Source organism: Astyanax mexicanus, unplaced genomic scaffold (assembly GCF_023375975.1).
Source record: "Astyanax mexicanus isolate ESR-SI-001 unplaced genomic scaffold, AstMex3_surface scaffold_38, whole genome shotgun sequence".
NCBI lineage: Eukaryota > Metazoa > Chordata > Actinopteri > Characiformes > Acestrorhamphidae > Astyanax > Astyanax mexicanus.
Genome location: NW_026040048.1, coordinates 246,934 through 319,022, shown reverse-complemented (window position 1 = coordinate 319,022; position 72,089 = coordinate 246,934). Strand labels below are relative to the sequence as shown.

The 72,089-nt window shown below is 37.5% G+C and overlaps 1 protein-coding gene across 1 annotated transcript; it reads left to right on the top strand.

Annotated features, from left to right (window-relative positions):
• Positions 1 to 36,522: 36,522 nt before the first annotated feature.
• Positions 36,523 to 54,157, top strand: LOC125794050 (interferon-induced very large GTPase 1-like). The gene is made up of 3 exons (XM_049473455.1): positions 36,523 to 36,687; positions 38,308 to 38,400; positions 48,504 to 54,157. The coding sequence occupies exons 1-3, from the start codon at positions 36,610 to 36,612 to the stop codon at positions 53,319 to 53,321; spliced, it is 4,989 nt and encodes a 1,662-aa protein (XP_049329412.1). The 5' UTR covers positions 36,523 to 36,609; the 3' UTR covers positions 53,322 to 54,157.
• The last annotated feature ends 17,932 nt before the right edge of the window (positions 54,158 to 72,089 follow it).

Below are 72,089 nucleotides of genomic sequence, written 5' to 3'. Positions count from 1 at the left end.
ACGGGCTTCGGAAGGAAGGCAAAAGAAGAACCTTACCTTGTAGGATGACAGCACGCAAGCGCGGGGAAAACCATAGCAGCATCAGGAGAAACAAACGGCCTACCAAAAGCCGGGCCAGGCACGGCAGTAGCTAAACAGGAGGAGGAAGAGGCCATGCAGCAGAGGACCCAGGCAGAAACACACGTGGCAGCGCAGCAGCAGAGCTGGCAGTAGCAGCAGCAGCAGCAGATCCGGCAGAAGCGCCAGGTAGGGCAGCAGCAGCAGATCCGGCAGAAGCGCCAGGTAGGGCAGTAGCAGCAGCAGCAGCAGCAGATCCGGCAGAAGCGCCAGGCAGGGCAGTAGCAGCAGCAGCAGCAGCAGATCCGGCAGAAGGGCACCAGCAGCGCAGGAGCAGCAGCAGCAGCAGATCCGATAGAAGCGCACCAGCAGCGCAGTAGCAGCAGCAGCAGCAGCAGATCCGACAGAAGCGCACCAGCAGTGCAGGAGCAGTAGCAGCAGATCCAGCAGAAGCGCACCAGCAGCGCAGTAGCGGCGAACGGACCAGGAGCGCGCTAGGCAGCACAGCAACAGTAGAAGATCCAGGCAGGAGCGCGCCAGTCAGCACAGCAAAAGTCAAAGTTCCAGGGAGAGCGCGCCAGAAGGAGAAAGATACGGGCAGGTCCGCGCCAGCCGCAGCAGCAGCAGAGGCCAGGGGAGGCGGAGCGAAGGCAGAGGGGCCGGGTTAACCGGTGCTCCAGTTGCAACTTGCCACCCTTTCGAACCGTGCTACTCTAGTACACAAATAAAAAAGTAAAAACGCTAGAAAAAGCCCCATATTCAAACCTGCTTCAGCAGGAATACAATAAAGCCGAAACAAAATATCAGAGGACAGTTAAGAGTAAGGAGGGGAGACCACAACTTAACAGAAAACCACAAAATAAGAAAACAAACAATGGTCCCGCGCATGGGCACTGGCGTCGAGAAGCACATCTCGACGGGTTGCACAATACGACAGAACACTGCGTTACAGGGAGAGGCAACCCGGAAGCAGATCCACAGCGCTCTTCGACAGCGACCAAACCAGAGTCCGAACTCCACGCCGAGACAGCGACCGCCTGAAGGACCGGGACAGTTGGGGCTTATCACCGACAGTGGGCTTGGGCGGCGGCGGGACAGAGCAGGAGGGGGTAGAGAAGCGGGCCGCCAGCCAACGGCGCGGCGCGTGGCAAGCAGATTGCGTCTTCCGTGCACCGCCGACCGGGCGTGGGGAGCAGCAGCCGTCAGTAGGAGCGGGAGGCGTCCGACGACCAGGGCCGCCGCTCTGCATACGCAGACAACGCAGCCAGCGTTAGGCCTCAACCATTTTGCAGTTGCAGGGAGCCAAATTGACTGAGAATGAAATGTTGAAATTATGACATTATTAAATTTAAAACCCAATGTAAATTATTTATGATACACTCATCTTTTTTGTCTTTAAACATTGCATGGGGCACCTACTCCACTACTTAAAAGCGGCACGTTATTATTTTTGTGCATAATATAATGCCCCCACCCCTATTGCCTGAAATGGCACGGCTAGGTTTGCTCTGTTGGTTGTTGCCAGATGTGACATTTTCCAGTCAAATAAACATTTAAAAAAATGCATGGAGGCGCTAAATCGTGCGCATGTTTAACCATTTTTAAAGTGTATGTGGCCATTCTATACAAAAACTTGTCCAGTGCAATATTTGTGTAAGTTAAAAACTTAAAATAAAATAAACAAATAGGATGAAAAATCGTAACTTATCTGGCAACCTTAGTCCTGACTAAAGTAGCAACGCTACGCGCAAAGCGCGCAGGTGTGAGAGCGTGTGAACTTGCTGAAATGCCTGTCAGTGTAACTTGAGAACACTGACTATAGATCACAGTCAGGTGGATTAAAAATCTTAAACTTATGATTGACTACACCTGTTGCTTTCCATTGAATTAAAAAAACAACTTTCTCTCAGATAAAGTTAATAATATATTTTTCTTAAAGAAAAAAACTTGTAATTCTCAGGGACCGAGTCTCAACTTTCTCTCAGATAAAGTTAATAATATATCATTCTTAAAGAAAAAACTTGTAATTCTCAGGGACAGAGTCTCAACTTTCTCTCACATAAAGTTAATAATATATATTTCTTAAAGAAAAAAAATTGTAATTCTCAGGGACCGAGTCTTATTTTTCATGTTTAACTGTTATAGTAGGATAGAGTTCAGTTTGTTAAGGCTTTAATTGTTCCTATTTTTTTATTTTTTTTATTTTATGTTGCACGTTGCAGTTTTAATAGTACACACTGTTGCTACCAAAAAAGTCACTAGATGGCATTACCATATATATCTTAATAAATAATAATAATAATAATAATAATAATAAATAAATAATATATTATTTAAATTTTATGAGGCATAAAATAATAAAATGTAAATATATAATAAAAAAGAAAATCGAGAATCGAATCGAATCGTGACCCTCAAATCGGGAATAAAATCGAATCGAAGATTTAGAGAATCGTGACACCCCTACTATTGACTAATGCCGTCAGTGCACTATTCAAATGGTCTGTATGACAGCAGGATCAGACAGCTCTATAGATTTTGACAGGCTGATATAAATACACCACGAATATAAACAATAATTTCATAACCTTTAAGGCTGGCTTGTGTAAATGACGTGTCCACTGCTTAAAATAGACATGCATCATTTCGTACAGTTAGCAGACTGCCAGGAAATACTGTATACTGTTATGGCAAGCCAAATGGGTCAGAATTCGCCTGGGTCTGACGGCGCTTAAAGCGTGCGAAATACTTAAAAAACGCCGTCCAAAACGCCGTGCAGGGCTTACTTTTACGCCTTGGAACAAACGCGAGGCGCCGCCAGGCGTTTAAGAGCGTGTGGCGGCGCCAGGCGCTTACATAACGCCACCACGCGTTTTCATAACGCCTCCACGCGTTTTCATAACGCCTCCAGGCGTTCCATATGCAAAAACGGACAGAATATACATATCCCCTCCTTCTCCAAGCAGTTCAGCCCTCTGACTCTGTCAGGGAACTATATCTCCTGTTAAAATAAAAGCCCCCAAGTGCTTCAAATGTCTGCTGTGTTATTAGATGTGCTAGATTCATGTATTTCTGGCTAAACTGGGCTTTGCAAAATGTAGTCCCTGATTAAAACATAACAAAATGTAATCAAATGTACTTATTTTTTATCAACTCTTTCATTGCTGGCCTATTTAGTAATCATGTTTAATTTGTCTGATGCCGCAAGACCTGAGCCAGCAAACACACACACACACACACACACACTCTCTCTCGAAGGCATTGGGGATTTTAATAAAACGCGCAATACAGAGACCACCACAGCATACAGAATGAATGCATAAATGGAGAAATTAGGAAATCAACCGGACACACAAAATCCAGCAACACATTTAGCAGATCTGTGTAGAGATTCTATACGTTTTAGGGTCACTCTTAAAAAAAATAAAAACTGTTCACGAGATCGTAATATTCCGAATCATTCAGTATTCAAGGTATTCCTTAATTAAATTGTTTTTGATCATGGTACATCCTTATATTATTTTTTGCTTTCTTACTTTTTAAATAAAAGCCCTTTTTGTATCGCTGCCGCTCAAACGGGCAGCGTGGGTCTAAAATGAGCCACATTCATTTTCTATGCTACTTCAAGTATGGCTGTGTGGGTCTATGATATATTTTAGCAACGCATTAATTCCGTCGTTCAGAATTTAATTGACGAATTTATGAATGAGTGTTTCTTTTGCACAAATCTTCATTTTCATTCTCCTTACACAGGTTTACACACACGGGTCAGACACAACGCACATGAATTTACCATTTCACAGCTCAGCACAGCTCCCTCAGTACTGTTTTACGATAACATCACCTTAGAAAATATTTGACGCCACTAGTGAAAGATAACTGTATATAATATTTGATTAGGATTAGGTTACCATTAGAGTGAGAATATTACCTGTCAGAAAGTTACAAGTACGTATTATTAGATGTTGACATATTCTATTTTAGTTAGCTTAATATACTGTAGTACTTTGTTAGGCCATTTAGCTACAGGGTGTGTTTATAATAATGTTCTTGGTGACAGTAACTGAAATATTTTATTAATTTAAAGAATAAACATTTTTAATAAAATAAATAGTACAGTCTAATATAGGATAATGATAATAATAATAATAATAATAATAATAATAATAATAATATTGACATTATTTTGACATATTCTATTTTAGTTAGCATTCTGAATATTTTGTAGATTTTTTTTAAACTGCACACACACACACACACTTTTATTATTACTATTATTATTATTATTAATATAATTTGATATTATTATTATTATTATTATTATTATATTGATATAATTATTATTATATTGAATTAATAAATTATTTAAACAAGCCCGGAGTGGCTAATCGGGAGGATTCCCGATGGGCCGGGGCGAGTTTGGGCCGGTTGGACGGAAAACAATTATTTACCCTCACTTCTCTAATCTTATTCTTGCATTCATTGCCATTCAACTACGTATGCACTCTCTATTCGTCTGACAACACAGCCCCTACGTCGGGTTTAACCATCTGAGGGAATTCTCCTCTCCCAAATGTTTGAGTTGGTTGCGTCCACGAGTGGTCTTTTCTGAAGCGATCAAATTAAATGCAGCAACAGAATAGCACAAAGCGTCAGACGACTGTGATGGAGGGTAAAAAGAGGCCAGGTGGAGCCGAAAAGGCCAGATTAAAAAAAGAAAGAAGATGGAAGAAGAAGCAGCCAAATGTGCAAAATTAACAAACTTGTTTTCCAGAAGACAGACTTCAGCTGCAGCCGGTAAACAGAGATATGGAAATAATCTTGAATCGTCAGCTATTGGGCAACGTTTGCAATGTCGATTTAGCGTAGTTTATTTTGTAGAGCCCAATACACATCATTAACCTCTTAACACGCCCTGGCCCGCCGACGGGCCAGAAATATGTCATAGTTAATATCTTTTTGTGTTTATGAATAATTTTTTTTTTATTTTAAAGCCTAGAATCTCTGCTTTTCAGTATCTAGCCTATTTAGCTGTATGTCCTTTCAGGAAATAAACATTTAGGGCGAAATATGCCTTGTTTATTAGAATTAAGATTTTGAATCTGGTAAAGCTTTATATTCTGTCTTTAAGCTACTGCTTTGAGGATTCACTATTTCATTTTGATATTTTAGAATTCGTTAGATTATATTTCTTTTAGCATTTTGAGCTTAGTTTAGTTGGTTATTTTCCTATTTTACATCTATTTTTCTGTTTTTATTAAATGTTGTTATTAGCTTATTAGCTTCTAGCTTGTTAGCATACAGAACGTTTCCCTGGTCTTTTAAATGAATATTTATTTATTAATTATAATATAATATAATAGCTGTATCTAATTTTAAGCCAGACAGACACTGTGTGATTTTTTTAATCAGGTGCTGAGATCTCATTCGCATGTTTGAATGGTTTGTCCTGTACGAAAACGCACCTGATATATGCTGACACTGTAGTCTGACTGGCAGACTGAGAGACTGAATGTCATGCAGCCCCAAAGCAATAGAATTAGCGCCAGATCCCCGCGAGCCGCGCACATATTAATCCACCTGCAGAGCTTCAAACGCGCAGATGAGCGCATCACTTTCCTCAGCTGGTCGGGCTCCAGGAAATAGTCTGTGATGTCATCTGTTTTTTAATACTATTTTAATTTTATATAAAGCTATTGCATGATAATCACCATATAGCTAAGTAACCAAGTCTTATTGTTAACGAAACTTCTCATTAACTGAAACGAATAAAAACGGTGATTAAAAGAAAAAAAACTAAAACGAACTGAAATTACAGATTAAATACCCTCAGTTTCGTGTTTGTTAATTTATTTATAATTGATTTATATAAATGTGGTATATCATGATATATATCGTTATTGTGATATATATATATATATATATATATATATATATATATATATATATATATATATATATATATATATATATATATAAAATATTTTCCCATATTGCCCAGCACTACTTTTAAGTCAAATTAATTACCTTTTAAATCTTTATTTGATTTAAATTGGAATTAAACGTGTTTAGGTGAAGGGTGTTCTGTTAACTTACCAACATATACTTGTACTTATATGTAATAAAAAGGCATTGTAAGATCTAGCTGCTGTTTTATTTATTCAAATTCCTGCTCCATGGAAAAAATGGGCTGGATTTGGGCACGAAACTCCCGGGCTGAAAAAAGGGCCCACTCCGGCCCTGAATTAAATGTTTTACCGTTTTTTTTTTTTGCGTAACCACCGCGGTAAATAAAGTGCGGGAAAAATTTAGTTTGCGCACTTAAACAAAGCGAAAATATTCTACTCTGCACGCATTATAAATATGTTTTGCATTTTTATTTAGGATTCAGGAAAAATATGATCGCTGTAGGACGCCTGCTCGTAAAAATGGGCACAATTGCTAAAGCGTGTTATTATTATTATTATTATTATTATTATTATTATTATTATTATTATTATTATTATTACTACTACTATTATTTACAAAATCCAAAAGATTTACAGATGTTTTGTTTGAATGTTCTACATAAAACGTTTATTATTGTTATTATTATTATTATTATTATTATTATTATTATTATTATTATTATTATTATTATTATCATTATCCTATATTAGACTGTACTATTTATTTTATTAAAAATGTTTATTCTTTAAATTAATAAAATATTTCAGTTACTGTCACCAAGAACATTATTATAAACACACCCTGTAGCTAAATGGCCTAACAAAGTACTACAGTATATTAAGCTAACTAAAATAGAATATGTCAACATCTAATAATAAGTACTTGTAACTTTCTGACAGGTAATATTCTCACTCTAATGGTAACCTAATCCTAATCAAATATTATATCTTTCACTAGTGGCATCAAATATTTTCTAATGTGATGTTATCGTAAAACAGTTCTGAGGGAGCTGTGCTGAGCTGTGAAATTGTAAATTCATGTGCGTTGTGTCTGACCCGTGTGTGTAAACCTGTGTAAGGAGAATGAAAATGAAGATTTGTGCAAAAGAAACACTCATTCATAAATTCGTCAATTAAATTCTGAACGACGGAATTAATGCGTTGCTAAAATATATCATAGAACCACACAGCCATACTTGAAGTAGCATAGAAAATGAATGTGGCTCATTTTAGACCCACGCTGCCCGTTTGTGCGGCAGCGATACAAAAAGGGCTTTTATTTAAAAAGTAAGAAAGCAAAAAATAATATAAGGATGTACCATGATCAAAAACAATTTAATTAAGGAATACCTTGAATACTGAATGATTCGGAATATTACGATCTCATAGTGAACAGTTTTTATTTTTTTAAGAGTGACCCTAAAACGTATAGAATCTCTACACAGATCTGCTAAATGTGTTGCTGGATTTTGTGTGTCCGGTTGATTTCCTAATTTCTCCATTTATGCATTCATTCTGTATGCTGTGGTGGTCTCTGTATTGCGCGTTTTATTAAAATCCCCAATGCCTTCGAGAGAGAGTGTGTGTGTGTGTGTGTGTGTGTGTTTGCTGGCTCAGGTCTTGCGGCATCAGACAAATTAAACATGATTACTAAATAGGCCAGCAATGAAAGAGTTGATAAAAAATAAGTACATTTGATTACATTTTGTTATGTTTTAATCAGGGACTACATTTTGCAAAGCCCAGTTTAGCCAGAAATACATGAATCTAGCACATCTAATAACACAGCAGACATTTGAAGCACTTGGGGGCTTTTATTTTAACAGGAGATATAGTTCCCTGACAGAGTCAGAGGGCTGAACTGCTTGGAGAAGGAGGGGATATGTATATTCTGTCCGTTTTTGCATATGGAACGCCTGGAGGCGTTATGAAAACGCGTGGTGGCGTTATGTAAGCGCCTGGCGCCGCCACACGCTCTTAAACGCCTGGCGGCGCCTCGCGTTTGTTCCAAGGCGTAAAAGTAAGCCCTGCACGGCGTTTTGGACGGCGTTTTTTAAGTATTACGCACGCTTTAAGCGCCGTCAGACCCAGGCGAATTCTGACCCATTTGGCTTGCCATAATACTGTAGAGTTTCCCATTCCCAGTTAGGGCAAGGAAAGGTTGACACCTGCTGGTAAACATTAGAATTGGTGGTGGTTGTGAGTGGTTTCAGAATGCCACCACTGTTTTGCTTGACATAGATGACTGTTTTAATATGCGTACATTATTAGATAATAATGTAATTGTTTCTTGTAATTTTTCATGCAGTCATATCATTATGGAATACACTGGATACTAGATAAAATAAATATAATAAAATATAAAATACAATATAAAAATAAAATATATATAAAATATAAATATAGTAAATAGATAAAATGATATTGCGTCTTACAGTTCAACAGAAAACCTACACTGATGTGTATTTTATGCATTGTTGTAAATATTCACAGTTACATGTGTAATTTTAATAAATAGTAAAATGTTGAGTAAACCTTTTGTGTTTGTGTGTGTGTGTGTGTGTGTGTGTGTTTTTTTGGGGGGCGGGGGGCCTCCCTGACCAGTTATGCTTAGGGCCTCCAAAACCTTAGCAGCGGCCCTGCCGACGACACAGTAGGAGCATATGGCAAGCCAACTAAGCCAAAACGTGTGGGAAAGAAACGCCTCCACGCGTAAAAATATGACGTGTCCACACGTAAAAAAATCACGTGTACAGGCGGTAAAACTGTTCGTGTATACACGTTTTGGCATCTAACATCCAATCTGTAAACAGGCCTATGCATACATTTGCATTGTAATAAGGCAGCCTGACAACACATGATGTCATGCAACGTATTGTATTCCATATTCATAAGACGCTTACGTGGGTTACAACGCAGTGTCTACGTACCGTGACATAGCCCCATACATACTCATACACACTCTGCACGCAAGGTCCACATAACTGAAACGTTGTAATCAAGTGTCTATGATGTACTCCCTATTTCACATGATGTAACCCCCGCCATTTTATATCCATAGTGTTCACAATTCTGTTAAAGTTTTCCTGAAGCAATCTAAATCTTCGCCCTGCCATTGCTTTCAGTACTTGTTAGCTCTAAATAAATTACATTAAATTACAGTAAATTACATACGGGTTCCTCGCCATCCTCTGGGGGTGGGGGCGTGCGCTCAAAACGAAAAAAAGACAATAAAAACACTTCACATCTATAAAACAGAGAATGCTAAAACAGTTTAAAAAAGCTATATTTTAATATAGCATTATTTGTATTGTATACTTTGGATGTCTATTTTATTAAAATGCAATTCATAGTATATATATTAGTCATATTACTGTTATTATTATTATTATTATTATTATTATTAGTTTTTGTAGTACTAGTCATCTGCACAATAATCTATGGTTATTTTGTCATTTTGATTTGCTTTAGGACAATAAAAATGTAAAAGAAACTAATAAAAGATACAGAGAAATTGTGACTCTAAATTTACTAAATTCAGTGGCTGAACACCGAATGTTGTTTACTAGGGCTTAAAAAAGCAAAATTACAATTTAAAAGTATAACATTTTAAAAGTTAAGACTTTAAGTGTGGACAGTTAGGACTGAAATATTGTGTTTATATTGATTGTAGTTCATTTTTTTATTTTTTTTTTAGACCTAACATTTTTAATAACAGCCTTGCTTTAGTGTTAATTGTGCCGCTATAATACGACTTGACTTAATATGACTTTCCCTGTGGGATCTGTCTTACACCTAGCAATAATAGTTATATTTCTTGTGTGTTAATGTAGGGAATGTTATGTTCCCTGAGTAGGGCACTGTCGCATTAAAAATACTTGTTTATCCACATTTTAATCTGTCCTAGCAGATATGAGGTGTTGTACAGGCATATTAAGACTGCTTCTACAGCTCAGTAAATGTTGCCATCTACAGGCTGCATATTGCAACTGCGGCTTTTTGAGATGGACAGTAAATCCCAAGACGTTAATTTTTTACGTCTGTACACCTAATATATCCACGTCTGTACAGGTGAAAAAAAGCACGTGATGTACAGACGGCATAAATTTACGCCTCCACACGTAAAAAGATTACGTCTGTACACGTAAAAAGATAACGTCTTTATCTGTCAACACGTGATTTTTTATGAAACGCCAAAAGGCCCAAAAAACGCCTGGACCAGACGCCTTTTATCGAAACGAACGGCGTAAAATACGGCGTTCTGTGTGGGTTTTACGCCGTAATATACGCCGTATGATTTCAAGACGCCGTAATATACGCCGTATGATTTCACGACGGCGTTAAAAACGCCGCTAAAAGCACAGAAGACGTCGTTCCCCACGGCGTTTTTCGACCCTTTTGGCGCGTCGTACAGAGCGCCGTCTCAAAGCGGCGTTTTAGTGTCTCTCTTGACGCCGTAATAAGCGGCGTAAAAAGCGGCGTTTAATAATAAGATAATGAGCTCCACCTTCCAGTTTTGAAAGCCAATACATTTAAACTCTGTTCAGCCAATGCTCTTACAGAGAGACTCAGTCTAAAGCAATTCACTGAAGATCCGAGCTCCTGAACCTGAGCTCTTCAGTTTTTTAATACAAATTTACAATATACCTTCTTCAGACATTCCCGCTGGTGCTCATGCCTTTTATTAGTCTAATATTTATGCTGTTCAATGTATTTTAAATAAAATTAATAGTAGTAGGGACGCCCCTTGTGCATGAATTTTATTAATTAATAGTGTGTTTCTTTTTAGGCTACATTTGGTAAATGATATAGGGTCATTCTGCTATATTTCAAGAGTTTCTTGGTTTATTAGCTCTTAAATATTTGGCCAGGTACTGTATCAGTATTTATATTATTTGAAGGATCTAAATAACAGGAGTGTTAGTAATCATAAAATGTAAGGAAACGTAAATGTTTATAAGATATACAGTGATAAACCAAAAAACACTTTAAAAAAACACCCCGACAGCTGAATATTCAAGGACACGGAGGTGTTGGTAGAGAGAAGGATGACGGCTAAATTTATACTCCACGAAGAACACTCTCAATCACTGGATAGCTCAACTTACCGATCATTCAATCATTCAATCAATAAACCTTTTTTTCCTCTCGGGAGTACATCATTTCCAGTGTAGCCGAGCATTTACAATTTAAAAGGGACTGACAACATTGAGTAAGAAAATAGAATTAATAAGAATAAATTAAAAAAAAAAATGCCCCTGTTTGTGCAAATAAATGATTTTTAAGATCACCAGAGACAAAATTATGAAAATATGAAAATTGCAAAAAGTACACAACAACAATGTTAAATTCAAAGGATTTACAGTTAGATTTAAAGGCCCTTTTTTAGGGCAAATAAATGACAAGACTTGATAAGACATCCGCAAACCGTGAATAGGTGTCTATACACAGGAACGTCGCTATAGCCCCTTTTTAGGGATGTTTTAATTGTTTTTACAGAAGTGTCTCTCTAATATGTTAAAAATATTCAAATCTTAAAGTATACCACAATTAAAGAATTTTAGTAACGAAATCAATCTCCCCACGCAGCGCGAAAAATCTGATCCAGTCTCAGAGCCGCGTCAAGAAAAATGCATACACGCACGCAAAATTAAACAGCGCTTTTTTAAGCTAATGATCCAGGCTGTCCAGCATTTAGACTGGAGTGAGTTAGGCTAGCTGTGGTGCTGTTGGTCAGTTTGTGTGTTTATAATAAATACTGTGTATTGTACTGCCTGTATGTGTATCAGCTAATTGATGTTACATAATAATAGAATATGATGAGATAAGTTGACACTCATAATGTGCGTGGGGCTTGCCAATGAGTTTGGATATTGAATAGATTTTGCAAAGTAAAGAGCCAGATTAATAATTTAATGAAGGTTTCTAAGCGACTGAAGTAAATATAATATAATAATAAATATAAATATAATAAATATGTAACTTGTAAGTCTATGTCTGTAAATGACATTACATGTTTCCTTATGGAAATAGAAAAATTACCGGATCTGCTGAAGCATAAAAACTAATATTAATAATATTATGCTTAAACAACAACAAAACAATAATATTCATAGTAAATTAATAATAAATTAGTAAATTAATAATAATTAACTTATAATAATAATAATAATAATAATAATAATAATAATAATAATAATAATAATAATAATAGTATATAATTATAATATATAATTTTATATAATATATATATAATATATTATAATTATACTGTATAATTATAATATTGTAATAAGAATAAAAATAAGAAGAATCAGCTTCCTAATATAATTTGTAACTAATTTAATAAATTAATAAATTCATTTATTGAAACCCTGATGTTTTTGCAACAATAGGGTTCTTCATGTGTGATATACTGACAAGGTGATGTGATTTCCGTCTGGATAAAAAGAAAAAGTGGGGAGCTGCACAGCATTTTGCTTTCACCTAAACCTAGAGTTTATTTTTACATTGATACAGCATAAATATTAGACTAATAAAAGGCATGAGCACCAGCGGGAATGTCTGAAGAAGGTATATTGTAAATTTGTATTTAAAAACTGAAGAGCTCTGGTTCAGGAGCTCGGATCTGCAGTGAATTGCTTTAGACTGAGTCTCTCTGTAAGAGCATTGGCTGAACAGAGTTTAAATGTATTGGCTTTCAAAACTGGAAGGTGGAGCTCATTATCTTATTATTAAACGCCGCTTTTTACGCCGCTTATTACGGCGTCAAGAGAGACACTAAAACGCCGCTTTTTACGCCGTCTCATTGCACTGAGACGGCGCTCTGTACGGCGCGCCAAAAGGGTCGAAAAACGCCGGGGGAAACGGCGTCTTCTGTGCTTTTAGCGGCGTTTTTAACGCCGTCGTGAAATCATACGGCGTATATTACGGCGTCTTGAAATCATACGGCGTATATTACGGCGTAAAACCCACACAGAACGCCGTATTTTACGCCGTTCTTTTCGATAAAAGGCGTCTGGTCCAGGCGTTTTTTGGGCCTTTTGGCGTTCCATAATTTTTTTACGTGTGGACACGTCATATTTTTACGCGTGGATGCGTTTCTTCACACGTTTTGGCTTAGTTGGCTTGCCATACTTACATAACGCCACCACGCGTTTTCATAACGCCTCCAGGCGTTCCATATGCAAAAACGGACAGAATATACATATCCCCTCCTTCTCCAAGCAGTTCAGCCCTCTGACTCTGTCAGGGAACTATCTCTCCTGTTAAAATAAAAGCCCCCAAGTGCTTCAAATGTCTGCTGTGTTATTAGATGTGCTAGATTCCTGTTTTCTGGCTAAACTGGGCTTTGCAAAATGTAGTCCCTGATTAAAACATAACAAAATGTAATAAAATGTACTTATTTTTTATCAACTCTTTCATTGCTGCTCTATTTAGTAATCATGTTTCATTTGTCTGATGCCGCAAGACCTGAGCCATTTCACAGCTCAGCACAGCTCCCTCAGTACTGTTTTAGGATAACATCACCTTAGAAAATATTTGATGCCACTAGTGAAAGATAACTGTACATAATATTTGATTAGGATTAGGTTACCATTAGAGTGAGAAAAAATACAATCCGTTTTTAGTAAAACAAATTAATCAGATCTCTTTGTAAAAAAAAAAGGGCATAGTTGCAAAGCATATTTTTATTTTTATGATCATTATTATTCCGCACACTTTCGCCTATTATTATTATTATTATTATTATTATTATTATTATTATTATTATTATTATTATTATTATTATTATTATATATAATGAATTAACAAATGAATTAAACTAAATGTTTACCGTTTTTTTGCCATAACCAGCACCGGTAAATAAAGTGCAGGGGGAAAACTTCAGTTTGCGCACTTAAACAAAGCGCGAATTTTCTACTCTGCAAGCATTATTAATATTTTTTAAACTAAACTACATTTTTAAACTATATATATATATATATATATATATATATATATATATATATATATATATATATATATATATATATATATAGTATTTTTTATTATGATCATTATTATTCCACACACTTTCGCCTACTTTTATGATTATTATTGTTATTATTATTATTATTATTATTATTATTATTATTATTATTATTATTATTATTATTATTATTATATTTATGTTATTATTATATATTAATATAATTTGATATTATTATATTGATATTATATTGATATTATTATTATATATTGAATTAATAAATTAATTAAACCAGGCCCGGAGTGGCTAATCGGGAGATTCGGGAGGATTCCCGATGGGCCGGCTCGAGTTTGGGCCGGTTGGACAGAAAAAAATAATTTACCTTCACTTATCTAATCTTATTCTTGCATTCATTGCCATTCAACTAAGTATGCATTCTCTATTCGTCTGACAACACAGCCCCTACTTTGCAGTAGATTATATGGGTCTAACCATCTGAGGAAATTCTCCTCTCCCAAATGTTTGAGTTGGTTGCGCCCACGAGTGGTCTTTTCTGAAGCGATCAAATTAAATGCAGCAACAGAATAGCACGAAGCGTCAGTCGACTGTGATAGAGGCTAAGAAGAGGCCATGTGGAGCCGAAAAGGCCAGATTAAAAAAAAAGAAATAAGATGGAAGAAGAAGCAGCCAAATGTGCAAAATTAACAAACTTGTTTTCCAGAGGACAGACTCCAGCTGCAGCCGGTAAACAGAGATATGGAAATAATCTTGAATCGTCAGCTATTGGGCAACGGTTTGCAATATCGATTTAGCATAGTTTATTTTGTAGAGCCCAATACACATCATTAACCTCTTAACACGCCCTGGCCCACCGACGGGCCAGAAATATGTCATAGTTAATATCTTGTTGTGTTTATGAATAATTATTATTATTATTTATTTTAAAGCCTAGAATCTCTGCTTTTCAGTATCTAGCCTATTTATCTGTATGTCCTTTCAGGAAATAAACATTTAGGGCGAAATATGCCTTGTTTATTAGAATTTAGATTCATAATTTTGAATCTGGTAAAGCTTTATATTCTGTCTTTAAGCTACTGCTTTGAGGATTCACTATTTCTTTTTGATCTTTTAGAATTCGTTAGATTATATTTCTTTTAGCATTTTGAGCTTAGTTTAGTTGGTTATTTTCCTATTTTACATATATTTTTCTGTTTTTATTAAATGTTGTTATTAGCTTATTAGCTTCTAGCTTGTTAGCATACAGAACGTCTTCCTGGTCTTTTAAATGAATGTTTATTTATTAATTTAATAGCTGTATCTAATTTTAAGCCAGACAGACACTGTATGATTTTTTTAATCAGGTGCTGAGATCTCATCCGCATGTTTGAATGGTTTGTCCTATACGAAAACGCACCTGATTTATATGCTGACACTGTAGTCGGACTTGCAGGCTGAGAGACTGAACGTCCTGCAGCCCCAAAGCAGTATAATTAGCGCCAGATCCCCGCGAGCCGCGCACCTATTCATCCACCTGCACATTATTGAACGCGCAGATGAGCGCGTCACTTTCCTCAGCTGGTCGGGCTCCACGAAATAGTCTGTGATGTCATCTGTTTTTTAATACTATTTTAATTTTATATAAAGCTATTGCATGATAATCACCATATAGCTAAGTAACCAAGTCTTATTGTTAAAGAAACTTCTCCTTAACTGAAACAAATAAAAACGGTGATTAAAAGAAAAAACTAAAACGAACTGAAATTAGATTGAATATCCTCATTTTCGTGTTTGTTAATTTATTTTATAATAGATTTATATAAATGTGGTATATCATGATATATATCGTTATTGTGATATATAAAAAAAAAGATTTTTCCCATATCGCCCAGCACTACTTCTAAGTCATATTAATTCATATTTTTTTTACCTTTTAAATCTTTATCTGATTTAAATTTGAATGAAACATGTTTAAGTGAAGGGTGTTCTGTTAACTTACCAACATATACTTACTTACTGTACTTATATGCAATAAAAAGGCATTGTCAGATCTAGCTGCTGTTTTATTTATTAAAATTCTTGCTCCATGGAAAAAATGGGCTGGATTTGGGCATGAAACTCCCGGGCTGAAAAAAGGGCCCACTCCGGCCCTGAATTAAACTAAATGTTTTACCGTTTTTTTTGCCGTAACCACCGCGGTAAATAAAGTGCGGGAAAAACTTTAGTTTGCGCACTTTAACAAAGCGAAAATGTTCTACTCTGCACGCATTATGAATATGTTTTGCATTTTTTAACTACATTTAGGATTCAGGAAAAATATGATCGCTGTAGGACGCCTGCTCTTAAAAATGGGCACAATTGCTACACTGTAAAAAGTGAAGCATGGAGCTGTTCATTCAAGCTAATAAATATGATTGAACACATAGTACAATTATTGACTTTATTGTGAAACTCAACCTTTTTGAATTTTGATGTGTCAATTTTGATTCAGACTAAATTAATTACAATTCTGAAGGAAATAAACCAAATGTTTTGGTTCCACTGAAATCATACTCGAAGAAAAGAGATAAGGATGTAATATTTTTAATTTGAATCAAACATGAATTGCGCATGCGCACTGTGGAGCACGGGAGAAGTTGTAGAGAAGTGCTTCAGAGCACTGAGGGAGAGAGGGAGAAAGTGCCTGAACGCGCTCGCGAGAGAGAGAATGAGAGAGGGAGAAAGTGCCTGAACGCGCTCGCGAGATAGCAACGCATGCTTATGGTATTGTGGCGTCGGGACTGGAGGGGGGGCGGAAGGAATTATGGGAGCTCACCCTGTTGGGGGAAGTGGGTGTTTTTCTGCGTGTTTATGTTACTGTTTATCCCAGAGTTTCATGTCATGTTTTATTATCACTGTTCTAGTATTATTCATGTAGTTATCAGTTATGTGGTTGTTTTGTGTAAGTGCCTCACCCTTTGTGTGTTTTCTGTGTGTGGGAGTGGGGTTAGCTGCGTTGGAGCTGTAGTTAGTTTCACTTTCAAAAGTGGAATCCCATGTAAATCCAGCTCTTAGTGTCCTCCTCAGAGCAAAATAAAAAGAGCAAGAGAGCACTGAAACGAATCTCGCTGGTAATCCGTCCTCTTCCACGCCACAGTAACTTCTGGAACTTCTGAATATGCTGCCATGTTTTTTTTTTTTAAGTTCGGTTCAATTTAAATGTATTAGTTTGGTTCCGAAACTGAAATGTAAAGAATTTAACTTGGATCAAGGTGAATAATTAATATTGGGTCGAGTGAAGTAATATGGTTTATGTCAAAATAAAATAATCAGGTTGTAACAATTGACTTTATTTAGATTGAGTGAAGTCAAATAGTTTAGATGCAACAAATGGACATCAATTTTTTTAATTTGAGCAGGGCTACACTTTTTACAGTGTAAAGCATGATATTATTATTATTATTATTATTATTATTATTATTATTATTATTATTATTATTATTATTATTATTATTATTATCCTATATTAGACTGTACTATTTATTTTATTAAACATGTTTATTCTTTAAATTAATAAAATATTTCAGTTACTGTCACCAAGAACATTATTATAAACACACCCTGTAGCTAAATGGCCTACCAATGTACTACAGTATATTAAGCTAACTAAAATAGAATATGTCAACATCTAATAATAAGTAGTTGTAACTTTCTGACAGGTAATATTCTCACTCTAATGGTAACCTAAACCTAATCAAATATTATGTACAGTTATCTTTCACTAGTGGCATCAAATATTTTCTAAGGTGATGTTATCATAAAACAGTACTGAGGGAGCTGTGCTGAGCTGTGAAATGGTAAATTCATGTGCGTTGTGTCTGACCCGTGTGTGTAAACCTGTGTAAGGAGAATGAAAATGAAGATTTGTGCTAAAGAAACACTCATTCATAAATTCGTCAATTAAATTCTGAACGACGGAATTAATGCTTTGCTAAAATATATCATAGAACCACACAGCCATACTTGAAGTAGCATAGAAAATGAATGTGGCTCATTTTATACCCACGTTGCCCCTTTGAGGGGCAGCGATACAAAAAGGGCTTTTATTTAAAAAGTAAGAAAGGAAAAAAATAATATAAGGATGTACCATGATCAAAAACAATTTAATTAAGGAATACCTTGAATACTGAATGATTCAGAATATTAAGATCTCATAGTGAACCGTTTTTATTTTTTTAAGAGTGACCCTAAAACATATAGAATCTCTACACAGATCTGCTAAATGTGTTGCTGGATTTTGTGTGTCCGGTTGATTTCCTAATTTCTCCATTTATGCATTCATTCTGTATGCTGTGGTGGTCTCTGTATTGCACGTTTTATTAAAATCCCCAACGCCTTCGAGAGAGAGAGTGTGTGTGTGTGTGTGTGTTGGCTGGCTCAGGTCTTGCGGCATCAGACAAATGAAACATGATTACTAAATAGAGCAGCAATGAAAGAGTTGATAAAAAATGATATTACATTTTGTTATGTTTTAATCAGGGACTGCATTTTGCAAAGCCCAGTTTAGCCAGAAATACAGGAATCTAGCACATCTAATAACACAGCAGACATTTGAAGCACTTGGGGGCTTTTATTTTAACAGGAGAGATAGTTCCCTGACAGAGTCAGAGGGCTGAACTGCTTGGAGAAGGAGGGGATATGTATATTCTGTCCGTTTTTGCATATGGAACGCCTGGAGGCGTTATGAAAATATGGCAAGCCAACTAAGCCAAAACGTGTGGGAAAGAAACGCCTCCACGCGTAAAAATATGACGTGTCCACACGTAAAAAAATCACGTGTACAGGCGGTAAAACTGTTCGTGTATACACGTTTTGGCATCTAACATCCAATCGGTAAACGCGCCTATGCATACATTTGCATTGTAATAAGGCAGCCTGACAACACATGATGTCATGCAACGTATTGTATTCCATATTCATAAGACGCTTACGTGGGTTACAACGCAGTGTCTACGTACCGTGACATAGCCCCATACATCTCATACACACTCTGCACGCAAGGTCCACATAACTGAAACCTTGTAATCATGTGTCTATGATGTACCCCCTATTTCACATGATGTAACCCCCGCCATTTTATATCCATAGTGTTCACAATTCTGTTAAAGTTTTCCTGAAGCAATCTAAATCTTCGCCCTGCCATTGCTTTCAGTACTTGTTAGCTCTAAATAAATTACATTAAATTACAGTAAATTACATACGGGTTCCTCGCCATCCTCTGGGGGTGGGGGCGTGCGCTCAAAACGAAAAAAAGACAATAAAAACACTTCACATCTATAAAACAGAGAATGCTAAAACAGTTTAAAAAAGCTATATTTTAATATAGCATTATTTGTATTGTATACTTTGGATGTCTATTTTATTAAAATGCAATTCATAGTATATATATTAGTCATATTTTTTAATTGTTATTATTATTATTATTATTATTATTATTATTATTAGTTTTTGTAGTACTAGTCATCTGCACAATAATCTATGGTTATTTTGTCATTTTGATTTGCTTTAGGACAATAAAAATGTGGAGGCGTTTCTTTCCCACACGTTTTGGCTTAGTTGGCTTGCCATAAAAGTAAGCCCTGCACGCGTTTTGGACGGCGTTTTTTAAGTATTACGCACGCTTTAAGCGCCGTCAGACCCAGGCGAATTCTGACCCATTTGGCTTGCCATACAGACGGCATAAATTTAAGCCTCCACACGTAAAAAGATTACGTCTGTACACGTAAAAAGATAACGTCTTTATCTGTCAACACGTGATTTTTTTACGTGTGGACACGTCATATTTTTACGCGTGGAGGCGTTTCTTTCCCACACGTTTTGGCTTAGTTGGCTTGCCATAGAGGGAACAGCTGATTGGATAGGTAATTAGGTGACGTGCATTGGAGTCTTTAGTAGAACTTTCGCTGCGCTTTCATAGACAGTCAGAGAGAGAAAGAGAGTGCTCAGAGCTTAACCACGCAGAGAGAGGGTAGGGCCGCTTACTTCCTATATCCTGATTGGTTCAGTGTCAATACTGAAGATGGGCCAATTTGCCGCCCCATCTATATTGCCCGGTACGCCAGATTACCAGTCCAGCCCTGGTCGTACTCCAAAACTGGTGCGCGCACTTGTTTGGGTACACAGCAATAACACCAGTGTTATATCAAATCTGTAAGTGTTACATTTAACTCTTTTGAAGTGTTTATATAATTCTCACTGGGTTAGAGTTAATTCAACACAATCAACAGTGTTAGAAATGTAACTCCATTTCAGTGTTGATCTATTAACTCTCTTAGCGTTAAATTAAAAACTCTACAGAGTGTAATTTTACACTCCCTCAGTGCTGATTCTATCTTCTCTAGAGTTAAACTACAAACTCTACAGAGCGTAATTTTTACACTCCGTCAGTGCTGATTTTATCTTCTCTAGAGTTAAATAAAAAACGCTACAGAATGTAATTTTTACACTCCGTCAGTGTTGATTCTATCTTCTGTAGAGTTAAATTAAAAACTGTTATTTGTAACTTTTACAGTGTTTATATACTTATCACTGGCTAGAGTTGGTTTAACTTAAATCTGGTAGTTTAACAAAACCAAAATGTTATCCAAAGTCAATGTATTGTCAATGTGTTACAAAATGACAGATTCACAGTTTTGCAAAAACAAACAAACAAACAAAAAACACAATACTTGAAAATGTTTTGTCTGTTTTATTAACTAGATTTTTTTCTAGTATAAACATATTTGTGTCAGGGATAAATCCATACACACACACACACACACACACACACACACACACACACAGCAAGAAGGTACAGCTCTCGTTCTTCTTTTTGTCAAAGGTGTTCTTCAATGCGGTTACAAGTCTTAAAAGGGAAATGCATTCCAATTATATTAAAGCAAGGCCATAGCACATTAATTTATAATTTCCTCATCTCATCACATACCTGTCCTGAGCAACTGTAGCACTAAATTTCACAGCCCTCTTTCCTCCATGTGGAGGTGGAAGCAGGTGTATAAACAAAAACAAAGTGGCCAGGTCACAGTCCCAATCTAAAGACAAGGAAAAAGTAATCAATATCTACAGTCATATGAATTTTCAACGATTTTTAAAGTATATAAAACAAGTGGATAATATTTTACCAATATAGAAAAACAAAAGTAAAAACATTCATTAAAAACATTCACAAAAATGTAACTAATTAATTCGATAGGGTGTTTAAAAAAATCAGCAGTCAGTCAGTTCACTTTCCACAAAAAAATCAAAAACCAATGTCAATATGTCCAGTTCAAGCAAGTTCTGCTCAAGAGCAAGCCACAAGAAGCAAAAGTTTCCAACAATCCTAAAATGTCATCACAGAAAGTACAGGTAGTTCTACCCACACTACTACTACTACTACTACTACTACTACTACTACTACTAATATCAGAAAGAGACCTAAAGCTTATTTTTCACAGGAAGTGCCCAAGACTATATCAAAAGCTGACAAAATGCAAAAAAGCAAAAAGGTTTAAAGGGGATGAATACTTTTGCAAGCTTACCTCAATCTGATTAATTATGGTAAACCTCTACTACATCTCAAAAAGATTTTACTCGATTTCAGCCCAATGTTTAACTGATGAATTATTTTATTTTTTTATTGAACAACTCTTTGATTTATGTTTGAACTTATGGTATAACCACAGTGATAAAAACATGACACTGATCATGTTTGAAAGCTATGAGCTATATTCTAAAGAGAGTAAAATAGTCTGTTGGAATGCTGAGTAAGCATAGCTAGTTACTTTATGATCAGGGTCTACAACGGTAGGTTGTAGTAGGCAGTAGTCAGGCTGCACTCATATTTACCACAATACAAATTACATTATTGACGTATCATGCAATATATGGACAAGACTTCAGTATTTTTGCTGATATCAGTACTAAGTTTCTAAATATAAAAATAAATAAATAAATAAATAATACAAAATTTTGTTCAAAATGTAAAAACTCATATTATATAGATGTACTACACACAGAGTGATTATTTATTTTATTGTTGTTTATTATGGCTTACAACCAATGAAACCCCAAAAATCAGTGTCTAGAACATTATATAAGACCAATTGGTACTTTTGGAAATGTGCCAACTCCTGCTGAAAAATGAAATCTGCATCTCCATAAAAGTTGTCAGCAGAGGGAAGCATTAAGTGCTGTAAGATTTTCCAGGAAAACACGGCACTGAGTTTGGACTTAATAAAACACAGTGCATCAACAGCAGCAGATGACATGACTCTCCAAACCATCACTGATTGGTGGAAACTTCACACTAAACCTTAAGCAGTTTGGACTGTGTGTCTCTCCACTCTCCCTCCAGACTCTGCTCCCTTGATTGGTGTTGATCCACTGTGTTTTATTATCAAGTCTAAAGTCAGTGCAGTTTTGTTTTCCCACACAATCTTACAGCACTTCATGCTTCACTCTGCTGACAACTTTTATGAAGATGAATATTTCATTTTTCAGCAGGGCACACTGCCCAAACTGCCAAAACAACCAATTGGTCTTAAATAATATCCAAATTTCTAAGACACTGATTTTTTTTAGCCATAATCATCAACAATAAAATAAATAAAAAAGCTCAAAATAGATCACTCTGTGTGTAATACAGCTATATAATATGAGTTTCACATTTAGAACTGAATTACTGAAATAAAGTAACTTTTTAATCATATTAAATTTATTTATGATGCACAAGTATATATACACTCCAATTTTAATTAGTAAATAGTCTAAATTAGTTTGTAACTTTTAATAGGGTGTAATTATATAATTATGCCTTTATATTATCATTATTATCATTATATTAGTGGCACAAAGTAATCTTCATATGACAATAATCCAAAATAAACCAAACTTAAAATGAAGGTTGTAGAAAAAGGTAAACACAAATATGAACATTTTACTTACATAGCCTTTCTTTGAAAAGGGGTCACATAGTGATGAAAAATAATATCAAGAACATATTGCTCTTTCTGGTTAATTGCGGGAATTCTTCTGCAATAGCACAAACAAGCTATTACAGCTGCTAAATAGATGTTTATATATAAGATTGCATGCATATACATTTCAAACATACAAAGAGCCAAAACATTAAAATCACAACATATTAGGCTCCAAGGAATGACTTAGTGGTCAACTAATCTGTCGGACATTTGATGTTTCCTGTACCTATATAAACATAAAATCATTAAAATATATTATACTTTTATATTATACTTTTTTAATACCTGTTTTATATCTGCTCTGTGATGCATTATGTAGAACATGTGCTCCCCAGTATTACAGTATGGCCTATGAACTCAGTATGCACATTAACTTTTACACCCTTAAACACAGTGTTGGGAGTAACTTTTTTTCAGTAACGAGTAATCTAACTAATTACTATGACTGTAACTATAACGCCGTTACCATTTCCGACACCCCGTTACTGCACGTTACTTTAGCTGCTTCTGGTCGCTGTGCCTGTGGGTTGACGTGGTGAAGTGAGGCACAATTGTGATGATTTGCTGCTCTAATCAATCAGTGATTGCCGTGGACAGCTCAAGTTCCGAATTAAGGACGTTAAACTCTTTTTAGCTGCTCCGGTTTTTGTGGTGCTGCTGCTTTCTTTTTTATAGCTTAGATTCTCTTCCCGAACCCGACCTGACCCGAGGACCGACCCGAAATCGTGCTCCTATTTTTATATTATATAAAGCTCTGGTGTGATAAATACAATGTTGCTAAGTAACCAATTATTATTGTTCACTAAAGCGAATGAAATAGCGAAAACTGAAAGTGAAAAAACATTTATGTTAACTGAAACTAATAAAAACGGTAATTAAAAGGAAAAAACATAACTATCTCGAACTGTATTTTATATTTATAAAACTAACTAAAACGAACTGAAATTATTGATAGAATACCCTCATTTTCGTGTTTAATTTATTTATAAGCGCTGTTGTACAGCGGAGTTGTACAGCGGGCGGTGTTGTGCCGAGCGCTAGCCGCAAAATATGACAGAAAACACTGAGAAACTGCAGAATTATGTATGGGATTACAATATGCGTGCGAGGCAGATGAAAGAGAAACAGGAGATACAGTGTGTGAGAACCTTTACCTGTGAGTAGCTCATACCAGAACAGGCAAATCTCTCTCTCTCTCTCTCTCTCTTTCTCTCTGTCTCTCTCTCTCTCTCTCTCTCTTTCTCTCTCACGTTTCTTAGATTGATCTCTCTGATGAGATGTGTGAAAACTAATAAAAACTAGCAAGCCCACCCTAAAAACTTATTGAACAGAAAATAAATAAATAAATAAATAAAATTAAACTATAATAAAAATGAAAAATGTAATCACGTAGCTCTGGGCGCACGTGAACGCCTCACCGTTTGACTTGCAGCATTGTGTGTAGCTGTTCTTAAAAATCATTTAAATTAAATAAAAGTTCTATGCTTTTATGTTACAGTGTTAATTAACATAATTCTGATTATATTTCGCTCATTCAATCAGCCCGAAAACAGACAGTTTATGGGGCGGGTCGGGTCGGGCTCGGGCTCCATGGTTCGGGCTCGGGCAGAACGTGCACGGGCTCCGGCTGGGTCGGGTCAGATTTTTTGGGCCGATCTAAGCTCTATTCTCTTTTGGTGAAGCTGTTATATTAATACCATTTTAACGGTCATTAGATTGTTGTTTTTGTCCATTATTTTGTTTTGTTTATATATACATATTTCCTTTGAGTGTGGCTTGGTTTGTTTAATTTCATCCCCAGACGCGTTTTTCCGTTTTTTTCCGTTTTTTTCAGTATTACAAGTTTTAGTAATTTTCTTTGGTTGTGTGGAGAATTTCGTTTTGTTTTTTTTGAAATTCGTTAGATTATATTTTTGTCAACAATTTCGTTTGTTATTTTTCCAATAATAATAGTAAATGCATAATTGATTTCCTTTTTTTTTTGACGGCCGAATAATAAAAAGTAACGCGATAGTTACTTTTACTGGTAACTAATTACTTTTATAGTGGAGTAACTCCGTTAGTAACTCAGTTACTTTTTTGGAGAAGTAACGAGTAACTATAACTAATTACTTTTTCAAAGTAACGTGCCCAACACTGCTTAAACATGACTATTACTCAGTAAAGGTAAGATGAGTCCCCCTCACCCCAAGACAGAGACAAGACTCACACCACTCATTTATGGTCTTGAGACCAGACTTGAGTAATACATTACAGGTCAAATAGTCTCAATATTTAGTGGTATTAATGTTTTTATACATTTTTCAACACATATCACAAATTCTACATATATTTCAAATACGCAAAGCTAAAATGATCAACAAAATCAAAAATGATTAAAATCTTACCCATGCATCTCAACCATATGTCCAACCACTATGTTGACCAGAACTCGTCTAGTCTCACTTTACAATATATTATTTGAGCCATATTCAGTAAGCACAGCACCTCCTGAACTGTTGTAAATCAGCAAGGACCACCTTAAATCACAATAACAATTAAATTGAAGCAAATCAATTTTAATTTAGTCCTGCCTTGCTGTTTTAAAAAAATGAGCCGGAATAATTTTTTTTTTTATGGCAAATAATAATTCAAGCTGTGAATATGCATGCCATCAGATCTACAATAATTTGCCTCAAGTCCTGGAAGTGACAATTACTGCTTTAAAGGAAAACTTACCTTTATTGCTGTCTCTGACCATAAGGACCATTTCAGGTTTTGGCTGAAGTAAATCCAGCAAAATGTCCTCATCAACCTTAGTTTCAGAATCATAATAAAGGTGCAAAGGTGGATAAGATAGTCCCAAATTAATTTGAACTAAACATAAAACATGGAAATTAAAACAAAATAATGACAAAATAAAAAGCATAAAGTAGAATCAAATGGAAACTCACCTTTAGACATTAAGTCAGCATAAGAATTTTTGGAGTTCTCAAATTGATCTTTCACCAGCATATTTTACATCTAAAAGAAAAGTTACATTTAAAATAAGTATTAAAAACATTGGCATCACCAAGTTTTACAATTATGGCTTATTAAATATGCACTAAAATAAGCACTATAAATATGCACAAAAAATTGAAATCAATTTAAATTGAATTACTTTATTTACTCAAGCATGGGTAATCTGTGACAAAAGTAAAATAAAATAAAAAAACAAAACATTCAGCTTAGCTTTTCCTTTTTAAGCGTCATGAGCTCTGTAAATTTAGAATGAAATTAATGTAAATTTAAAAATTGATTATTTTAACTAGCTAAGCTAAATAAATATTTATAAATAAATGTTTAATTTTACTCTTTAAAAAGCACCACACAGCCACTCCATGTTTCCACTTCAGACCGAATGCACAACAGCTCCTAGCATTTGTCCTTCACTCTAAAATGGCGCAGCTGTAATTTAGCATTCAGCACATTTTAAGGTGGAATGGCAAATTTGAGGAGCTCATTTCAGCATCTTGCTGCAAATATGAACATGAAATTACTGATTTATGTTTTTTTAGAGGGCAATTTATTAAACAAGGTGTTTAACTTAGCTTAGCTTGACTTTTTTCTCATTCCACCTTAAATAGCAGTTGTGTAAATGTTATATTTTAGTGGTGGCCATATTGAATTAAAAAAACCTTAATGTGAAGGTGAGTTAGATTAACTAGCTAGTGTCGTTCGTAATCTGACGACTCTTAAGGCCTCCCTTAAAGGGAAGCCTTGGGCTAGCTTAAAATAGACTCTTAAGAGGTTATCTAGTCATGCATCACTACAACGCTTTAAATTCAAAAGAAAGAAGATAAACATCAGACGAGTGCCTTGAGTTAAAGAAAGGAGAAGACGAGTCGTTCCGAAGTTCTAAGTTAATCTTTTATTGTCTTGAAATCAGCCAGGTTCAGTCAGAAGGATTCAGTCTTCTGAATACACAGAGGAATACACACACTTTTATACAGTATTTGGGTGAACAAAGGTGGGGGCTTTTGGCACAAGTCAGACAAAACCAAGGTCGCCTCTACCAGCACCTCGCGCCTTGGTACAGACTGTACAGGCCTCATCTCTGTTATTTATTTATCTCTCTCTCTCTCTGTCAACACTCAACACTCTATCAAAACTTCCTGTTAAGCTTTACGTTAACAGATACTATTCTAACAACTCTTCTCAGCACACGTCTGTGCTAATTAGTGTAGTTCATTCTATGCAGCAATATTGCACAGCAATAATGTACATATATCAAATTCAACCATTTCTAATAACATTTACATACATGCAATCACCTCTCTCCTGGGAATCAATCATCACAAACCCTTTCAACACTGACACACTCATACATGTGACAATAATAATTTATACAAAATGATCATAGGTACCTCTATGTTGCATAGCCATCATTTTAATATTTTAACAAAAATGGAGATCTCAGACATTATTAAAGACAGACTGTAAACAGACAACACAAAACATATACCCCACTAGTCCAGATAGGATAGTTTCCCTCGTCTCTCTGTCAGTTACAGTGGCGTTCTGCACTAAGCGTTTTTCTCCGAGTGAGAATCAATCTCCGCTGTAAAAACAGTCAAGGATAGAGTGTCTCAACTTACGCTCATGGAACAAAAAGACGGATTTGGTTTCTTATGACCTTCTGTTAGACAGACAGGTGTCCAAATCTTTTCCCCTTTATCTCTTATTCTTTTAGGCCTTTTTTAGCGCACGCTACTCTTCTCTGGCGTCGCTCTTATTATATTTCTCTTTGGCGCACGCTTCTCTCTCTAGCGTCGCTCTTATATATTTCTCTTTTTCTGTATTATTCTCTTTCTCTCATGTTCTTTTATCGAGTCTAACGTCGTGCTTTCTAGATCGCACCTTATGACGTGTCCCGTCTTTAACGCCGGGAGATGAAACATACAACATACATTAGACAGACAGTTAACATACAATTATTTTATTGTAATTTACTTGAATTTAGGCGTCTAGACGCTAAAAATGCTCATCAAGTATTTTATTAAATTTGATCAATTGGTTTCAATTTGTAATGTTACATACATATTTCTAAACATGTATATATCTTTCTTTAAATCATAGTGCTCGTCTGCTTGTTATACAATTACAATTACAATTACAAATACGCTACAAATACACTTAGTGGTTATATTGTCTTTCATGAAAGTTTTAATTTTCTTTTTAATCTCTAAGGCAATGACATCTTTGTGACCAAGAAAACACAAAATTTCTCTTTCAATAGTTAAATTGAAAAAGGTTTTATGCTCACCTTTCCTTCAGCACTGAAGTGGATTGTCTGTTCTTCCGCCACAGGATGTCACAGCTGTTTGTCTCTAATCGTTACTGCGTATGGGCTCTTTATCGTGCCCCACATTATGGGCGTCAAAATGTCGTTCGTAATCTGACGACTCTTAAGGCCTCCCTTAAAGGGAAGCCTTGGGCTAGCTTAAAATAGACTCTTAAGAGGTTATCTAGTCATGCATCACTACAAAGCTTTAAATTCAAAAGAAAGAAGATAAACATCAGACGAGTGCCTTGAGTTAAAGAAAGGAGAAGACGAGTCGTTCCGAAGTTCTAAGTTAATCTTTTATTGTCTTGAAATCAGCCAGGTTCAGTCAGAAGGATTCAGTCTTCTGAATACACAGAGGAATACACACACTTTTATACAGTATTTGGGTGAACAAAGGTGGGGGCTTTTGGCACAAGTCAGACAAAACCAAGGTCGCCTCTACCAGCACCTCGCGCCTTGGTACAGACTGTACAGGCCTCAGAGAAAGGGTCAGACACCTGTTTTAACAGAACTTAGTGAACTCTAGACTTTTTATCCAAATATACTATTATAAAGGTAATATAGCATATATTGATCACCAAATTAGGGCCCACACTAGTTAACTAACTAACTAACGTAGCTAGTTAGATAGCTAACTAGCTAATTAACATAACCCAGATAGCCAGCCAAGTTAGTTAGAAAAACAATACTGCTAGTAAGCTAGCTAACTTAAAAGCCAGCTTCATGTGTTATAAGTTAATATAACGTTACCTGACACCTGACAGAAAAGCTAAGCTAACTAGCTAAATTAGCTAGCCAAATTAAATTTTTTGGTGGAAAACCAATTTAGCCTCATAGCTACAATTTTTTGCTATTCAAAAAAACAATTAAAAAACAATAATTGTTACAACCATTCTGTTAGTTAGGTTAATTAAAAAAGCCAGCTTAATGTATTATACTTTAAAATAGCGCCTGACTGAAAATCTGAGCTAGTCAATGCTAATTAGATAGAGAATAGCTAATATTTTAACAAAACAGGGTCTTGCACAATATATATACTGTGTCTAGTTATTGTCTTGCTACTGTACATTTGCTAAAATATATATTAACAACAGAATATTCTATAAAATTAGTATTTAAATTAATTTTATTACCTATTGGGCTTATTGGGGCCGCACAAGAAAATGCCTTCCCGCTTCTTCTGTCAGGCTGTGGAGGAGATTGGGAGGAGCCTTAACTAATTAAACTCTGAGAGAGAGTTATTTACTTACAACACTTACCATCAACACCCACTTCAGTCTGATTTTAACACTACCAGTGCAGAGAACATGTAGAGCAACTCTGAAATCAACTCTGCACAACTCTGAAGTAGGTAACTCTTGAAATTCAACACTGGTCTTTTTGCTGTGTAGGAGGAATGAAGGAACATGTCTGCCTAGTTCCATTCTCCTTCCTTCACTGCACATTGTTGCATGGCCTACTTTAAGCATACACCCTGACTGGCTGAAGGGCTTCATTACTGGACCAATAAGAAGACTCATGAAATGATGGGGTGATTCAGGACCTACAGAGTTTATCTCTGTTCATATTCAGCAAGACACATCCTAGATAGCAAAAGTACGTTGGCAGATGTCGCCTATATGTCGCATGTCGGAATTCGAAGTCAGACCAGCGTTGGTCTGTGGTTGGCAGTATTTTTAGAACTTTGGATGAAGGTCGCTAAGGAGCGGAGGTCGGCGTCAAAATGCCAACGTTTTTCCAACGTCAGCTCAACGTTGGTCTTTAGCTTATTCTCAAACAGCTCGAGTCTCACACACGAATATTGAAGCATGGCTGGAACATGGGGGGGGGGGGGGGGGGGGGACATGTCCCTCCCAATATTAGAAACAGGTGGATTTGTCCCCCCCAAAAATGATATCGTTTCGCTCACATCAGCTGTACTATTAATGAGGAGACAGACCGGACCAATCACGGAGCCAGTTCATGTATTAATTCCCGCCTCTCAGTAGAAACAGCCAATCAGCTGGCTGGTTTTGCGACGCGGGGAGGAGAGGCAGTGTGCTGGTGGTGGAAGCCCCGCCCCCTCGCTGTGAGATTTAGCAGCGGGATCGGGCTGCAGCAGCAGCTGATTTAAAAACAGATCTGGATATACGGAGATTTAAAAAAAAAAAAAAAGGTAACGGTAGGCTAACCACGTAAACTGTGATGATATGTTTCTGATAGCTGGTTAAAAATACACGTCTCTGAATCAGCACACAGTTTAAACCCACTGTGATTAATAAACTGCAGCTGTGTTAGTGAGTTAGCTTAACTTTGGAATTAGTTAGATTGGGAGTCAAGGTTAAAGAAAAAAAACTATATATGTAATGTTCAACTTGCCCTGTACCTGATCAGCTAATCACTATTTCATTTTGTCAAACTGTGTTTATTAATTTAGGATTACAGGACTTACTGTGGGCTATAATGAACGAAAATTCATTTAGTTAACTAGTTAGATAGAAGCCAGATAGTGGTTAGCCAGAATGTAGTACAGTACTTTATGTTTTAGTTTAAAGCAGTTTCTTAACCCTGATCACTGCCCCAAAATTGTGTTTTCCACCTGATCCAGCTGATCGGCTAATAAACAGTCATTTACCGAGTTTACCTGTTAAAATCTCTTAGCCCCCTATGGAGCCTAAATTAATCATGTATATCCAGCAGTGTATTAAACACATCATACCACCACTTATTCTATTAAATGCCTTTAAAGCAGAGGAAGCTCTAGAATATGGAGAACAGTGTTAATATGCAGTATAACATGTAAGAACAGGGTTGAGAAACACTGCTGTAACGTGACTTCTGTTCATTTGTAGTTCACAGTGACCACATATCCATACCTGTCAAGTCTCCCGTTTTGGCCGGGAAACTACCGTATTTTACTCCTCTTTCCCGCCGTCCTCCCGTATTAGTATTTTCCCGTAAATTTCCCGTATTATATTAAAAAAAAAAAACTTTACTATTGAGGCGACAGGGCACTGGTCACTGTGTGTCTCTTAACCAATGGTAGTGCCGGTTCAAGGAGAAAGTCCCGCCTTTCAGGTGAAACAGCCAATCAGGTTCCTGGTTTCGCGGAGCGCAATGTAGGAAAGCCCCGCCCCCCTCGCTGTGAGAGCTATTCGGAGCAGCTGACGTTAAAGCATATCTGGATATACAGCGAGGTAACGGAGCTAAACATGTAAACTATGATGACGTTGTTTCTGAAACAGTCGGTTCAAACCGACTGTGTGCTTAAGAAAATACAGCTTGTGACCCAGTTAGCTTAACTTTACAATTAGATGTTCAACCTGCCCTGATCAGCAAATAACCAATAATTCATTTTCAAACTGTGTTTATTAATTTAGGACTGCAGGCCTACCGTAAGCTATAATGAACGAAACTGTATTTATTTTATTAGTTCAGGGCTAGTTTAAGAGTATTGTGGTGTAATTTAATATTTAGAAGGGGCAGAAAAGATGGTTGATCTGGAGAGAGAGAAAATGTGAAGAGGGCTGAAATTAACTGACTGACAGGACTGGACTGATCAATAGAAAGAAGTATTAATTAAATTATTAATTGTTTAGGCCCCTTTGGACTAATATTTACTTATGCAATATATCTGGTCCGTCATTTTTGTAAAAGCTGATGATTTCATGTAAATGTCTAGAAAAGGGTTTAACTTAGGCTGTATTATAAGAATTACATATGTAGGAATGTCCACAACATTTCAGTGTCAACAAAGATAGACCTGTCAGATTCTGATAATCTAATTGTAGTTTGTAAAATGTTCCCAGGTGGTTATTTTAGATTTATTGTAAACCTGTCTTAAAATATAAGGGATTCTGAACCTCGGTTGGGTTGGTGGGCGACTCGAAGCAGGTGACGGAAAATTTCCCTTATTTTTAAGTCCAAAACTTGACAGGTATGCATATCTATGAAACGTAAAGTTACATTCTTTTACATAATAGGACACCATCTTAAGAAGAGCTCTCAGTAGAAAAAATAAGCGCAGGAGAAAACGTAAAGATATGACAGAATTGACATGCCAATACATAATAATAATAATAATAATAATAATAATAATAATAATAATAATAATAATAATAATAATAACCAAATTTGTTATATTACTTTAAATATTAAGTGATAACTGATCATTTTTGTTATATGCATACAATTCAGACATTGCATTCATATTCTTTTCTAACAACAGTAACTGTAACGTGGAGTAACATGTTTAGGTTGTAAAGTCACCTTTTAATAATAATTTACTTTTAATTAAAAGTAATTTCCACAAATGTTGTTCTAGGAAACTACAGGGTGGGCTTGGGTTCATATTGGCAAATGTGTCCCCCCCCCCCCCCCCCCAATATCAAACCCGCTCCTACGCCCTTGCAAATAGGGAACAGAATACAAACACACTCACACACATTTTTATTAGAGCAGCGAACACACACACACACACACACACACACACACACACGCAGCAGCAGCTTGCCGTGGTCCAGTCGTGCTCATGGTTCGCGCATTTGTTTGGGTAGGTGTGTGCGCGCTTACAGAACGCTACTATATGGAGCCAAATTAGGGACAAAAAAGTTTTGTAAATTTGAAAAAAAAGTTTAAGTATTAAGCTTGAACTTTAAAAAACAAAACAAAAATCTATTAAAAATAAATGTTTTTTTCAGCTATATATAATTTTGATTCAATTTGGGAATTGCTTTAAACATTTTTTTTACTTTCTTGTGTATTTTGATATTTAAGATCTTATATTTTTCAGTTGCATACTTTATTTATTTGGAATCAGGTTTTTTTTTTCACAGTTTCGAAATTTATTTTTCATGGTTCAAATCTTTTTTTCACTTTCAGATCACAGCAGGTTTCAGACTTTTGGCCCTGATCTTGCGTAAAGTTAATTTTATCCCGCTAATAACTTTTGAACAGAGGATGGTATTCAGCAGATATACAAAAAAAAAGAGATTCTCTCTCTCTCCTGTATTCGTCTTTTTTCCGTGGGCATTTCGAATTTTCTGCATTAAAACAACGTGCATGTGAATAATAGAGATTTATGTCCGTCATTCATCTTGCTTGATAAAATGAAATGTTATCAGCTGCATGTAACTTAGTTTGGTTAGCCTCCCACAAAACAACCTGAGCCATGTAAAATTAGCTAGCTGTCTAGGTTTTTTTTCCTACCTAAACGTGGCACAGTAGGTGGCTGTCAGATTATTTAGGATCTCTAAACTTCCTAAACTCGACGACATCGGATTTTAGAGAAGTTGATTGTGATCATGTCTTGTAATACTGTGAAGGCTACATTTCAAGCTCACCTTCAGGGCTCTACCCCCACGGCCAGTGTTGTGCGTCAACGAGTTCAAAATAATGTCTACAAAGAGCAGTTTCAAAGAACATATAGTGATTTCTAGCTTGTAGTGTGAAAAAAGTATTTATTTGAATATCTCACAAAAAAAGTAAAATGAACTGAACTTTGAACTAGTTCAGAAAAGCTGTGAACTGGCACAACACTGCCCACGCATCTTCAAACTCCTCTTGCTAGTCGGCTGAAGCGCCGCCTGGTCGTGTGCTGCGTTTTTTTTTTTCCTAGTGAAGCGTGCTGCGTCCTCCGCTTCGCCCGCGCCCCTCCCATCTCTCAGGTGTCTGAATCTGAATGATTAACTCTGAAAACTTTGTTTTACGAAATATGAAATCATATTTGCCTATATTATTTTTTCCCCTCCCTCAGAAGGGCAATATCAGCCATTGAAGGCAAAAGGGCAGTTGCCCCAGCACATTGGGCCATAGCGTCTGCACGTCACTGGCAGATACTTACATAATCAGAGTAGTAGACCACAGAGAATGACGCACACCCTTCCATTTAGTGTTTAGCGAAATTTACCCAACGCCCTTTTAGTGTTAATACCGAATAACTGAGAGCACTAAGAAAACTTTTCCAGTTAGAATAAAATACATCTAATTCTAGACCCCCTCTACATTAATACACACATTAATTCACCTCAAAATCACTCCAGTGCATAAAAATGCCTATTAATGTTCCCAGATAAGAATAGATGGCTTTACGGAAAAAACACCAATGGTTCCAAATCCTTGGGATTTATACACATCAGGATAACGGGGATGTTTACTTTGAGTCCTTGAGTTTAATATTATGCAAAATGCATGCAACTATATTTTATATACTCACAAATTCAATAGCATTTCAGTTAATGTGTATGATACGGCTAGGTGTCAGCAAACACACACCCTTTGGGTTGGGGGGTTGCAGAAGGGGTACCCACTATATTCCCTGCACGCCACTGCTAAAAGGAAGACTGTGCGTCATTCTCTGTGGTCTACTGTTCAGAATATGTAGTAATCTGCTGAGTATCATCCTCCATTCATAAGTCATTAGCGCTAAAAAGTCGAATATCAAAAATAAAATTAACTTTACAGTGGTCTGTCACGGAGGAGCGGACGCCATCGCGCGCGGGAGATGTACAGATATATTTTACTCAGGCACACTGACAAGGTCCTCCGGTGTATAGGTCCTCAACCGCATACCATGCCCTTCCTATGATACCATGCCCTTCCTATGATACCATGCCCTTCCTATGATGCATCGCCCCAACGCAAGATCAGGGTAGAGGTCTGCGCGGGACTCTTTTTTTAAAACACGCTCCTGCCCGCTCCCGTGTTTTTGTCCCGTCACCGCCCGCTCCCGCTCCTGCTGGTGGAATAATACAGGAGAGAAAGACCCAACCAGGCAGGTGCTCAAGCAATCCCCCCCTCTGCACGTGCCTGCTGGAGATGCTGAAAATCTCCCATTGGTGTTGGTGTGCGTGCGTGTGTGTGTGTGTCAGTCCATCCTTCGAGAGATTTCTTTTTTTCTCTGCACTCCTCCAGTGCAGACCTATGGAAGCCCATTCCCGCCACCTATTCCCGCCACTATTTTGAGATACTATGTCAATATTTTGAGATACAAAATCAATATTTTGAGATACTATCTCAATATTTTGAGATACTAAGTCAATATTTTGAGTAGTACGCTGTACAGAGACAGAGGCAGATGAGACAAAATCGCTAAATGGATACTATTATTGAGGATTACTTCAGACGTGGATTCACAAATCATGAAATATTGGTGCTTTTAGAGGAATCACACAATATCAAAATAAGCCTTCGGACCTTGGACGAGGCTGAAGTTAGCTTCTTATTCTCCAGTGTTTTATTCAGATTTCAGTTCCGTCTTAAATGCTGGCTAAACATACATGCGCCCGCCTGTAGATGGCGCATTTTAACAGTAAAAAACAACATGTTAGCAAAGCGCTGTGCAAACTTTTGTCACTGATTTGAGGTTTAGTAGACTGTATTTCTTAATGCAGCCCCAGAGACACAAATCTAATTAAAGAACTCCCCATCTACACAAGTAGTTATAATATATTAGTAGGTCTGTTGAAGATACTGTCAGTATTTTGGGAATAAAAAAGGCATGTTGTTCTGAGTTCTTTTTAAATCAATTCTACACTACATATACACCTGTCTTCTCGAAGGATCAGGGAGCTCTTTGGACCTGGCCATGGTGATACACTCAAGTAAACAGCTGATGTGTTGCACAAGATTCTAATTTAAGACTTTTTAAGCAGTAATAAATGAGGTGTGTACTAAATTATTTTTTTCATAAGAGCATTACAATTCTTTTATTTAAATTTCTAATCACTTTTTCTAAATGTGAGCAGAGCTATGGGCTAAATCAAGCAAATGATGTGTGCTTGTAAAACTTTCCACAAATGGAGTTCTGCTTTATCAAACACATTTTACAGATTCTTATCAAATTTGTAGTCCAGAAAAAAACAAACATATTTTACTTACTTTTACTTTCATTGCTCACAGTCTACAAACAAATCAGCCTTGTCAGTTTAAATCTATGAAAGCCCATCCTCCCCCCCACTTAAAATAAAAACAAAAACACCACATATTGTATATATTTTTTGTTAAGTAACTTGATTTCTGTATTTTGAGATGTTAAATGTTATTTTAAGAAGATATTTTATTGTTTTTAGATACTACAAGGTTATTTAAAGATGTTTTGGCTTGAATGGGCTTCCATGAAAACCTGTTTGCATTTTTCTGAGAGCAGAAATTAAAACCAGGTCTAAAAAGCTGTACCTGGGTTTGCAGTTGTACATTACAGCATTATGATTATAGCCAACAGAAGGTCACTAACCGCAATCTATCTTAACTGCAGTTAGATAGGTTCACTGTTCTGCCCAGTACTGCTGCTACAGTCACACATTTAGATCAGGTGGTGGTAGGAGTGCAGATGTCTTTCTCTGCTCAGAGATGGGGAACCTTCTATGGGGAAAAAAAGAGGAAAAGATGGACTGGAGTGATTCTGAACATACGTCTGACGGCCCTGGGGTAATGTTCTGTATATCCTTTATATATTTTATTATAAACAGTAACACATACAGACGACCTGACTGAAGTGATCCAGGTTGAGCTGAATAAGATTAAGTAGATGATCAAGTAAATGATTGTTTGTGTTGTATTTTGTTTGTTATTTTGTCTGCAGAAAAGTCTTGTCTGAGAGCAGACTTTGCTGCAGAACTGAGCTGCAGTAAAGTTGGTTTCATTCTCACACACTGCAGCTTATTTAGTATTATTCCAAGAAGCTAATATCTGCAAAATTTCAGCTTCAACTTTATGCTGTTTATGCAGGCTATTTTTGCAGTTCTAAAAGAATACAGAATAGGTTGAATTAAATGGGCTTGCAGTGACTGGCTACAAATAAGTAAGAAAAGACAAGAAGGTTAATAATCTGTTGTGTTAGATCCCATTATTTATTTGAAGGCAGTTATAGTGACTTTCAAATAAAACAAATGAAAGTAAATTAAGCCACTAAATAATGAGAAGGAGAGCTGGCTGCAGCGAATTTGGACTCGTTTTGATTAGCGGGATTTTATTACAAAGTCCACACCTTTGAAACTTTGGACATGCCAGTCCATTTATTGTTCTTACGTCAGCAGATAGTACATATTCCAGCAGTATTACCAGCGTTCAAAGGCTTTAAAGTTTCCAATAAACACACTCCAATTTGCTTATCCTCCTTCTTCTTTCCTACTGCTCCTCTCCTCCTCCACTTTACTACTCCTTACACCATTTACTCTTCACAGAAAAAATACTGAAACACCTGCCCTTTAATGATTTCTTCTGAAATCAGTAGTAGTAAAAAAACGACAATCTGCATGTGTGCACTGTGCAACTGAAGCTGTTTGAATGAGTGTCCACAAACATTTGGGCATACAGTGTCACATTTTTGTGAATGTGAACTAAAATAATTGTAGAATATAATTATATATTTGTGACAAATTATATTAAATAATATAGAAAAAAAAAAAAAATCTCGCGTATTGGTTTGTGGATTTGTATCGGCACTTGCAAATCAAAATTGGACTGAACCTGAAAAAATATGTATCAGCCCATCAGTACTCTAGTATGTGCAAGTTATTCACTTATTTATTTACTCCTTAGCTAAAATTTAATTGAACTGTACAGTTTGATATGATTTATAGAATTATATGAGAATTATTAATTTAGAACTAATCACAGAGCATGTAATTATATTAGACAAGTTTTTTTTACCACCTGACAGCAGCTGTGACCAAGCATCACCAATGCAGGGCAGGCTAAGAGATACTTTAACAATTTAGTGTATGTTAGAGTATGGTCTGGTCCATAAAAGAAAATGTTTTAGAGGTCTCTCAGAGGCATCAGTATGGCAACATGGTTCCAGCCATAAAATGTGCTCATAATTTATTGCTGACCCACAAGAATAGTTACACTCATGATAAAATAAACTAAAAAGAATATCATTGTTAAGTGTTAGTCAACGTACAACTTTATTTTAGAGCATCGCTATCCTACCATGTATTTTACATGTCTGTTGCTGTGAAGCCACAGAACCCTCTGTGCAGCATTACCAGCATCCAGCCTTCTGTATTGATGCTCTCAATACATCCTTATTTTCTCTCTTCACAGGATCTCGCTTCTCCTGAACCAGCTTGGACCGGTTTGGACCCAGAAAGGAACACAGTCACAATGGCTCCAACTACTGCAATAGGATTACAACAGGTAAGTACATATTTAGTGTTGCATGCCATATTTCATAGGTGTGTTTTTGTAACAGTCACTTAAGGTGAGGTGTATGACAGCCCCAAATCAGGAAAAATGTTTTAAAAGACGGGTCACTGAGTGAGTAGCAGCTCTAAAGAAATTGCATGCATTAAAATGCACTAAAAAAATTTTTTCTGATTTTTTTCTGAAAACACAGCATAGCAGCTAGCATAGCTACATGCTATCAGCTTGGAAGTATAGCTGAACTCGATTTTCTTCCAAGAGGGAGAGCCATGTTGACACGCTGTGTGCCTCAGGGTGTTGCAGGGATAATATATATATATAGGTGAGGAAGCAGCCTGCTCTGTCATCACCTTGAAGGCAATCGTAAATTTAATTAAATTTAATGTGAGCAGCAACTGGTAGCCAGCCAGTGTTGGTCAATGAGTAGTTGGGTGACATGCTCATTGTTTTGGCTGGTTGAAGACCAGGCATGCTGCTGCGTTCTGGACCATCTGAAGTGGTTTTACTACACAGACCGGGAGGCCCGTTAGCATTGCATTGCAGTAGTCGAGGCATGAGATGAGCACTGCTTGGACCAGGACTTGGGTGGCCTGTTGCATTAAATCTGTCTGCTGTTGTAAAGCACAAAGTGGCAAGACAGAGCAACTGAGGAATCATGGTGTGTAAAGGAGAGCTTCATTAACCATGACACATTAAACATAAATCACACAAAAATGAAAGATTCAAGTGGAAAATCTTGAAATGCTGGTAATGGATAACAAAATGACCTAACAACAGTCAGTGGAAACCAAAATCATCAACCCATGGAAGGCTGGACTCATTCATACTGAAAATCAAAGTAAACTTTTAATTCATTCGGTCATCCAAATTCTGTTTCCAAATTTCCTTACAGCAATTTGTAATGTTACTCAGTAGTGTATATGTATGACACCCTTGTGCCTGTATGCACTCCCAACCCAAAGGCATGCTTCTGAGTTCCTGGACAGCTGTGACATGATTTAGTGGAGTCAGTTTGACTGACACATACACACATGCACAAAATTGTTGGTACCTTTCCATTTAAGAAAGAAAAATCCACAATGGTCACTGAAATAACCTGAAACAAAAAATGTAGTAATAAAATAAAAAAAAACCTGTAAATAGGGGTGTGCCGTATCATATCGTACGTGATGATATCGACAAAATTTTTGAATATCATGAACGATATTAAATCATGAAATATTGTGCCATATCAGCCACCCCTAATAAACACATCAGGGTATGACAATTCTGCTGTTTTTAGCAAAAGAAAAATTCATACTGTTCTCATTTCCCATGATACTGTATATCTACTAGAGACAGATTATATCTGTCCAGTATCATTCATTTTACTGCAGTACTGGATATATGGAGATATATGGAGTGCATTATTAGTATTGTGCAGTAGTGTATTCTTGAAAAAAAATCAGTGTTTTGTCATATCGCCAAGAGTATTGTTATCGCAAAAATACCATTAAATATTGTGATATTATTTTAGGGCCATATCGCCCACCCCTAACTTTAAATCAACTGATTAAAAACAGACATTTCTTTTGAATTGTGGATCAAAAGAATCATTTTGAAAAACAAAGTAATATAACCTGACTGGACAATAATTATACTACTCCTAACTTAGTATTTTGTTGTACAGCTTTTTGGAGCATTTAAGTGATATCACTCTCAGTGAGAATTCTACACCTGTCCACTGGTATTTTGTTCCATTCCTCATAAGCAAATTGCCCCAGTTGTCTCAGGTTTGAAAGCCTTCTCCAGACTTCATGTTTCAGGTCCTTCCTCAGATGTTCAGTAGGATTTAGATCAATGCTTATAGAAAACAACTTCAGGATAGTCCAATGTTATTCTCTTGGGTGTTTTTAGCTGTGTGTTTTGGGCGATTATCCTGTTGGAGGACCCATGAACTGTGACAGAGACTAAGCTTTCTAACACTGGGCAGCACATTTTCCTCCAGAATGCTTTTATAATCTTGAGGATTTTATGAGAGAAGTTGAGGAGCTTTCAGAGGTTGCTGTTTAATGTGGTACACACCATGATACCATCCAGCATAGTTATTACCCTGTTTTTACCCTGACATATTCTAAATTTGCCCTGTGATTTTAATTACAGGACAAACCTTTGGCCGTATGGTCAAAAAACTTTTTTTGTCCTTTCTTGGAGTAACATATTTTTTCAGGCCAGTTTCATTAGTTTGTTTTATAAATTATTCTTCTGGACCGCAATACAAAACCAAAGTCTGGAGTTTTGAGCAGTATTGTTTTTTTATTCCCTGTTTACTTGTTGCTTGACTGTAGATTGTGGATTGTGGATTTGCAATAAGTTACATCTGCTGCCTATTTCCTGACCTCTGCCTGTCCTGAATACGAGTTTGGTAAATGCTGTAATAAAATTCCTCTGCACATGCAGCCAGCCTCAACCTCTTTATCACAGAAGACTTTGCCATCACTGACCATCAGTAAATTTTACATTTCATTTGAAAATCAAGGGACCAGAGTCTGGAGGAAGAGTGGAGAGACACACAGTCCAAACTGCTGATCCACTGTGTCCAAAATCAGTGCAGTGTTTTCCTGGAAAATCATACAGCACTTCATGCTTCCCTCTGCTGACAACTTTTATGGAGATGAGGATTTCATTTTCCAGCAGGACTTTGCACATTGCTCACACTGCCAAAAGTACCAATTAGTCTTTTTTTTTCTGAGACACAGATTTTTTTAGTTTTTATTGGCTGTAAGCCATAATCATCAACAATAAAAGTAATAATTGTTTAAATAGATCACTTTCTGTTTACATTACATTACAATTGGCAGAGGCTTTTGTCCAAAGCGACTTACAATAGTGAAGTACAAAAAGTAATAGAAGTTAAAGGTAAAAATTAATTTTTTGACAGGGCCTAAAGGAGGCCAAATGGAAATAGTGGGATAGAGGAGGAAAGGAGGGGAAGAAGGAAATGAGGTTAGAAGTAGTTAGTTAGTTAGAGGTGTTAAGAGAGTAAGTGCTCTTTGAAGAGCTCTGTCTTCAGGAGTTTCTTAAAGATAGCGAGGGACGCTCCTGCTCTGCAATACATCTGTACATCTAATACATCTATATGTCATGCATGGAGCTGAAAGCGCTCCTTTCTCTCCTACTCAGCTCTGCTAGCGGTCTCCAGTCTCTGGACTACAATGCCCAGAATGTGCCTCATTTCAACATCACTCCTTTACATGATCATTACCTGATATTTTTTCACCTGTTCACCGCCCTATAAATACTTCATCTCATTCACTCACTCCTTGCTGAGTATTGTTTGGAATCTTCACTTTACTAAGTGTTTATCTTTTTCTTTGTTTGCCCTTTGGATTTCAACCTTGTTTTGTGTACAGACTCTGATTTTTACCTGCCCCTCATTATTGCTCTCCTGAGTATGAACTCTGGACTGTCTCGTGTTTATGATATGGTTATCATCTGAGGCAGCTGTTATGCTGTTATGTTATTGACCTTGCTTATTCTGTCCTAACCCTTTATTTAATAAAGCAATGTTTTACATCTGTGCCTGTCTGAGTACTGCCATGAGTCATGACACTATAAAATATGAGTTTCACATTTTAAACTGAATTATTGAAATAAAGTAACTTTTCAATGATATTCAAATTTTATGAGATTTACTAGTGTATATAGAGCTGTTGACTGAGCAAATGAGAGTCAGGTGAGAGTGAAGGTGTAGTCTGCCTCAATAGTCCAGAGAGAAAGACCTCAGAATAGTGGAATCCATGACTTGTGACGCATATAGGCCTTCACCCTAAAAATATATTCTTCATCAGTAAGGTATAATATTATCCTTTTCAGTTGACCTTTTCCTAACATTTATTTTGGGACTTGGGCTATGTCTCTGTGAAAAGGTTTGTGAAAGATATCTAGTAAGATCTTTCACAGTCTGCTTTCTAAACTTTTCCTTTTATGTAACAATTCATGGCTTGTACCTCTGATTCATTTCTGAGGTGTGAATCAGACCTATCTCTCTGTACCACATCTTTAATAAGCGTAACAAATGTTATGTTCCAATTCTTGCAATTTCATTATTTTAAATATTCCATAAAATTTGGGTTAATCCCACTCCCAGGGACATCACTAGAGCTATATGAATAAGGGGGCTAAGCTTTGACTAGGGGGGGTCAAGGAGTAAACCTCCCAGGACAATAAAAAAGTCCACATTGTGGATAGTTTTAAATAAAAAAACACAACAATTTGAAGACAATGCATAACATGTTTATAAATATCAAGCATCAAGATGCTTACTGTATGCTAAATGACAAATCCTAACAGAAACAAAAAATATTTAATCACAAACAAATGAAAAGAAAATTAATTTCTACACAAAATAAACCCCAAAGAAAACTTACCAATTAGGACCACATACTAAAACCCAAAATAATTAACAAACAAAAACTGGCCCAGTATATATGCTTAAAGAAACCGACCTCAAATAAATAAACACCACAAATTAAGCAAATACAAAGAAGAGCAATGCTTGCTCTTTAAAATAAATGAAAAATTTACAACAGAAAATAAATATAAAATTGGTAAAATAACAAACTAAACTAAACCCACAATACTAACAAAAATAAAATCTAACGAATTTTGAAAGATAGAAATAAAAACAATAATAAAATAAATAAAAATAAATAAAATAATATTACCAAAAAAACCCGGAAACATTCCAGTAAATAAACCGTGTCTGTGCGACAAAACCAGATATAAAAAAATAACCAAAGACAAAGAAATGAATGAAAACAACAATTTAACAGCTACTAAAGTGGTACTAATATAAAAGCAGCATCTAAACAGCCGGAATATGCAGCTTCACAAAGAACTGGAGAAAAACAGTAGCGCCACAGGAGGAGGAGCACCTAAAGGGACTTTAACTTCCAGAATTTGATCTTTCCAGGTCCAGAAAACACAATATAGTTACTTACCACTTTATTCTCCAAGGAGCATCTAACAATTAAAACCTTCAAAAAGACATACCAGCGCTATGAGGCGCACCCACAGGTATAAACGAAAACGAGCGGCGGGCAGCATGACGGTTCTAATCAAATAATTAAAATGTAAATACAAACACGGCCTTGAAACATTCTTAATAAACAGAGCTGTGGAACAGTGGAATAGTGCAGGTGCGAAGCAGAAGAGCAAATAAGCTGTGCAGCAGAGACTGAATGATTGCCTCGGACCACGGCTCACTACCAAATAAAAACAAAATCGCCCCGTTAGATCACACATTATGAACCCATACACAAATAAAAATGTACCAACACTTATGGTCATACCTGAACTGATTAAAGCGCGCAGATTGTCGCAGTTGTGCCTCACTCCACCACCACCACACACAGACGCTAAAAAGCTGTACAAAAAAGCATTTTGGGCAAGCACTTAATGTGAGCTATATTTTCTTTTGTATTCCTATATATTTATTTGGGAGACCTTCCCACGAGCTTTAGATTTCTATTGGTTAATTAGAAGTGTCAATCATACTTTCATTCAGTCATGTTTTCTACAGCTTGCTAGTGATTTTTTTTAATGCTGAAACCGTGTGTCTGCAGGTCAGGCGGATGGTATCTCTCTACGAGCACTATTTTAATTTGAACGTTTGTGTTGCTTATGCATAGTGTTTAGTGCTGAAATTAATATCTATGAGAGGTAGAAATACATATTGTTATTAATAAATAAAGTTGGAATAAGAAAAACAGCAGGCTCCATTTTGTGAACCTGAAGAAAGAGAAGTATAAGCTATATAGCTGTATAAGGCTAAGACCAGATAAGGCTAAAGACTGATAAACTGCCACTTTGTGCAAAGGAGAAGAAAAATTAATTGCCTGAGATTTATGGTGCAAATGTAGCTAACTGTATTTTATTATTTATTAAGAAACTAGGTTAAATAGAGCCCATAGACTGTATATAAACTGCGTGTCGCAGTTCCCATTCATTCAATGAAAATGAAGCCAAAGTCTTCCGCCATTTTGGCGATTCAGAAACCAGAGTCTGCGCAGTAGAGACCAGAGGAGGGAGAAAGACTGTGGAGAGACAGCCTACTCATTTAAATAAACCTGCCCCTGAGGGCTGCCTCCACAGTGCTCACACAGTCTGCGGAGCCGAGCGGAGAATTTATCTGCAGCACGATAAGATTAATATTTTCATAGTAACAGTGCAGTTTGTGCGCGTTATGGATATTAACTGTGTACCCAGCCACATGATAGTTCTGTATGTAGCAAGTGGAAGTGAATAAAATACAGCGAAAAAAAACATCACCAAACGGCAGTGAATGCCAGGACTAGTTATTGCTTTAAACAATGAGACGAATCCGGTACTGAAGCTCAGTTAATTTTGCCGCTGAGACGAACTGAGCACAATCGGCTAAATTCTGCACGGATTATGCAGAGTCTAAGCCAGTGCTGCCGTACATCAGCGGATCTCGGGCAGAGCCTTCATGCTATCTGGGTCAGCTTGCCGCACGCACCGGTGACGGGCGAAGCCACTGACCAAGTAAAAATATTAATTCTACAGAGTCTAGCGAATATAGTTAGTAAGATAACTACACTAATGTTAGCTAACAAATTAAGCTAGCTATAAAATCCAACCGAGATTAAATGGTTTGCCTAAGATCTTGATAATTAATAAAATAAAATGCACACAGACACAGGAGTGGAGGGAAAAACAGCCAGCAAACTTACCGAAAAAAACTGCAAAGAACTTTGTCCAGAATGTCTGTTAGAGCAATTAACAGCAGAACACGACATTATTAATACAACAATCTAAATTCAGTTTAGCTAATAAAAAATAATAACGGTAATACAGTTAGCTAGCTAAACGTTTGACTAACTACTAGTACTAGTGTACTGCTTGACCTAAGGGTAAAAAAAAAACAAGATGCAGGTTCTGCTGACGGTCTGTTATTGGTCCCGCCCATACAGTCATTGGTCCCACCTCGGCTAGGTGTAACCCAGCCCTTTTACAATAACCACACCTTTTTAAATAGAGCTGAATAACGCTTTAAAAAACAAATTCTGTGGGAATATAAAAATTTGACAATATAAGCAGAGGTTCACTTTTAAGAGACGATGCTCTGTCCAGCTATACACAGTCTATGATAGAGCCTGTGAGCCTGAGGTAACTGCACTAGGTTAACGCTAGCTTTGTTAGCTTAACGAGGCTAAGGCCAAGTAAGGCAAAGTCACTCTGTGCTGCAGTAAGGGGAAAACATTTAATTGGATTTTATTGTGTAACTTTCTATTTTTAAAATTTTAAAATATTGTATTATTACTAAACCAGGTTAAACAGGACCCGTGATGGAGTTTGAGCCTGAGATAACTAGCCTTACCCTACTAGCCAGGTTAGCTAAGTTAAGTTAAAAAGTACCAGTACCCCTTGTTTGGCCAACCATGAAGAATGATTCAGGTAAAAAGTATATAGTTAGCCTTTTTTGTTTTGTCTTTTAGATGCAAATGTATGGTGTTTAATTTATGAAGCGTCTGTAAATCATATTGAAATGTGGTGACATGTTAAAGCTATTTTAGCTGTTGCTGGTTTAACACTAGCTAACTTAGCTAGATAGCATGGAAGTTCTTTCATCATTATTAATATGATTTATGTGAGAAAGCCCAATTGTGGAATGCCATCTACTGGTGAAACAGCGGTACTGCAGTCAAGACATGCAGTCAGGACATGTCCAGGGCATGCCCAGTCACACTGATGAGCAATAGAGCAGCCAGTGAACTGACTGAAGCTGCTGGGACTTTCTTTGCGTGTTTCTCATATCGTGTGTGCGTTCTTGAGGAAATGTGAGTAATTTCCACCTTCTTAGTTATGGATATTTTGATTAATATTGCAGTTTGTGTTAGTTTTAATTAAAACATATGTTGTTGTTGAGTTAGCTAAGAAGCCTGCAGCTAAGTAGTTTAGCCCTGTCTCTTGTTAGCATTGCAGCTAAGTTTGAATGCCTGATGGCTTAATAATGACGAATGTACCGTGTGTAGTGTTAATATTGTTACACAGTTTATTGTTATGAGTGTGACTAGCTTACTTTGAACTGTTTGAATTTGTAATTATTCGTTGTTTATACCTCATAACATTATGCTGTTAAGTATGTTTGCCTCTGCTAATATTACATTGGCAATTGTATAATTACTAACATTACACCTCTGTCACTGTATTATGCTACCTTACAGTTTATTTACTAATATGTAAATGTTATTGTTGAACAATATTATAATATCAGTAGTCTAATACATTGTATTACCTTTCCTTTATGTTTCAGACCACACACGTCACACACATCACACACACACACACACACACACACACACACACACACACACACACACACACACGCCATACATACATCACACCCACGTCACCACACACACACTCATATACATACACAAACTCTTTGTAAAGTGACCAACAACCTTCAATAAAGAAGAAAGAAGGGATCTCTCTGTCTAGCACCTTGATCTTTTAACGGGGATCATAGTCCATGGTCTACCGCCTCAACCAGCAATCCTTATTTCTGAGTCTCGCCCCCTCAAACAATTTAATTAAGGTAAAAACGTTCTTAGTAACATGTGAAAATGTTCGTGTGCTGGCAGTTGTGACCTGGACAGTGTGGATGTTTTGAAATTTAAAGGTTAACATCTAAGGTTAAAAAGTATTTCTTCATTAACCATTTGAAATTGTTGTATAAACTAACTTTTATACAAAAGTGCCATTAAATGAAAATGTAAAGATTATTAAATATGATATAAACATTTTTTTTTTTTACCTGGAATAACCATAATGTGTGTCTATGTTATTATTTCAACTTAAATTAGACATTGTAAATACATCTTCAAACCAACATCTTTTTAACCACTGAAAAAATAGTTTTTCACTATTCACTTTCAACCTAAATTAGACATTGTAAATAAGTCTTTAAACTAACGTCTTTTTTTAACCACTAGAAATTATACAATAGTAATATAACACAAATATGAGACACTATTTGCAGATATTTGAAGGATGTAGTCACTTTTGTTGGAGACGGTATTTGTCATTTTGTGTGTGCCATTCTCTCTTGCTCTATTTTGCTCTCATGCACTTTCTAATATCAGGTTCACACTACATGACTTTAGCCCAGGTTTTTCAGTTGCCGACATTTTTTCGTAGATCAGCGACAAAACTTGTGCTTGGAGGCAAATTGGGGATCTCTCGGCACTCACTCATTTATGTAGTGTGAACTGCTGAAAGAAATTGAGAGTCTGAGCACTTGATGTTCAACCTGGTGTTCAAGAAATTACTGTTAAACTCTAGAAGGAGCTCGCAAGTAAGTTCTCTATGAAGGGGCATGAATGAAGCTAAAAGCTAAAAACATTTTATAAGTATTCCTTTTATTTCATAGAATAATGTATTGTACAAAAAAAGCAAAGAAAACTGATTATTTCTATTTTTCTCCACTGTTCTGTGTTAAAGATAATTCTAAACTCATTTACTCAGTAGTTCCATATGTTTCATTCAAGTGCCAGTTCTACTTTCCAGAGATTCTCTGACATGGCATCACTAGTTCCAGCGTATGTTTATTTCTGTCGTGTTCTCGTGATAAAACAGCAGCCAGATGAGTCTGTGATTTCCCACAGTGGAAAATTGTGTGATTTGTGAAACCTGTGTCACTGATCGGTCATGTCATTTGAAAGCCACATATGTCAGCACAACTAGTCCTGTGGTTCATACAGCCCAACTACCTAACGACTCAAAAAAATGTGTACTGTGAAAGAGGCATAACTCACTCGCTCTAAGAAATTATTTCCAGGATATTATATACGATTTGCAAGCATTAATAGGGAGCCCCTATTAAAATGGAGTACAGTCCAGAACATTACAAAAAAAGCTGGACAATACCAGTCTAAAAACCCACCATGACTAGAGCATTATACCAAGCAAAATATTCCACATAATCTTTTCCCATTTATGAGGCTTGCTTTTTACTGTGTAAACATGCTTAGTTAATTTATTAATTTTTATTTTTAAACACACTTTGCCTTGCTTTGTTTTGCTTTTCTTAGGAAGGAGAATCAAGAGCCAGACTAAAAGAAGACCTGCTTAAGAGACTTGACCTTGATCTGAAATATAACAACAAGCTAACCAAAGGATGCTTCCTTGAAATAACCCCATCATTACAGAACAATGAGTGCAGAACTGAGAAGGATCTTGTTCACACTTTTATTCAAAGGCTTCTGACCATAGATTATAGAGCAAGATACCTCTCTGTTAAAAATGACCCAACAATACCAAAGTCTCATCCAGCTGGAAAATGTGCATTTGGTGCCCTTTCAAACAGAAATGCTGGAAACAAAGAAAAGAAACAAGCTCATGTTCACCCAATGGATGTTGAAATGGCAGTGTTTCATTGTTCAGATAATTTCCTTCAGCAGATCATGGTAACTAAGCTGTCTCAGTGTCAGTATGCAGTTCCTCTGCTGCTTCCAAATCCTTTTACTGGACAGATTGAATTCCCTCTGTGGACGATGCGTCAGATCAGTAAGAGTTGGAAGACTATGGATACTTCTGGCAGAGTCACCAGTAAGACCCTGCCCATGTACAAAGCTCAAACTCCAGTGGTCACGTTCTTCAGGATTGGTTCGATTTCTTCATCAAAGTCTCAGCTGATGAACAGGCTTATCAATGAGAAGCACGACACGTTCTTCCACCGGGACTGTCCCGGCAGCAGCAGAGAGCGTCTACTGATGGATGAAGTGGTGGAGATTGGATGGTACCTCCCATCTGGGAACAGCACTGATTATTTCTCAGACTGTGTAGCATTCTGTAATCTACATGGAGATTCCAGCATCAACGAGACTCAGAGAAAGATTCTTACAGAAATGTCCTCTGTGAATGTTGTACTTTTACCTCAACTTGATGAGAATGACAACAATATGGTTATTGTGAAGGAACTTTGTGAAGGTTTAACTCCTCTCATAGTTATTTTGACTGATGAAGAGGATGATTCTGAAGATGCTGTATCTGAGATTGGCGAAGGAAAATACAGAGTATCACTGAAGGGCAGAAATCAGTCTGATGTTTCTGTTGCTCTCAGAGAAGTTATCAAGAACTGCCTCTCAGAACAGCTTGTGACCTTCAGTGTGGAGAAGATAGCAGAACATTCAGAAATAAAGTTAGATGAGGATAATGAAGACTGTCATAGAGGAAAGGAAGCTGCACAACAGATAATGAGATTACTGAAAAGAGAAGATCCATCAACAGTCAAAGAAAAGTATCTGCCCTGCCAGGGGAAACTATGGCATGACTGGTGCAAAAAAAACAAGGACCTGCGACGTCTTAAAGGTGACAACTTAGAATTAGAGAAAAGCAGAAAGGAAGCAGAAATGAAGGAAATAAGAATCAAACAGCAGAATCATGGTTTCAGTGAACTCATGCGGTTAGTTGTAGAAAGTTTAGACTTGCTGTCAGGAAGTGGGAAAATGTATTTCCTCAAGTGGCTGGCAATCCTACTGGATGATTTCACTTCAGACACACTATCTGCCCTACTGAAAGAGTACCACCAAAAATGGTCAGAGGTGTTGGCTTTAAAAAAAAAGCATGACAAATTTGAGGATGAAAAAACAAAAACTAGACTTAAACATAAATTAGACAAACAAACTTATGATTTCTCCAAAAAAATGCATCTGGAACATGACAAAACAGATCAACTGAAAACTGAACAACTAAATCTAGAAAAGATCTCCAACAAGCTTAATTCTGCCACATTTGGTTTGGAGCACATGCTGAGAGAGATGGGTCAGATTTATGAAGCTTTAGTCTCTCAGAAAAGAGGAACGAAAAGAAAAAGAAATGTAGACTATACTGGCCTTCCTAAACTTGCTGCTGAACTTATGATATCTGGCCACCCGATGGAGCTGATGGACGGTGATGCTGCTCATGTTCCTCTGGTCTGGGTTTCAGCAGTTCTGGATAAGGTCATCAGAAAACTGGGAGACCAGAGAGTCTTTGTGTTGTCAGTTCTGGGAATTCAGAGCTCAGGGAAATCCACCATGCTCAACGCCATGTTCGGACTCCAGTTTGCAGTCAGTGCTGGAAGATGCACCAGAGGAGCCTTCATGCAGCTGGTGAAAGTGTCTGAAGAGATGAAGGAGGAACTGAAGTTTGACTACATTCTGGTTGTTGATACTGAAGGTCTCAGAGCTTTAGAGCTGGCAGGAAAAGACACCCTACATCATGATAATGAACTGGCAACATTTGTTGCAGGACTTGGAAACATGACTTTGATCAACATCTTTGGAGAAAACCCATCAGAGATGCAGGACATCCTTCAGATTGTTGTTCAGGCCTTTATGAGGATGAAGCAGGTCAGATTGAATCCCAGCTGTGTGTTTGTTCATCAGAATGTTACTGATGTTGCAGCTGGAGAGAAAATGATGGAGGGAAGAAGGCGGTTACAAGACAGACTGGATGAAATGACCAAGTTAGCTGCAGAAGATGAAGTGTGTGATGCAGAATGTTTCAGTGACATCATTGCATTTAACGTACAGAAGGATGTGAAGTACTTTTCTCAGCTCTGGGAGGGCAGCCCACCCATGGCTCCACCAAACCCACGCTACAGTGAAAATGTTCAGGAGCTGAAGAGAGACATTGTTTCTCGTGCATCAAAAACAAACTGCATGAAATTATCACAGTTTCAGCAGCGAGTGAAAGATCTCTGGGAGGCTCTGCTGAATGAAAACTTTGTCTTCAGTTTCAGGAACACACTAGAGATATCAGTGTACAGGAAACTGGAGGTGGAGTATGAGAAATGGACCTGGAGTCTCAGGAGTGCCATGCTGAGTATTGAAGACAAGATGCTGAACAGAATCTCCAGTGGAAAGGTGGAAGCAGTAGAAAAACAAGAGCTGATGAGAGAAATGTCAGAAACCCTGCAGAAAGTACAAACATCATTTAAAAAGTATTTTGAAGAAGACAGTGAAAGACAAACTCTGATTCAGTGGAAAAGCAGATTTGAGAAGCAAATACAGCATGTCCATGATGACCTCATAGATGAGGCCAAAAGAAAACTGGATGAGAATATCAAACAGAAAAACATCCGGAAAAATCTGGATGAGCAGCTGAAAAATCATGAGAATACTCTCTTTGAAAAGAGTAAAGAACTTGCTTTGAAGTTTAAAGATCAGAGTGAAAACAAAAAACAGAATTTGAGAGACCTGAAAGCAGAATTTGATTCAGTGTGGGGAAAGTGGGTCTCTGATTTAACTAAAGATGTTCCAGAAATCAAAGATATAAACATCTCAAATGATGTCATTAACATTTTGGGGGGGATGTTTTCTGAATATGGTGTTGTTCTTGATCAAAAGAAGAGAGCAGAGTACAGAAAGATTCACATTGTTGCTGATTACAGCAGTTATGTTTCTATGAAAAGGGTCAAGTTGGGACCTGTTCCTTTATGGAAACAGTCTCTTAATCCAGAAGATCAGATATCAATACGAGAACTGATTTCTAAAGTCATCCAACAAACAACAGAAAAAGTGAATTCATTTCCAGTCTCAGTGCAGGGATACAGCTCAGGCTACATCCAGCAAATTGTGCGTGATGTCAAACAACGAGTGCAGGAGTTTAAACCAAGAGATGACTCCTTTGAGTTTAAGAAAGAGTTCTTTGTGGATCTCTCTCTTTATGTGTGTGAACAAGCTGAGAAATGCTTTGTAGAACTTCACAGGAAATACAGAGAAACAAATGATCCAGTTCTTCACTTCAAAATGAAAAAAGCTGAGTACTTTAAAGTTTTCATGAACTACTATCAGGGAGCAACATCTGCAGCAGTGCTTGGAGACCAAATCTGTGTTAAACTGAAAGAAACAATCCTGCAGAGTGTGTACAACATGATCGCTAAATTCATCTGTGATCAGATGAGAGGAAAACCTCCATTTAATGGGAACAGAGGAGATCTGGAGAAGCACATTCTGAAGTCTCTGGCAGAGCAGGAGGGAGATAAGGAGGAGAAGTTTAATAACTTCTTAACATACATGAACCAGCCGAAGATCCACTTTGAAAATTTCATCAGAGACAGAGTTAGACAGTACATGGCAGCAGAAAACCCTCAGGCAGTCTCTGTAATAAAAGAACACATCAACCACAAACAGAGAATTGTCATCAGTGCAGCAGAAGAGGCCAGAAATGAAGTCAAACTCATCAGTGGCGATATCAACAAGTGGCTGGAGATTTTCTCCAACAGTCTTGTAGATGAGTTAGGAGATACTAGAGTTCACCTGAGTGATGATGTCACTAAGAATGTCACTGATTATGATGTTCTTGTAGATGTTATAAAAAAAGAGCTCTTGGTTGTTGTTAAAGGGCTAAAAGTAAACCTCTGTAAACTTTCAGATCTGAGAAAGGAGATGTTCAGAGAAAAGCCTGAGGAGATTCTGATTAAACACTTCTGCAGGTGCTGTTGGAAGCAGTGTCCCTTCTGTGGAGCCGTCTGTACCAACAGTCAAGAAAATCATACTGAAAAACACCAGGCTGAATTCCATCGCTCAGGTGGAATGAAAGGATGGCATTTTAGAGGCACAACCGAGTTTTCTATAAACTTTTGTACAACAAAAGTAGCAACAGATAACCTGAATTTTTTTACAGGCAACCCAGAGAAGAAATACCCTTATAGAGAGTTCTGGACTGCAGGAGGAGAGTACGCTGAATGGAGCATCTCTGCAGATTTTTCTTCTCTGGCCTACTGGAAATGGTTTGTTTGTGAATTTCACGAAAACCTTGAAAAATACCACAACAAAACCTTTAGTGGAAAAGGAGAGATTCCGCCTGAATGGAAAACTCTTATTCAGTCTGAGGCAGTTGCAAGTTTAGGAATAATTAAATAAACTGCAACCATTCTGGTAATTACAGAACACTGGTTTTGAGTTTTGACACACATGATAACACAAAATCCTATGGATCTCACCTGGCAAAATGAAACCAACTACACAGAACATTACTTTGCTCCATCAACTACAGCTGGGAACCATCTTACTGTACTGAGGACAAAACCACAGAAGAGCTACAGAAAAATGTCACAAATTATAATTAAATCTACAGGCTGTTCAGTGTGCCTTAACATCATTCACATGTATAATATGGTAACATGATCTGTATCTCACTGGTATAACAGCACTTTTAACTTGTTAGTTGTATTAAAATAAGGAAAAGAGTATTTTGTAACCATAAATTGTATCATACATTGTAACTCAGGAATTCTTTAGATTATGTAAGTAATATCATAATCAGAATCAACAAACATGACTACTATTTACACCAGCATGAACTCAGAATACAAGACAACGTACTTAACCATATGGACCAGTCTGAATTTTCCTTATAGTTTAATAGTTGTTTAATTATTGTAGCTTCTTTTACTGAGTATGGTTGTATAATCTGCATGTCACATATTGGGACAGTAAGGCTAATTTCATTATTTTCTGCTGTAGACTGAAACCATTTGGGTTTATTGAAATATGAATATATGAGAAGAAATATCAACATTTTTATGTCCAGGTATTTACATCTGGTTTAGAAGATAGCGCCTATCTGAATCCATCCATTTTTCTTGTAAGCAGAAGTATAGAAACCGATAAACTTGAAATAGATTGAAGTGAAAAAGACTTAATAAATAGTTGCAAATCATTTTCTTGCAATAAATGCAACATCTGTGACCCAATGACATCACTCATTTTTTTGCATTCTTCTTTTGTGATGCTTTTCCAGTCAGTGAGTTTTGAGTCATTATCTTGCTGCATGAAGAAGGATCTTCCAATCGGTTTGGTTTCATCATTCTTTAAACTGACAGACAAAATGTTTCTGTAGACCTCTGAGTTTATTGTACACCGATGAAGATAAATGAAGAAGCCATGTAAGCCCAAGCCATGACACTGCCTCCACTGTGTTTCACAGATGAACTGATATGTTTGGGATCATGAGCAGATCCTTTTTTCTCTAGTCTGTCCATCACATCAGTTCATAATCAGTCTATAGGCTTGTCTCTGTACTTCTTGGCAAATCCCAGACTGGCCTTCCATACTTCTTGATAATTGGTGATTTTCAATTTCTGATGAAGCCAAGGTCTTTTTTTACAGCAAGCACAAAGTTTCTGTCATCAACTGCTGTGTTTTTTCTTGGTCTACCTGTTCAACATTTGCTGCTTAGTACACCAGTGAGGACTTATTTTTCTTCAGGACATTCCAAAATGTTGTACTGGCTATGGCCAATATTTTTTTTTCTTGGTTGTTTTTTAACCAATAAACTGCTTTATGGTTTTCATGTTGGTTACTCCTCTAATTATAAATGCTCAGTCTGCACAGGGAAAACATAAATTTTAAACTGAACATAGACATTCAATGCTATTTATTGTTTGAATAATCAATGTATAAGGGCACACCTTACAAAAACAAAACGTATCTGTCACATTTTCCAATACTTTTGCTTACAAGAAAAATGGGTTGGTTCAGAAAAAGGCTGCTATCTTCTGAACTGTGTATCAGATCCAGATGTAAATACCTGGAAATAAAAACTGAAATGTTGATACTTTGTATTATATTCATATTTTAATATTAAACCCTTTTTTTTCAGTTTAAAGCAGAAATAATGGAATTGGCCTTACTGTTCCAAATATTTATATATAACAATATACTTGTTGTATAAGACTAATTAAAGTCATATTTAGAATGTCTTCATAATCAGTACTTTGTAATTATTCAATGTTTATGAATAATGGTGGTGAATGCTTTAGAATAGAAATAATTGCTATTCACACCATCATGTTCTTATAATAGACAAAGTACACTCTACATATTAAGGATTAATCTGTTTTTGACAAATCATCATTATGTACTCTTATGATATCTTGTAATCAGATAAATAAAGTGTGAAAAATAAATGCATTAAGTGTTTTTTTTTGCTCGACCTCTCGTATTGTGTGTGTGGTCCTCTATGTTACAAGAAATGCAGTACTGTACTGAGATTTTAAACACATTATTATAAATGGTTTCTCTTAGCAGTAAGAGTGTTTAAATGCTGGAATATAGGAAATATGTAGATGCAGAATAGTAAAGGAAAACTCATTAATGAAGCTCATTAATGTTTAAAAAAAGATTTTGTTAACTCAAACTCAGTAAACTAAGTTACAAATAAATCTTAAACTAAGAAATTACTTGTTTGTAAAAAAGTTATTTATAGCCACTTCTAGATAGAAATTGTTTATTTTTGGTGTTTTGTGATAGAAATAAGATATGTTTATTGGAAAATGTACGGACAAAGAGACATACATAAAGTGTTTGGACATACAGAAAAAAGATAATACAGAGCATGGAAACATGAGAGTGGGTTACCATCCCAGCTAACAAAAACACGTCAGGAGGACGTCCCCCGAACCAACACCGCGAACGTCCCCAGGACGGGCATTTTGTAGGGTCGCCAAAATGTTGCAGCGGACGTCCTCATAGGACGTTTGTAGGACCACCAGGGAACCTTCAAGGGACATCCAGGGGACGTTGATGGAAAGTCCTCTAAACGTCGTTTATAACGTTCTTAGGACGTTTCTAGCACCACCTGAGGACTCCGAGGGGACGTTTATGGGAAGTGTTTTAAAGGTTTTGTTTAACGTTCTTAGGACGTTCACAGGACCTCAAAATAACATCCAGGGGACTCTGAGGAGACGTTTATACAACATACTTAGGATGTTTGTAGGACCTAACACGGACTATGATGGGACAGTAAATGCTATTATTGTAGCGTACAATTAGACACAAAAAGTGATGATGCAAAAACTTTTATTGTAACAATAATAAACTGTGAACATGAACTGATCTTGAAAAATGTGTGGTGTGCTCGCTGTCAGCGTCTCAAGCCTCCTCTCCCTGGGATGAAGCCTAAGAGAATAAACAAAGAAGTGTTTTTGTTCATTTTCAATTTTGTGATCTCTTTATATAACATATATTAACTGTACTTAATATATAATGAAAATCCACGGACTGGACATGCAGTATGATGGTTTAATACAGCTATACCACGGCAAGTGCAATACTAAATACTGACTAAATAAACTGACTGAATTATTACAAAAATGAAAAACAATTATTATGTTTTCTAATTCATTACAATTGTTATTTTAAATATTAACGCGTGTTTCACAGCGAGCGCAAAAAATAAACCACAGGGAAATGGCTTCCGATGTAACTTATACAACAAATAGAACCACATTAAATATTATAAATGTAGTGCAAAGTGTCTGGTTATGTTATTGTTAGAATTATAGTAACTGGTAGTGAAAATTTACAAGAGGGGGAAGTAAAAAAAAATGAATATGAATTTATGCAGATCAACTGGATACAAATATAAAAGCTTATGTTGTAGGAACTGCAGCTGTCAAAAGTAAATTACATTAATTTGTTTTAAAACAGTACATAATAATAATAATAATAATAATAATAATAATAATAATAATTATTATTATTATTATTTAATAGCATGTATTATTATTATTATTATTATTATTATTATTATTATTGTTGTCGTTGTTGTTATTGTTGTACCAGCAACAGCCTCAATAATATTAAACATAAGAATGCTAACAATAAAACCTTTTTTTATAATTTGAAAAAGAATTGGTGTTCCATAGAGGTAAGTTATATGGACTGTATAATAAGGCTGGCTCTTTATGATTTGTCCTCCTTCGGAGTGTCGGTCAGAACACTGGTGTTAGTGGTGATTAAGGATTAATTGTACTGACACCTCAGGTGTGTTACACAGCAGCACTTTACTTGCACACAGGATTAGTTGAATACAGAGCTTGAAAGTATGAAAAGTATGGTCTGGAACAAAAGAAAATAGCAAAAAACATTTACATAATTGTTTAGAATTAACTAAGCATAACATTTGTGGCAGTAACATTCACAATTAACCTCTTTGGCAAATAATACATGAAACAGCTACTTGAGTGGCCTAACAGTGCCCCCTAGTGGGGAAAAGGCGGCAATTAACCTATTTTCTACACAGGAGGTTCTAGAACTCTTGCTAGTAGTACAACATGGAGCTAACACACATTTATAAGCCAAAATACACGTCATACACTTAATAAAACTCACAATTAACGATTAATACACACTAGGTGGCCTTAAGACATTACTAGAAAGGATTTTACACATTTATAACAGATAGCTAACATTAGAATATTAACCAAAATATCAACAGTATCAAAACATCTACTCTTGACCACTTTAAACATCAGGTAATCCACTCACTTCAAGTCAAGGACGCATACTTTGCACACAAAGGGGGGTAAACATGGAGGAACACACACACAGCTTGTACTCCTCTCTCCCTGGCCAAACTAACTCCATTGAACTGTGACTCAGCACTTGAGGCCCCTCCCAGATTAGGTAGACCTATAGGAACGGTCTTTCCAACATAGCCGCCCCCAAATTTAATCTTAAATTTGCTCCCTGGAAAGGCCGGTCTGGGTGGCCTGTTGCTCATCTTCATCCTCTGGGATCTGAGGGAGTATTATGAGGCGAGTAATAGTTGTCGACCCCAGGAAAGACTCTTGTTACCTTTCCTATCTGCCAGCTTGAACGGGGTAGCTGTGGGTCAACCATCATTACAATCTCTCCGGCCTTGACGTTGGCCACAGAGCTTTGCCACTTCTCTCTAGTCTGCATTCCAAGCAGGTAGTGGTTCACGAAAGATGACCAGAACTTATCGGCCAGCACTTGAGTGTGTCTCCATCTCCTCCTGCCAATGCGTTCAGATTCTGGATACACCACTTGAGGTAGCGAACTGTCCGGCCGGCCCATTAGAAGACAGCTAGGGGTTACAGGGTCTGGATCAGAACCATCTACTGAAACATATCCAAGCGGCTTTGAATTTAGGATTGCCTCAATTTCTATGAGGACTGTCCGTAGCACTTCCTCAGTGACTGCATCTGAGCCAAGAGCGGTGTAGAGTGCGGTCTTTAAAGAGCGAATCTCCCGCTCCCACGCTCCTCCGAAGTGTGGCGCAGCCGGAGGGTTGAAGTGAAAGTCAATATGCTGAGAAGCCAACCTTTGCTGCAGATCAGGACAGAGTTTACTGTAGGTGCTCTTGAGCTCAGCGTTTCCTCCCCGGAAATTAGTTCCTTGGTCAGAGTACAGTTCTGCTGGTCTTCCCTGCCGGGCTATAAATCTCCTGAGTGCCATAAGAAATGCATCACTGTCAAGTGCAGTTAACACCTCTATGTGAGTAGCTCTTACTGTGAGACATTTGAACAGGAGGCCCCATCTCTTCTCATTCCTTCGTCCAATCTTTACTAGGAATGGCCCAAAACAGTCTACTCCTGTAGAATAAAAGGCAGGCTTGAATAGTCTGAGTCGAGGAGGAGGGAGGTCTGCCATCTTCTGGTATGCTGGCTTGGCTTTCCATCTGCGGCACTCCAGGCATGCCCTTTGGTGTTTTTTGATGGCTTCTCGAGCTCTGAGAATCCATACCTTGCGGCGGAGTTCTGCAAATACTCTTTCGGTTCCTGGATGGCATAGGCGCTCATCATAGTGTTGAATAAGCAACTGTGTTGTTGAATGGCCAGGATCCAGCACTATAGGATGCACAGTACCAAAGTCCAAGTTCTCAGCGCAGCTAAGTCGTCCACCTACTCGTATGAGCTCACTGGCTTCATCAAACTCTGGGGACAGGTTAAGTAGTTGACTGTTGGATGGCACTGGTTTGCCCGTCTTGAGCAGTCTATAGTCATCTGCAAAGCTCTCCACCTGGGCATCTTTTAGTACTGCCAGCTCTGCCTCCCGGTATGAGTCAGTGGTAAGATTACCTTGATGACCTGCCGCCCCATGACACTCCTGCGGCTACCTCAAGTAATTCCTTCCAACTGTTTGGCTTACTTTTCTCCATCTCTGATGACGTGGACATCGCCATGACACAGAAGGCAGTTTTTCGCAGCTCAGTAGTGTCTGGATGCTCTGAAGTCTTCCAAGAAGTCTGATGGGGCCACACTGATGGCGGGTGAAGGAGAAAATCTGGACCCTGGAGTCCATCGATTAGGCACAGTGAGGTCTTTGAGGCATTTCCCACGTGTGAGATCACCGGCAGGGTTTCTAGCAGTGTCAACATAACGCCATGCTCTGAGGTCAGTCAGCTCTTGAATCTCTGCTACTCTAGTTCCCACGAACACTTTGAAGTGACAGGACTCAGAATGTAGCCACTGCAAGACTGTACTCGAATCAGTCCACAAGGTGACTCCTCAAATGGGTAAGGTGAGTTCTTTGACCAGAAGCTTTGATAGCTGTGCACCAGTTAGGGCAGCGCAGAGCTCTAGTCTCGGTATGGAGTGCTGTTTGCGTGGGGCCACTCGTGACCTGGCCAACAGGAAAGCAAGGTGTATTTTCCCTTCTTTGTCTTCGGAACGCAGATACGCAACAGATCCATACGCCTTCTCTGAGGCATCACTGAAGATGTGGATGTCATGGAGTATCTCAGGATGGTCCATGTCAGGAGGAATGTAGCACCTAGGTAAGGTTATAAGGGGTAGGTACTGAAGTTCATCCTCCCAGGATCTCCAGGCCTGCAGTAGATCCTCTGGTATCTGGGGATCATCCCAGTCTCTGTGTGTTCCCCACAGTTGCTGTACGATCACTTTGGCTCGAGTGGTGTATGGGAGAATGACTCCAAGGGGATCATACTGGCGGGCTAATACCCTATATATGTTCCGCATGCTTGGTGAATCGTAACTGAAAGGTCTGTGCTTGAAGCCCAATTTGTCTGTTCCACAGTGCCAGCTGAGACCAAGGGTTGATTCATAGGGATCTGACTTGTCCTGCGAGAGCCACATTTCTTGTTCGACTGACCTGGCTTCTGGAGGCAGGTGACTGATGACGACAGGAAAGTTGCTCGCCCACTGGCGGATGTCAAAACCTCCTAGAGCTAGGTGTGACCGCAGTCTGTCAAGCAGACATTGTGCTTCTTCAACTGTAGACAGACTGTGGAGGCAATTGTCGACGTAGAAACTCCTCTCGATGGAAACTCTAACATCATCCTCCTCTGAAGCTAAGGTGGAGGTGTGCCTCTGGAGTGCAAAGGAAGCGCAACATGGACTACATGTTGTCCCAAAAGCTAGGACTTGCCATTCATAGACATCTGGGACTTCATCTGTCTTCATGTTCCTCCAAATGAATCTCAGGAGGGGTCTATCCTTGGCTAGAAGCTGGACTTGATGAAACATACTTTTGATGTCACCACTAATTGCTACTGTATGTTATCTGAAGCGTAGAAGAACTCCTAGGAGAGAAGGGCTCAGGACTGGACCAGGCATTAGGGTCTCATTGAGATTGAGGCCTTGGTGTTGGAAGGAACAGTTAAATACTATACGATCCTTCTCATTATGTGTCACCATATGGTGAGGAATGTACCATGCCTCTATGGTGGTAGAGTCTTCTGTTGTTAATAGTTTCTTGATGGCACCAGCTTGCTCCAGCTTCTCAATCTCAGCATTGTAGACAATGGCCTTGTCTGGGGACTTTGCTAGACGTCGCTCTAAACTTCTGAGACTGGGCATCACAGATTCCCTTTTGGCATAAAAAAGGGGGGAGTTTTTCTTGCGTAACAGTGGGGTGGCATAGCGAAGCACTCCATTCACATCCACCCTGGTAGTTTCTGCCTCTAGATGTTTTATGGCTTCCTGCTCTTCTCTAGACCAGGTAACATGCTTCTCACTGAGGTATGGTAGAACATCTAGCTGCCAGAGTCTCTCAACATCTCTCTTCAGTTCCACCTCGCTGGAGAAGATGACAGGAACAGGCATTGCTGTGGCTGCAGCTGGGCCTTTAACAGTCTGGCTGGCCCTTGGAGTGTCCATCCTAGCCCATACGGACTGGAGATATGGGTGCAATGAGGTGAGTATGGTCAGCCCCTATTAGTAGTAAAGGACGTACCTTTTCAAAAGCTTTTAGAGGTAGGTCTTTCAAGTGCTTGTACTTCTTCAGGATGTCTGCAGGATAAGAGCAGTCTGCTAGAGCGAGACGGTTTGCTGTGAAGGCGGCAGTGATCTGGTAGATTTTCTGTGGGTTAGACTCAGGAGAGATCTGGAAGGAAACTGATGTACCTTGGATGACCTGCACTTCTTGGCGGATCGTCCTCAGTGCCAGAGATTCTGCTGTACCTTGCATTCCCAGTTCACGGGCAGCAGCAGATAGGAGGATGGTGCGCTCAGAGCCGTCGTCCAGTACAGCATAGGTATCAAGTACCTTGCCCTTGTAGCGAATTAGAACTCTAATGACCTTGAGAAGAACAAGTCTCCCATCTACAGGTCGGTCAACATGTAATGATCCAGTCTCAGAGCTAATGAGGCAGGAATCTTCTCTTGTATTTGAACTGTTGACCTCATGCAGGATGCGGAGGTGTTTCCCTTGGCATATATTGCAAGGCCTTTTGAGCGTGCACTGGTCTGCTCGGTGCTCACGGCCACAGCGCCAACAGCGTTTGTTACTACGAATCCAATCTGTGATCTGTTCCTTACTAAAGGCTTTAAAGGTTGGGCACTGACTGAGATGGTGATCATCTTTCTTGCAGTATGGACAGTAAGCTTTGGGTTGGCAGCTCACTTTACTTTGGCTGGTTGTCTTACATGTAGCTGATTCACTGGCTGTCTCATTCGCTCCATGTAAAATAGTTGCTGCTCGAGCTGTAGGCCTGAACTCTCGTCTTGGTCTCTCCACTTTGGAGCTTGTCTGTCCACTGCTCTGGCACCAGGCTTCATAGTGAATCCAATTAGCGAAGTGTAGCAGGTTGTAGGTGGTGCTTGGCAGACTCCATACATATCTTCTGAACTCTGACCTCATCTCTTGTGGTAGTTTGCTTAGCAGTCTCTCCACGTGAGATCCGCATCTCAATTCTGCTTCTCCCTCCTGACCAAGAGTCTTCAGCATCCCCACCAGGGCTCTAATCTGCAATGCAAAGCGGTCAAATGCCTCTGTATCACCACGTCGAATGTCAGGAGAATCCATTACTTGGGCAATCTTCCTTAAAGCTAGTTTGTGGGGTTGACCAAATCTTTCGGTCAGTGCAGCCATAGTGTCTGAGTAGGGGTACGGAGAATTAAGGTAAGAGTCTGATATAAGCCGAGCTTCATCTAGCTTCAGATGATCCATAAGGATTTGGTATCTGAATAGCTCACTAGAGTTGGGAGGTAGGAGATTCTCAAGGGCTATTTTCAGTCTTGTGAACTCACTGGGGTCTTTTCTGATAAGGTCAGGAATGGTTGGACATGGGCCTCGATACGTGCTTTCGGCTTTCGGGCTGCTTTCGGGCTGACGATAAGATTGTAATGAGCCATCATAGGGTGTCCTCTGGGTAGGAGGGTTTTGTGGATAGGAAGTCTGCGATGGCTGAATAAACAGTGACTTATGCAGTGGTGAGAGAGGCTGCGGATATCTGTGATAGGTGGCCCAGGAACTGAGGTACTATGTACTTGGTATTGTGGATAGTTCGGGACATTAAAGTCATTATTCTCCTGCTGTTGTGGGAGATACCTTGGGATATTATGCTGGGCTGGATAAATTGGCTGGGGGGCAGCGACAGGGGGCTCTTGGAAAGGTGAAGGCTGGAAATGTTCTTTCATTGTCTGCAGTTCACTTAGCATTTTCCCCAAGAAGTCAAGCATCATCTGATCTCTATGAGGCTCTGCTGGGCCATCAGCAGGTGTCTGATGTTGGTAGGAGTCAACATTAAGTCTGCTCATACTATCAGATGTCCTTGCTTGGTCGCCTCTAGGTTGAAGGTGTTGCGGTGGGGGGTCAGACATCGCTAGAGGGGTGTAGCTTTGTCGTGAAGGTTGGCTACCTTCAGCTCTGGATACTGACAATGCTAAGTTGGAAGGCACGACTGTCGGTGGTGGAAGACGATCACTGTGGTACTGCAGGCCAGGCTTGTAGTTTTGAGTTATCTCGCCTTGGTCACTTCGCGTGCTTTCCCATGGACGGTGGAGTGGAGTATTTTGTGGTGGGGGAGCCACTGGGGTGAGCTGCCGAAGAGGACTATTAACTGGACATTCTTGCTGCTCGTTAAGGTGCTCACTCACACCTGACGGTACTCTCCCTGGTGTGATTGGCCATTGGTCCACCGTGTCCCAAGAACATTGGCTTATTGGACTGAAACTCCCTCTAGTGAGAGGTGGCGAAGTCATTCCAGGACCTCTAGCAGTGACTGGTCTTTCCTCTTCAAGCCTGTGTGTGTGCTGTGTTGTGTGCTGGGAACTGGAGTGGAGGCTCAGTATTGGGCTCTGGTAAGAGGTTTCATAATCATTAAGATATGCGGGAGGGTGGGTCTGACGTCTTGGTCTTCCAGCTGCCGAATAGTCACCACTACATAAGGATCTAGGCTGCATCTTCAGTAGAAACGAGACCAAAGGAACACAAATCCGGCTCAGAGGACCAAATGTTCGATAGAGGTAAGTTATATGGACTGTATAATAAGGCTGGCTCTTTATGAGTTGTCCTCCTTTGGAGTGTCGGTCAGAACACTGGTGTTAGTGGTGATTAAGGATTAATTGTACTGACACCTCAGGTGTTACACAGCAGCACTTTACTTGCACACAGGATTAGTTGAATACAGAGCTTGAAAGTATGAAAAGTATGGTCTGGAACAAAAGAAAATAGCAAAAAACATTTACATAATTGTTTAGAATTAACTAAGCATAACATTTGTGGCAGTAACATTCACAATTAACCTCTTTGGCAAATAATACATGAAACAGCTACTTGAGTGGCCTAACAGTGCCCCCTAGTGGGGAAAAGGTGGCAATTAACCTATTTTCTACACAGGAGGTTCTAGAACTCTTGCTAGTAGTACAACATGGAGCTAACACACATTTATAAGCCAAAATACACGTCATACACTTAATAAAACTCACAATTAACGAGTAATCCACACTAGGTGGCCTTAAGACATTACTAGAAAGGATTTTACAAATTTATAACAGATAGCTAACATTGGAATATTAACTAAAATATCAACAGTATCAAAACATCTACTCTTGACCACTTTAAACATCAGGTAATCCACTCACTTCAAGTCAAGGACGCATACTTCGCACACAAAGGGGGGTAAACATGGAGGAACACACACACAGCTTGTACTCCTCTCTCCCTGGCCAAACTAACTCCATTGAACTGTGACTCAGCACTTGAGGCCCCTCCCAGATTAGGTAGACCTATAGGAACGGTCTTTCCAACAATTGGTATTAATAATAGCCAACCACTGCCAATAATAATAATAATAATAATAAAAAAAAAAAATAATAATAATAGTTTATTTTTAATTAGTATTAATTTCGTTCTTTACTTATTTTACACGCACAAGTGCCTGTCTAATTTGTTTAATTTCATCCCCAGACGCGAATGTGCTTTTTCCGTTTTTTTTTTCAGTATTACAAGTCTTAGTAATTTTCTTTGGTTGTGTGGAGTTTTTTGTTTCTTTTTTTTTGAAATTCGTTAGATTATATTTTTGTCAACATTTTGGGTTTATTTTCGCTTGTTATTTTTCTAATAATAATAGTAATTACATCATTTACTTTTACGGTTACTGTTACGGTACAGTTGTAACTGGTTACTTTTATAGTGGAGTAATTCTTTTTGGAGAAGTAACAAGTAACTAGTTACTATTTCAAAGTAACGTGCCCAACACTGAATATAACACGTACAAAAAACGCAAATATGGTAATTATGAATCATAATTCTAATAAACAAGGCATATTTCGCTATAAATGTTTATTTTCAGAAAGGATATACAGCTAAATAGGCTAGATAACTGAACCGCCGGCGGGCCAGGGCGTGTTAAGAGGTTAATGATGTGTATTGGGCTCTACAAAAGTGGACATTGCGAACGTTGCGCAATAGCTGACGATTCAAGATTATTTCCATATCTCTGTTTACCGGCTGCAGCTAGAGTCTGTCCTCTGGAAAACAAGCTCGTTAATTTTAAACATTTGGCAGCTTCTTCTTCCATCTTCTGGCCTCTTTTTACCCTCCATCACAGCCAAGTGACGCTTTGTGCTATTCTATTGCTATATTTAATTTTATCGAAAAGACCACTCGCGGGCCAAACCAACTCAAACATTTGGGAGGGGAGAATTCCCTCAGAAGGTTAAACCCATCTAATCATACATAGTTGAATGTAAATGAATGCAAGAATAAGATTAGATAAGAGCCACTCCGAACACACTGAGCTCTGCCAAGGATTAATTCAGCTTCTTTGTTATTTCCTTTGGTATTTTTTTTAACATAAACTGAATTTTATGAGCTCAAATAATGGATTTTTAATTTTATATTGAGACCAAAAAAATAGCAAACAAAGAATGAAAACAACAAGAGGATCAATACAACAACAACAACAACAACAACAACAACAACAATAATAATAATAATAATAATAATATGCTTTTATTTTATGACTTATGAACTCGCTCGCAAATTAAGGAGTAACCAGCATAGGGTATGTGCTTATTAGTTGACTAAAACACTAATATCAAGATAAATACAAATACCATATATCGAAAATAGTTATTTTACATGAGTTTGTTCATTGAAACACCTCCAAAGCGGTCCTCATGTGAGATATTATTTATTGTCATCATATCAGAAGCTTGTTTGATAAATCAGAGCTTAATGATGTTAAACGTTAGTCGGAGGCCGCTTGTCACATGATATGTAAATATATGTTCATATAAACCATAGACTGTATATAGCTGGACAGAGCATCGTCTCTTAAAAGTGAAGCCACCACAGGTTAGGCGCCCCCTGCTGTTCGGCTGCAGAAAGCTGTGTAACCCCGCCCATCCCCATAGGTTTCAATGGCAAAACAGACAACTCTCAATCACGTTTTTTTCTAATATACTGTAATTCAACCTCCATTATTTAAATGCAACAGCTAGTGTAACCTCTACTTATATTGTCAAATTTTTATATCCCCACAGAATTCGTTTTTAAAACTTTATTCAGCTCTATTAAAAAAAGGTGTGGTTATGGTAAAAGGGCTGCTTATGGGCGGGACCAATAACAGACCGTCAGCTCCGCTCCGCCCCGCTCTGCAGTCTGTGACCGCGAGGCAGCACTCAGGGGCGGGGTTATTCAAATGAGTAGGTTGCTATCCACAGTCTTTCTCCCTCCTCTGGTCTCTACTGCGCAGAATCAGGTGGCAGGATCGCCAACATGGCGGAAGATTTTGGCTTCATTTTCATTGAATGAATGGGAACGGAGACACGGCGTCCATCTTTTTTACAGTCTCTGATATAAACCAATAGTATTGGGATAAGACGGGACTTGTATCCAGCAGCTTGAGTGAAGTCCCGGTACGGAGCCACAAGTCCAGCAATGCCAAATAGTAAAATGTTAAATTACTTGTAATGTCTATTAATGTGGTTATATTTGTCTATCTTTAAAAATCCAGTTTATTGAACACTTAAAAATATAAAATTAACTATAATTATTGTATAGTAATAAAAAATTAAGTGTAATGTGGGTCGTTCTAGATCATTGGACTTACCGTTTTAGGGAACATGCTGCCAGATGAATAGGGCTAGAGAAAAAAGATAAACAAAACTGTCAATAGCCATATTTTGCATGAATACATTATAAGCATGCCTTAAATAACAAATAGTGATTTTTGCGTGTCTGGGGAATGAGATATTCTTATCCGTGTTTTATCTCCTGCCCTTGCTGCTCTGCACTGGCAGAAGGCGTTGCATCATTTCATTTGGGGTCGAGTTTCTATGTGATATGAGCAGGCTTCGGGCTGAGAGGTAAGTTTTTGTTTTATATAACTTATAGAGATTTATAGTTGTTTTACTACATTTTATTGTAAATTGTACAACAGTGCTTATTATTAGGTTGTAAAAGCATACAATTAGCGTACATTAACTAAATATTTTTCTTGTAGGACTGCTAGCCACTACTCAAACCTAGCTAGCTTGATAATGTTAGAGTTAGCTAGTTAGCTTGCAAGCTAATGTATGTTAACGTTAGCGTCGGCTGAGCCGAGCCATAGATCATTTATTTAACACTAAAATTACATTTGGTAACCTAATTAATTGCCTTGACCGTATACTGTAGATATAGTCTCAAACTCACCAGGCAGAGATTCACTTTATGGCATTTTGATTAGCGTTTCGTTAGCCTAACTAGCTGGCTAACTAGCTAAGTTAGCTAGGGTTACATAATGAACGTATTCTTGAGGGTTGACTGAAACTCATATTGTTCGTAATTCGCGTACCGTATTATTTTTATTATTATTATTATTATTATTATTATTATTACTACCTTAACTAACCATAAAATGTAGCGTCCTTTGCTAAACTATCTAATTGACACTCCCCCTGAAAGCAGAATAATATTTACGAAGATTTGAAATAGCAACTTGCTCTCCTAACGGGACCCTTATAAAGGGTGACCGATAGGGGTACTAGACCACCATAGAAGAGGAGTTGAGACCAAAATTCATTACAAAAACTGCCCGAAGAAGTGTTTTATTCAGCTACAAATTATTGCACAATATACACGGCCGCAGGCTGATGCCGAAACAGGAATTTTAGGGAAATGTCGAGCATTAAGTATCAAATTATCAAAATAAAGGAGAACGTTAGTCGCCTGTCTCCTGATTATGCTTACGATGGTAATTACTTAGAATTAGTTGAGAAAGGATAAAAAATAACTTGAAAAAAGAGGCAAATGAATGATGGAAGAACAAACGAAATAGAAAGAGATCAAGGGGGGGAGGGGCAGTTTCTCTAGACTGCGGTTGTCCGGGCTTTCGCAGTGGCCAAGGAGCTCCGGCGTTCTGGTGGTGGGCTCTATCCAGGGTCAGTCAGCTGTGGTAAGCCGAGAGAAAGATGATGGGTAAGAGAAAGAGAGGAGGCAAGCAAAAACAGTGGTTAATCAATATGTTGGGGAAGAACCAACCACACTGGGCTCACATCGTTTTCTCCTCTTATACTGGCGTCCTCGTGGCTGGAGATGCCGATTAGCTGTGCTCCTCAGTCGGTGCCAGCCGTGCCATATCGAGGCGCCCCGAACCTATAGCCGCTTGTCTTGGTGGCTGTTTAAAACAGCAGTGCTGAACCAGTAGGAGCATTCAGCACCCTGGCCAGTGACTGTCAACTGGAAGAGCGCGATCCATTTGGCACAAGGAGCGGCGGTGAGACGGGCGAGCTTTGGTCATCCAGGTTAAAGGGGCATGGCCAGTGACTAGAGTGAAGGACCTACCCGTCAGGTGATAGCGTAGCACCTCTACAGCATATTTGATGTCAAGGGCATCTTGTTCAAGAATGGCATACCGCATACTTGCATTCCGCGTGGTTGAGCTTCCGGTTAAGGGAAAGCACATGGTGTTCTTCGTGGTCGATCTCTTGAAGGGTTTCATGAAATCGTGAAATCGTGATTCCTCAAGACTGGTTCTGCATTGAGATTGGCTTTGAGCCGTTCAAATGTTTCTTGCGTCTGATTAAAGCGTTCAACGAGCCCATCGATCTGGGGGTGCCAGACAGAAGTACGGAGCTGCTTAATAGGGAGCATTTTGCACAGGTTGGTCATTAAATTTGACATAAATGGGGTGCCCTGATCAGTGACAATGTTTCTCGGGATGCTGACACGGCTTTTGGGCGATGGCATATGAGGTAGCTTTCCTAGATTCTGATATTTGCGGGCATAGTTTCCTATGGTGAGTATGTACGCATGACATCGGGCAGATTTGGGTAGCGGCCCTATTATGTCCACCAATAATGAGGAGAGAGATCAGAGGGGCCGGTGGTGTTTTTGTCCCAGGGACAAAATACAAGAGTGCGTGTGTTAAGGTCCTAAACCTACAATGACTCAGATTAAGTGGTGAAATAATCAGGAAGAACCTCTTGTTAGAGGGATCACAAATTTAACCCAGTGAGTTTATCCACGCACAACCCAATCATTAAATTTAAAAATGAACACCAATATTGTATTGTAGTAACCCCTGGAACTAACCTAGCTTAATTATTAAAAATGATTCAGTTTGGGAGGGAATATAGTCTTTACCAGTAAAATTACCCGAAGGAGACAACAACAAAAATAAGTAACAAAACCTTTTATTACCTCTAGACAATAAACCAGCTAAAAATCATGCATGAGTCAGATAAAAAAATATTTGCATAACTTAAGGTTAAAAACCTCAGACCTGAATGGATAATCAATAAACAAAAAAAAAAGGAGCAAAATTAATATAAAGAAAAACAAAAACACAAAATAACAAATGTCCCAGTCTCTAAGATGAACAGCTTCCAGGGCAGGCAGATGCAGCTCTTCAGTCCACAGGGTCCAAACACATCCCTAACAGGGCACAGGAAAGGCTGAACAGTAACTAATCCGCCTCTAATATATAATGCAGGGCTGAACAATAAAACAAAAGCTTAACTTATGCAGTTTACTGAATAAAAATAACAGCAAGCCAACTATCACTCTACAGCCACATAGACTGTAAATAAAAAGGCTGTTTGTACTCACACCACTCTGAGCACAGTCAAAACTGTACTCAGAACCAGCAGCCGCTTTCCCACAGTGTATGACTCTAATGTGTGTAGGTTTTAGTTGAATAATTTGTGGAGATTTTAATACCATCACTGATCAAACAGGTAAAATATCTAAAAAAACGTCTGCTATTCGCCAAGAGGGTATTTTTCTTAAAAAAATTATGTAGGAGCAAAATATTTTAGATTCTTTTAGGATACTTTTTCCTACAAAAATAGATTTTACAAGATTTAGTGCATCATGTAAATCCCGTATATATTATTAATCCCGTAAATATATATTAATAATGAAATAGAAGTATGTACATATAATACTAAAATGTTAATAAATTCAGATCATTTGACTGTTATATGTAAATTTACATTAAAAGGAGAAATTAAGAATAATTATTGGAAATTAAATATACAATTATTAGAATATGAATATCTTATAAAAAGTCTAAAAGAAGAAATTAAAAAAAATCAAATCCTTAGAAGTCTTCTCAAGAAATCAAAAAAGTGAATTATGGGAAACATTTAAAATACAAATGAGAGATTTTCTTAAGATGGAATCACGCAAACTATATATAGAAAATAGTAAACAATATGATATTACCTTAAATAAGTATATTGAATTAAAATGTAAACCTACTAGAACAGAAGAAGAAAATTATTTATTATTTAAAAAGATGTATTATTAGGTATGAAAGATGTAATTATGAAAATGAATATATATATATATATATATATATATATATATATATATATATATATATATAATCAAAATTTTTTAGCTGGAATGAATTCTGAAGGAATACATAATAACGAAACAATCATCTCACTATATAAAAAGAGAAAAGAAAGTTCATATATTCAAGAATTTTTTAATGGAAATAAAGAAATACTTGCAGATCAAAAACAAATAAGAGAAAGCATTAAAACAGTGTGAAGAAATGTATAATGAAGTAGAAATTGATAAACATAAGATTAAATATTTTCTAGATATTAAATATGATAAAACTTTTACACGTTTCTGATAAAAATATATTAGAGGATGAAGTTATTGATGCCATAAAACAAATTAATTAAAAAAAATCTCTAGGTAAAGATGGTCTCCCTGCCGAATTTTATTATAAATGTTTTTCTGATCTACCTAAAATGCTAACACAGGTGTTCAATGAGGGAATTGAAATAGGGTATATGCATGATTCTTTTTATGAAGGTGTTTCGCTATTGTATAAAAAGGAGACAGGAAAGATATTAATAACTGGCGACATTTGACACTCATGAATGTGAATTATAAAATCATGGCAAAATTATTATGAATAGACTCTGTAAAGTTCTTGATGACATTGTAACTGAAAAACAGACGCGCTCAAGGACGCTGGATGTGGGACAATTTAAATATTCTAAGAGAAGCAACCAAGAACAAAGACTCTTTTTATATTGTTGCTCTTGATAAAAAAAAAAAACGTTTGATTATGTGTCCAGAGATTATTTATGGGAGGTCATGAACATGTTTAATTTTCAACAAAATGTTATAAAAATGGTAAAATGTCGTTATGCCGACTCTAAAACTCAAATCAATGTAAAAGGAAATTTAACAGATCATTTTAAAGTATGTAGAGGAGTAAAACAAGGCTGTCCTCTTAGTGCAGCTTTGTATATATTAGCTATAAATCATTAAATTTAAAAATTAAAAATGATAAAAGATTAAAAGGAGTACAAATTGGCGATAAAAAGGTTGTGATATCAGCATACGCAGACGATATAACAATTTTAATTAAATCGACTGATGAATTTAATATTATATATGAACATTTTAAAACATACGAACAAGCTTCAGGTGCAAAACTAAATATGTGCAAATCTGAATGTGTGTGGATTGGTGATGTAAAGAAAAGGTTTCCAATTAATATTAAAGAAAAATAAAAAATAAATAATTTAGGTATATATTTTAATAATAAACATCTATAAACATCTATAGATTATAATTGGGAACAAAAAGAAAAAGAGATAAAAGAAAATATTATTAAATATACAAACAATAATCTAAGCTATAAAAATAGAATTAATATAATTAAGACATGTATCATTT

What these genes read in the sequence shown, in the direction of transcription:
- LOC125794050 (XM_049473455.1), top strand. Translation starts at nt 36,610, where the DNA reads ATGGGGAACCTTCTATGGGGAAAAAAAGAGGAAAAGATGGACTGGAGT. An exon ending in ATACGTCTGACGGCCCTGGG is followed by an intron (nt 36,688 to 38,307) that starts GTAATGTTCTGT and finishes CTCTCTTCACAG; the next exon opens with GATCTCGCTTCTCCTGAACC. An exon ending in CTGCAATAGGATTACAACAG is followed by an intron (nt 38,401 to 48,503) that starts GTAAGTACATAT and finishes TGCTTTTCTTAG; the next exon opens with GAAGGAGAATCAAGAGCCAG.